Raw genomic sequence first — 72089 nt, forward strand, 5'->3', positions numbered from 1 at the left:
GTATGGAAAATTCATACCAGATGCCAAGAATGTGGTTGACAATAAGTGCAAGGAGGCCCCAAGTAGATTTCAGGAGCTTCAAACTTTCAAGTTGCCAACCAATTTTCAGATTGCATAATGACATTAACAATATTGTACAATTGAAGAAGAGTAAAGGAGAACGCAATGCTTGGAGGGAAAGACTATACTTCAAGCCTAATTCAACTACATAATGGGATCTTTCCAAATCATCATATCACGAGTATCCTACGATGATTCAAAGCAGTTGATTATGTTGGAAGTATAGATATCTCTTCAATTATTTCTTGTCTTTTTCCTTTTCATTTTACAAATTTTCCACCTCATCATAGATTGTTTTTTCATCATTAGCATATTTTGTCTCCAAAATGAAGCAGTCAACAAAGCGGTGCAACACATCATGCCACTTCAACGGGTTCATATAGCTGCATATTTTAGAATGAAGACCATTATATTTACTTTTCCCTCCAAGAGTGCAAATATTTTTGTCATATGTTGACACATAAAGATACCATAGCATATTCTTATTTAGGCAAGTAAGATTTTGTAATGTCAACAATTTGGCATGAACCTTGTTTTGCTCCCTTCTTTTTTATAAAAGGGAATTCAACACAAATTGCAGGGGGTTCTAAAGTTTTCAAGTTTTATAATCTAGGTGGGTAGAATAGAGTATTTGTCAATCTGAGCAATAAAATTGTTTATAATGACAAAACTGAGTATTTCTTATGAATGTATTAACCATTTTGCATACATAAAAGTTATTCCAAGTTGTCTCCTATGTTGTGTTCTCTTATGTGTATGAATTGTGTCCATTAAAGATGGAATGATTTGTCTTTGCAAATTTCTTTTGTAAATGTGAAATATGTTTGTGGAGGTGTATTTCAGCCATTTGGGCAATGCAGTAGCGATCAATAAGTACAATTTGAAATAAGTTGCAAACTTGTGTTCATGTCAGGCATAAATGTAAAAGGTTAAGTTGGTTGGATCGTTAAATAAGTTTGAAAGACTTGAAGTTTTGCAATCTTGACTCTATTGCCAAGAATTAGGCACTAATCCTTAAAGGCTTGAGTGAGTTTCAGATACCACTTCAAATATCATTGAATTTATTTCCCTTTTATGTTACTAGGAGTAGGATGAGTTAGGAATTACTCTCAATTGTGCAAAGTTATGTTACACAACCATGGATCTAGCCATATCAAAGTTTAACTCAAGCCACCTATTTGCAATTTATTGAGTCATCTATATTATTGTGATATTCGTTGAAGTATGATTTACATCTTAAAATATCATAAAGGGTCACCCCCCTAGGTCTTGCAGAGCCTAAAATGCGGGAGATCTTTCAACATTTGGTTGAAATCTTGTTCGTTGGCCACTGAACTAAATTCTTCTTGATAGAAAATGGCTCATTCTTAGGTGAATTTGGGCAATCAATTGGAAACACCAACAGGGGTAAAGAATTTTATTGACCCCTTGAGTATGAGAACATTATTATATAACATATTATATGTATTTCAAATGAAGTTGCTTTCCTATGAGTTTGTATAAACCAAGGTAATTTGTGTTGCATAGTAAACCTTGCCCTAAAATCAATATGATGAAACCTTGGGAACTATGTTTAGGTATTCTTTGAGAGACCTTGTAAGGAGAACTACGTGTGACTTTGACCTGTTTGGAAGTGGGAACATACGCGGTCCTTGTGTGAAGGGTGCCCCTATGACCTCAAGTCCATAAGGGGAGGGTCTAGGGGGGGATAACTCCCAAGTTACGGTGTTGTTCCTAATTGGTTAACCTTCTCTCTTACTAAGCTTCAAGTGAGGCCAATATGGGTGTTAGATGGTTATGAAATAGATACAAAGATGAGTGGAAATAGCGAAAGGGTTGACTACCTCAGTCAGTTTGTTTATTTATAAAGTAGAGGCCATCTTATATTAGATCCTTATAGAAATTTAATCCTAGACCTATAAGACTTTGTGTATATACTCCTATATTAGTCAATTGTGATCTACTTCTTCTAAATTAGGAACCTATCTTCCAATTATAGTGCTAAGCTAAGTACAGACAGTGACTTTTACAATGAGGGATGGAGTTAGGACCCTACGACGACATAGGTCGAGGATTGTATTCCTCTAGCATGTAGACTAGTCCTCTCCATCTGAGGTGATCATTGAAGGATAAATCCTATGACCAGCTTAGATAAGCTTATCCGCTCAAGATTGACTATAGTCAAGGAGCGTACTATGCCAGTAGATTGTCAATCATGCCACCTAGTTAGTGGATGGTTATCGCCAGTTGCATGCAAGCGAGGGATACCTCACATTGATCTAGGGCATTGGGTGGATTCCACAAAGAGCATGTAGGCATAGGGGTTAGTTGTATGTCAGCAAAGGATGTCCTTGTTGCTTAACTGTCTGATGGACTGCAGGGAAGAGAATTCTAATGAAAAATAGATAGGTATTAATTGGACCAATCTCACTATATAATTTTGGGCATATCTTGATGTGGAAATAGTACTTGGCTTTGTTATGATGAGGATAGATACTTGGTGTAGTATGGGATACACTGAAACTTGTTCCCACTTGCTCGTCGGTGCAAAAGATTGGGCAAAAGAATGTGTCCAATGGTGTAGTGTGCAATGCACCGACATTCCTTTTATCTAGGATGCACTATGGGCAAGTGGTAGCTAGCCATCATAAATATGTCGATTCCTCATAGTGTAAATGCTAGTCACTAGGTATATGATGCCTATTGAAGCTAATCACTATATACGAGAGGTGTATATTGAAGTTGGTCCTATGAATATGTGACGTATGCTAGAGCTAGTCATTATGCATGTGACGTAAGCCAAAGCTAGACATCATGTGTGTGGTTTGTGCGAGCTAGTCACTATGTGTAAATTGTTAGTGTGCTTGACTCACTCTCTATAAGAATTGGAAATTTTTGGAAGGATATGACCCTCTATGTAATTGTGTATGTATGTACACTACTTGAAGGCAATTAGATATTACTTTATTATTATTGGGCTAATTGTAATAAATAGTCCCGATTTTAAGAGAGATCAAAGATCTCACATGAGGAGAGAATGACCTCCCTCTAAACTTTAGGGACGAACTACAAAACCTTTGACTTCCCTCGAAGGGATACGTAGGCAAGGTCGTTGGGAATGAACCCTCGAGGCATATTTCTAGGTTTGATAGAGATCCTGACCTCAAGAGCTTACCACATTTGAGTGCAAGCTTAAGTGATGATGTAGGTTTGTCAACATTTAAGTAATTGAAGAAATTATGAGGATGGCACATCCAAAGATAGAACAAAAATCTTGGTTGATTAAGTGGGTACTTGTGAAATTCAAAATAAATAAATAAAGTCACAACTAAAGGGCAGTTATTATTCTAAATTATAGAAATCCTTTTTAAGGAGAATTTCTAGATTGGTTGCACCAATTCAATTAATCTATGTTTTGGCATTATGATTTTATAGAATATTGTTTAATGCCATTAGACTAAGCTTTAAATCTAGAAAACATTAATCATTTCATTTTTAAAAATTTAATTAACAAGTTTTATTATGGATGGTTCTTAAGATTTAGCTATAACTTTTGAAAATTATAGATGTTTTTACTATTCAGTAATATATGATAAGTGGTTATATACTATTTTGACACCTTTGATGAAAAAATAATAATCAGCTACTTCCGGATTAGATTGTGTGAGTTTTTGCATCAACATTTCGGATCACTCCATGATCCATCATCAAGATGAAAATTAGGGAATGTGAATTATCTGTATCAATGGGTTTATTTGTTTAGAGGACTCTTACTAAGGGATTGGTAAATATTAGAGATTGAGATATTCACATAAATACGAGTTGAGAGTTGTTATGGATGCTTTATTTAAGAAAATTAGTTTTGAAAACATAGCACATTCCAGCAGTAATTGAGTTGGATGGAACTTGGCTTATGGATTTCTAATTTACATTGATACCTTGAATTGAGGAATAATGCTGCTCTTTGTAACTAGATCAATGTTGAAGGACCCACAGCAACAATAATGGAGTGATCCACAGCAACAATAATGGATGCATTCAAACTTAAATCTTACAAGAAGTGTGAAGCCACTCCAATTCATTAATCTTAGTCGCATTTTGCTGCTTTTGTGCAAATATCATCATTCCCACTTGTCCATTTGTTAAGAAAATGACGAGAGATTTTCCTCTTGCCTCAATAAGCATCATTCCTAGATCAAATAGACCATACTCAATTTGCTGTGGTCCAATGTAAATACCCGTATGTAAACCAAATGAATGCATGTACAACAAACTGAATTTCTGTATTTCTCGCTGAAGTATCTGCTAAGGTGCGTATTCTAAAACTTGTGTTTCTCTATTAATTTAAAGTAAGGTGTTCGTTACAAAATTCCTCCACTTCGGTAACTACGTGTAGAAAAGATTTCAAACTGAAACTAAGCTAATGTCATGTTATGTTCATATATTAAAGTTTGAAAAAAAACACTTAATTGAATTCAAAAAATATATAAATCTATTATTCTCATTTTGCTATATACATAATTTTGAGTAAGAAGAAAATCAAGACCCTAATCCTAGCCGAAAAAATTTGTCATCCACTATACAAAACATCTAGATGCTTTTAAGGCTCTGACACCCTCCGCCATTCCTGATTACTGGGAGGGAGCTCCGAGAAACTAAATAGCTCGCAATTTAAGTAACAAAATCACACCAAGTCATATTATGTGAGTAACGTATTTTTTAATATTTATTAAAATGCATCTTCATTGCAATTTTTATTTTTCTTTCAATGTATTATATATTAATAATTAAAATTTAAATAAATTTCAAACTATTACGAGTCAAATAAATTTAAAAATATTGAAGTTAAATAAATTTCAGCATTAAAATCCTCACAATATATTAACTATTAGTCATAATTTATAATATTAAAATATTGAGAACAAAATTAAAAGCCGTTACGCTTGCTGTGCAAACCGTACAATGATGTACAAAAATATAAATGGCGTTTTTAAAAGGAATTTTAGGGCTTCTGAATTTTTGTCATAAATTCTGGCAACCTCTGACATAGTAATCAACCATAAAATATATACTTATTTTATGAATGGAAAGACCATGAATAGATTCAGTGTAATATGTTCAATAAACAATGAAGTTTCTTCCCTATTTCTAGGAAAGAAACATAAAAATGTTGTGAACTCCTTATCATATAGCAATAATTAAAAAATTGTATACACAAAAATTATGAAATTAAATATTAATTGAATACTAATGCCAAATATACTTTTCACAGATTACTTGAACAAAAACATAACAAGCATATCCGTGCTGCATTGTATCCAGTTTATGTGAAATAGATACATCACAGAATCCAGGCATTTATTTAAGCTTTATGCCATTACCACCTTCACAAAGCATAAATCTGCACTCCTCAAGTAAAGTAAAACAATCAGCTGCAACATTACATATTAAACATTTATATTTGAACTAGCAATGTATAATCAGAAACAGCTAACAGCTGCTGCAGTGATATCAACGTGCACTAACAAGAAAAGGGTGTTGGCAAACACCACACTCTACTGTTTCTGTACCAGAACTTGGTACTCGGACCTGTAAAAGAAATTTAATATTCTCAGTAACAATAAGAGCAACAGATTACAATTAAGGAGGTGATGTATAATGTAGATTTATTAAAAGGACGCTTATCTGAGAAATTGCCTGATATTGGCATATATACAGAAATTGCCTATATAGCATACAAGATTCATGCCAGAATAAGGCAAAGCATTTATGACATTCCATTTACTGCTCCCTAATGATGCTCAACATGCTATTAATTATTTAAATGTCATTTTATATAATAACTAACATCCGCATCAAGAAAGGACAAATGCACTACAGGAACATTATTGCTGTCGACATATCAGTAATTATTAATTTTAACAGGGAAAGTTTTCTTCAAATTATTGTTGTCTAGACTAGTCACACTATATTATTTTAAAAGGCTTTGTAATATTGTGGGCGTGGAGATGATGGTGAGAGACCGACAATCACCTGTGGTTAAGTAAACATCACATATAAAAATGAAAAACTATTGCAGGTATAAAAGCGAAAGTGACAAGCCAACCATATAACTAAAACTTGGTAGGCCATACAACTAAAACTGAGTAGGATGTAAGTTCTCAGATGGTTGCTACTTCTATGAAAAAACAAAAATTGCTAGATCTTAACATATGAATTCATTAATCAAATGTCTTGTACAATCAGGTATAGAAAAAACCTGTAAGTGAACTGTACATGTTGGACAAGCAACCTCCTTTGTGCGTTTAGTAGATCCCTCTGAATTGGACTGGCTGGACCAAATAGAAGATGGGCCACTACTGCCACCAGACTCTGCAATACATTGTTATAATTAAAAGCTAATCACAAGAAACATTGAACACTGAGTCATTTGGCACTCAATGGCCTTCTAGTACTCACCAGTGTTCACCTTGCGATTTCGACCCATTTCTTCCTGTCAATCACAACAAAATAATACTGAAGTTTAAAATCGCCACAAAAATAAGAGTGAAGATCTTTTTCTCCCTAATCATAAGGCCCCAAACAAGGCAAAAAGTACAGTACCCTGAATATCAAAAGCTCTGTATATGATTTTTGTACATGTAGCAGTACAAATCTAAAAACATGAATTTTGTTTTCATAAAAAATATATGCCTATTTTTTAGTTTATTCATCTCCATTCACATAAATTTATTATATAATTGGAATAATTAAATTTTAGGTAATTTAAATAATTGACATTTTATTTTCTAAATTGTATAAATTATTTTATCTACTATTTAAATTGTGTTATACCCTAATGGAAATACTATTTGTAAGAAAAACATATACCGAGTTAGAGCACAATAGAAATTCCTTGGACTGTTATCCAATTTCTAACAAGAATTCACCTCTATATACTACTCTCTCTGCAACACCTTAAGTGGCACTCAGTCCTCTTCACAATCTCCATGTGCATCATATCCTAACATTTTTTTGTAATTTAATAATGAGAGAAGTCCATATTTCAATATTCATTGTACACTCTTCTTTACTGTTACTTTCACCCACTATGATATAAAAAGAATCAGATATTTCTCTTCTCTGTATTTTATGGGTTCCCAGTTTTTATCAATTTTATCCCAAGAAAATAAGAATATCTTTGCCTTTTGGTTTGCCAAGAAATTATATTGCTGTTCACAAAAAAAGATATTTTTAACTTTTCTTTTTTTGCATCCAAAAACACACCCCTAAAAGCATCATTTCACCCAATCCAAAGATCATTTTGCTCTCTTCTCATTTTGGCATTATTATATGGCATATGACATAATACTCGTACCTGTACCCATGCTGGCAACTTAGCAAATTTTGCTCTTATTGTAAGACTTGAAGAGGTTGCCCCTCAAAGTGGCTTTGCTTAATAATCAGTCATTCTGCTCATATTTCAAAATTGTTGTATGGATCTACTCTGCATGGTTGTGCTCAAATACAAGTTTATTATTCTGCCATTGTTATTGTGTGAAGTCATTAGATATATTTGTTGTGTTTCTGCTCTTGGGTTAAGTAATTTCATTACACATCATTTGATGAATATTTCCTCAGTGGTAGTTTCAAATACAAGAGAAACCATACACAGTGTCAACCACAAAGGAAACCATGTGACACTTTCAACTAGGTCGAAAACCGTCACTGTGGAACAAGGCTGCCATACAAGTTTGGCTGGATATAAAATCTTTCCAGACAAGAAAAAATAGCGGAACCAACCCCAAAGGGAAGTTGAAATGGTTCTCCTTCAATCTCATCATATGTGAGGAGTGTATATTTTCTCTATGACTCGTTACTTCATCCTTTGGCATAGATAGCCCCTTGGTTGACAAGTTAAAGCATACAAGTGCACCGAAGCACAGCCAAGAGAGGTCTAAAGGATTTTTTGACATTGTAAATGACCTTAAAACAGAGAATAGCTGATGGGAGCAAGTAAGCAAGTTGACTAAGCAAGGTATCTATAGTAAGGCAAGCTAGGAGCACAATGTGGAGGAGCCAGCAAAGGCTACAATGCATGTCAAGGTCAGATTGAGCAAGCAGATAACACCAGAATTTAGGAAGCATGACTTCACTCTTCTGCAGTTTTCTCACATTGTGTTCTCTACGTTATTTCTTTTTCCATGTATGCTTTAATAATTTGCTTGCTGGTTTTCATATAATGCTAATATTTACTGAGTTAAGTACTTAAGGAAGCATATAATTGATCTGTTTATCTGCTGACAATTATAATATTTGTTCATAACTCATAACCTTCAGCACACTCTTTGTTCTGCTACTGGACTTGTATAATAACAACGAATCAAATATTTTTAGTAAAATATAAGGAGCACAAAATCTGATATGCAGTGAACAGAGGCAAGAATGTGGGCATCTGCACAATTGCATAACGAATATCAAATTTAGATGACAGTTATAGAGCCGTTGTTAACATAAATTTGCAGCCTTAGTTTGTTGTTTCAATAGCATATGCCTCAATAACAACAGATACAGAAATCATGAATCAATAAGACAAAATTTAGATACTTATATTGGTCTGTCTACAATAATCTATTTAGAACATATTTAACTTTTTCCCATGCAATTCATCAATGTACTTTTCATTTATCATACAAGCAGTAGCTTTCATATATGAGCATAAATTTGTTATTACATCTTGGTTACTCCTTACTAATACAGAGCGTAACCCCATCCTACACACGCAATCTTATAACATTAAAGTTACATGTTATTGCTTAATGATTATATATCACTCATGAAGATTTAGAAATTATTAAACATTATGTTATCTTTATGTATCTATTTTCATGAATTTTCTTGTTGGTTTAGAAATTATAAATTAATACCATCTACAACATTATGTAATTTTTGCGTCTACTCTCATGAATGTTTTTTTTTTGAATTCACTGCTTCAGAATTTTGTTGAACCAATCAATTCGCCCAAAATTTATAAATAAACGTTAGCCTATACTGGTCATTCATAACTACCTATTTATATTGGTTTCAAGTGATCAAAGAACATTCTCTTATAAGGCAGTTCTTGGTAGTCACCAAAACCTGCTCTAATTACACACACAACTCGTTCCTTTCAGTTGAAGTCTACATTAGCATATTAAGATTGAACGTTTATTTGTAAGATAAGATATTGAGAACAAAGCCAGAGGAAATTCTACTGCACCAGAAGTCTTTTTGCTAAATCGTCATGTGTCCGTTGTGTTGTATCCTTGTGGCTCGTTTCCTTTGTACCAGCCAATCTTTGTGTAACTTCTGCCTGGCAATGCAAAACAGAATAATTCAGCAACACAAAAGTACTGCCCGTGTTTCTGTCCTGTTTATTTCAAGGGAAGAATTAAGATCTCCCATTCAAATTCTGTTGCCTATAAACTTTGTTGGCCATGCATTATCAATTTAATTTCTGGCTCAGCCTTATATGGAGCCACACACTAGCCTTCCTAATTACTTGTAAAGATTAAAAATACCAGAAGTAAACATGCTAGCTACAATATTACATCAACACACCAGACATCGATCACAAACTCGCACAGGTTGAGCATCCTTGTCTGCAGTAAGGGCAACCCTCCCTTGCGTACACTTGTCACAAAAAATGTCACCACAGTTTCTACAATGATGCTGCAAAGGATCCATTACCAAATCAGCTAATCAGAAATCAAACCTACATTCGTGTCCTTCAAACATACACTGTCCAACTGTACATTAAAATGGTCTTGTTGAGAAGCCAAAGTAAACCAATTACACCCAATTCCTACGATCAAGATACCAAAAAGATAGAATAACCTAACAAATAAATAACCAAATTACCCTTCGGCAAAATGCTCCAAAATCTGTTCCACATGCTGTACATTTCGTCACAGCCTCATCAGGTACCTGAAAAGAAAAGTAAGATGGGAGAAATACAAGCTACTTTGATCAATATTCAGAATAAAAAGAAATCAACCATTAACAATATATGATTTGTTAAAAGGTGTAAATTTTTTAAATACTGGGATAAGTGAACACTATTTAGTATTTTACACCTGTAACATAGTTTGCCAGGCATCCAAGATAGAAAGAAAATAGAGAAACGCATTGAAGTCTACAAGACTCAAGTCTAAAAAAAATTGAGAGGGTCTCCACAGCTTAAAAGGGTGTAGGTTGCATGGAAAAGGGTATTTTGTCTTCTTCATTGTAAATTTCAGAGGCCAAGAGATGCTTCAGATATTGTAGTAAAAGTAGTTAAGAAAATTATTCAAGCAGTCAAATTGACCACTTTCAAGGTTTTTATAAGGTAATATGGGATGGTGAATAGTATAGTTCTGTATATCTTTTATTGTGCCTATGAAATTTCTAGAATCTTTGTTATCTTTCTTTTCCAAAAAGTTTCCTTCTCTTTCCTCTCCAAGAAGCTTCCTCGTCTTTCTTTAATATCAGGGCACCATATGACTGGGATCTTGTGACAAAAATGATTTGGACTATTCATTCTTCAAGTGGTCAAAATGGTCACTTGCCATGGTTTTCATGAGCTATAGAGGCTAGTAAATAAGTAATTAATATGAATCATTTATTTTGTCTTTACATAAATTCTCTACAAGTTTAATTCTCTTTGTTCTGCATAAAGCTTCCATGTATATCTGCCTTTCTTCATTTAGAAGCTTACTTGTATATGCTTTTCATTCTAATTACATAAAACATGAGTGTGAGTGATATACAGTTGTGGAAATTAATTTATGTATAATTCTGCTGTCATATCATTTGGTATCAAACCTCATAAATAGTGGTAATTAGATCTAACCCTTTCAAGAGTTTCCTTCTTTAACCCAAGCTAAGTCTAACACCCTTATGCCTCTCACAAACAAGACCTTCAATCTAGTCTCTTTTGAGGATCTGCTTCTTGGCCTCCACTGGATAGATCAATAAAAGAGTATATGAAAAACTCTTTATTCTATACAGCACACACTCGATCATCCACCACCATGGAGAGGATGAGGAATGCCCTGAAAAATACAAGCGAACAGAGCAAACAGAGCATCACAAACCAGAAGATTGATGCATTTACACCACGATCAGATAGAACATTGATTTCTAGCTCATATTGGAACAAAGAAAGCACTGATCCTGTCGAAGCATCAATAATGCAGTTCACAATGACTCTAAAAAAAAGCTATCGAGAATTATAGCAAGAATCTATAAAATGAATGGTAATAGTAATGTTGTCAAGCAGATTCTTGCCAATCAGACTGGCGATCACGGCCAATATTTGGCTAGTCAACCTGCAAACAAACCTAAGTCAATGTAAATAATGATTACATCATTTCAACAAGAGCAGCAAATCAAGCACCACAGACTAGCGTCCAACTCACTGCCAAGAACAAGATCCCTAGGTTCTTCAATAGAAAGAAGCTTGACACTTGGCTCAGAATCTTGAATTGAAAAATAATTGGATAGATTATTTAAACGATATACAAACGTATATATAGAATTTACAAGACGATGTTCTATAAAAAGAACAAATCGTTAAAGTGAATGACTAAAAAGCTAAATACTAAATAAAGCTTAAAAGCTAATTAAATAAAAGCTAAATGACCATTAAACAAGGAACTAAATAAAGGTGACTAAAATATAATAAAATATTCTAATACCCTCCCTTAATGGTCATTCTATCTATTACACCAAGCTGCCCTCTAAATTTGAGAAACTTTGCCGGGCTCAAAGACTTGTTGAAGATATCTGCAGTCTGATCTTCTGTCAGAATGTACTGCAATATCACTGATCCATCTTCAACATGCTTGTGGATGAAATGACAATGTAGTTCCACGTGCTTGGTCCGCTCATGGAAGACTGGATTTTTGGCTAGTTTCAGAACCCCTTGATTATCACAAAACAAGGTAGTAGGTCCTGGTTGAGACATTTGCATGTCTGCAAGCATCCTACGTAGCCAAATTGCCTCAAATGCTGCCTTAACAGTTCCCCAATACTCTACTTCAGTCGAGGAAAGAGCTATTGCATGTTGCTTCTTGCTGGTCCATGTGACTGCACCTGTACCCAAGCTGAAAACATACCCAGAGGTTGACATATCTTAGCACACGCTTCATTGTAACCCAATGTTTAGCTTTTGCGGCTGACATGAAGCGAGAAATATAGCTCACAGCATAACTGATGTCTGGTCTAGTAGTGGTGTGATAAATGAGGCTGCCCACTAGTTGTCTGAATGAAGATTCATCTACCACAAGTGAATCTGATTTGGCTGATAATTTCAGCCCTATCTCCATAGGTGCAGATGCAGATTTGCAATTCTACATTCGAAATCTATCCAACAAGCTCTTGGCATACTTTGACTGAGAAATGAATGTGGCTATCAATCTGCCAAACCTCTACACCGAGACAATAATTGAGAAGTCCCAAATGTGTCATGTCAAAATTCTTGCACAAATCTTGTTTGACCTGCTTGATCCAATGTGTTGCACTACCAATAATGATGAGATCATCAACATACATGACTAGAAATAGAATATCATTACCTGTTTGCTTGACATACAAATTGGAATCAGAAGGACTCCTCTGAAAGCCTTGATCAATCAAGTACTTATCATTTTTTATGTACCATGCATGGGGACCATGTTTGAGGCCATAGAATGCTTTGACTAGTCTACATACATAGTGTTCTTTTTTGGCAACCTTGAAGGCTGCGTCATGTAGACTTCTTCCTGCAAATCACCATTAAGGAAGGCACTCTTGACATGCATCTAATGGACTTTCCATCCAAACTAAGCTGAGAGAGCGAGGACAAGCCGAATGGTACTCATCTTGGCTGTGGGAGCAAAGGTCTCCTCATAGTCAATGCCCTCCTTCTGTGAAAACCCTTTTGCTACTAAATGAGCCTTGTATTTATCAAGGGTTCCATCAGCTTTATACTTAACTTTAAACACCATTTGCAGCCAATGGGCTTCTTCCCTGGTGGAAGATCTGAAAACACCCAAGTGTTGTTTTTCAGAAGACTGTTGCTCAGCTGCCATAGCTTGTTCCCACTTAGGTACACCTTTAGCCTCTATATATGACCGAGGCTCATAAATATTGTGAATGTTGGCCATAAGAGCAAAATTAACTATGTTTTGTTTGCTCTTACCTCTATCTCATCTACCCTCAATGAGCTCATCATCATGAAGATCACCAATGGTCTTGGCCCACCACTTAGGCCGAAGAGTAGAAGTACCTACATCTGCTATAGGATGAAGAAGAATACCTAGAATATCAAGAGCAAGCTCATCTGGATGTGGATCCAGATGGTCCTAAGGAAAGTCAAGTGGCGCAATTGCAAGCCTGGGAGACCCCACAACTGTAGAGTCAATTGAATCCTTCCCATCAGCTGGAGCTGAGGGAAGACGAACACCCATACTTGCAACCTTTGGAGGCTGATCCTCAATGCTCAAATCATGAGAAGAAGGCTGAAAAGGCCCTCGTTCTTCATCAAATACTACATCTCGACTGAATATGAGACGATCAGTGTCTACATCAATCAGACGATAAGCCTTATGGTTGTCACTGTAGCCGGTGAACATCAATTTTTGACTCTTGGAATCCAGTTTGGTGCGCTTGGCATCTGGAATCCAAACATAAGTTGTAGAGCCAAAAACTTTCAAATGACTGATTTGGGGCTTCCTACCAAACCAAGTTTCCTCTGGAGTCATCTTCTTAACGGCCTTTGTGGGAGACCAGTTCAAAAGATAGACTGCAGTGAAGACTGCTTCCACCCAAAACTGTTTTGGAACATTTCTATCCTCCAACATAGACCAAGCCATCTCAGTGACTGTACAGTTCCTGCGCTCAACAACACCGTTCTGCTGAGGGGTGTAAGGTGTGGTAAGTTGATGCTTAATGCCATGTGATGCACAGAAGTTGGTGAACTCTGTAGAACAAAATTCCCCTCCATTATCGGACCGAAGAGTGACTATGTGACAGCCAAACTCTTTTTCCACTAAGGCTTGAAACTTCTGACACATGTTAAACACCTCTAATTTATGCTTAAGAAAATACACCCACATGCGTCTACTGAAATCATCAACAAATAATAGAAAATACCTGCATCCAGTGACTGATGGAGTGTTCATGGGACCACAAATGTCCGCATGAATGAGCTGCAAGACCTTGGATGCTCCCCAAACGTCTCCATTTGAAAATGGAGTTCAATGCTGCTTTCCAACTTGACACGCTCCACAAACTCCATGATTCTGAGTTTGAATCTCAAGTAATCCTACAACTAGATCCTCTCGAACCAACTGAGAGAGCTAGTGGACATTCAGGTGCCCATATCGTTGATGCCAAAGAGTGTTGATCAAAGTACTCCTAGCTGCCATGGCGAACTCCTAAGAACCACTAGAATCAACAAGTCTATAAAGACCATGATCCTCAATGCCAACTGCAATTGTAGTGCGAGTCTCCCTGTCAACAATGTTGCACTTGTGCAACCCGAAGACGACATCCAACTGTGGAGAATGCTCCATAATCTGACTGACTGACAGTAGATTGAGCTTCATACTAGGTACAAAGTATACATTGAGGAATATCAAATCCCTCCCACCAAATGAAATCTGAATGTTGCCCTTGCCAACAACAATATACTCTTCACCTCCACCAAAGATCACTAAATCAATGAAAGGCATGTACTCTGTAAACGAATCCCGACGATATGTGAAATGTCTAGAGGCTCCAGAGTCAATGTACCAAGCTGATGATTGAACATCATTAGATGGGGTTTGGGCCATGAACGCATAGAAGGCGGATTCCTTCTAATCAAGATGCGTAGCAGAATTGGCTTTCTGCTTGGACCGTCCTTGTTTGGATTGTCGGGATGCTATCAATTTCCTACAATCTTTCACCAAATGGCCAAACATATGACAGTAGTTACACTGTAAGCTCTTCTTCTTCGAAGATTGTTGAGGTTGACCTTGACCTTGTCCTTTCTGCTGGAAGGACAGAGCTTGACTCTTGTTCTTATTCGAAGCTGTGGTTGTGAAGGCTTGTTCAATGGATCAACTAGGGCTACTTCCAAAGTGCTCGTAGGATCTGGGAAGGCTTTTCAGTGTGATCACTACCATATCCTCTTCCACCACGGTTCGGCCTATAGCTTCCAACTGGTCACGGATGTCCTTGATCTTTGTAAGATCTGCTTGGATAGATGACTTATCATCCATCATGATAGAAAACAGCATATTCTTCATAAAGAAAACTCAGCTCGGACGTTTCATGAAGGTTCTTCAAGAGATCCTAAATCTCTTGAGCTGCTTTACCTTAAGGCACCTGAGGGAGTTGATAATCTGTGACTGAGAGTTTGATAAGCATGACAGCCTCTCGATTCTTTGCATCATGTTTGTCTTGATCGTCACTTGCTGTTGTAGGACAAGATTCCTTGCCCAAACAATTTGATCAAAGCAACGATACTCAAAAATGGTAAGCATGTGTTGTTTCCAGGTGTTATAGTTGCGGCCATTGAACTTTTGACTGTGTTACAACATGATATTGGTCAAAGATGCCATCATGGAAACTGAGGTTGAGTGAAGTCAACCGAGTGAAACCAAGAGACAGAAGAATCTCATTAAAAAATCAGAATAGAAGCAACTGCAAAATGAATATGAAACCCTGGAGTGGAATTCAAGGCATGAATCCCAATGCTCGAATTTCGAGGTTTGCTGAAAAATCCAAAAACTGAAATTTTCTACAAATTTAATATCTGTAATTTTTCTGAAAAATAATCAGAAAAATAATAACCTGCAGAAGGAAACTTAGAAAACGGAAAAAGACAAAATAAAAAAATCGTGAAAAAAAAAGAACAAAGATAGCAGAGGGAAACAACCCACGACAGTCACTGCGACGCAGAAGAAGGCCTAGAAAATCGCAATTTTGGGAAAATCGTGCACTGAAAAAGTCTGCAAAAATCTGAGATCTTCAAAAGTCGCAGTATAAATCTCCCTCGCTCACAAAATCTCTGCCAAAAAAAACTTTGACCACGAAAATTCGGCAACGCGGAAACATAGATCCGTGAATATCGCGAAAAGGGCAAAGCGTGTCACAAGTTGTGAAAAAAAAATTGTGGCGCCGCTAAAAATCGCGAAAAGATCATGTCGCGTTTTGCCTAAAACCGAAAATCGCGGATTAAAATTGATGTCGCAGCTCCCGCCAATAAAAAGTCGCAGTATAAATCTCCCTCGCTCACAAAATCTCTGCCAAAAAAATCTTTGACCACGAAAATTCGGCAACGCGGAAACATAGATCCGTGAATATCGCGAAAAGGGCAAAGCGTGTCACAAGTTGTGAAAAAAAAATCGTGGCGCCGCTAAAAATCGCGAAAAGATCATGTCGCGTTTTGCCTAAAACCGAAAATCGCGGATTAAAATTGATGTCGCAGCTCCCGCCAATAAAAATCACGGTCGGAATAAAGTTGCAGAGGTCGCAGGGATGCAGAAAAGAAAAACTTTGGTGCCGAATCTCGGACCTGCATAAATAACGTGAACCCTGCAAAACAAACCCTAGCCCGTAAAAAATTTCACCCAGAAAAGAGACAAGAAAAAATCTCTTAAAAAACCTTTCGAAATTTTTTTTTAAAAAAAAAACTTTCACACAGGTTGTGAATATGTTTGGCAAGATGTCTCTGACTTTTAGATACCACCAGATAAAATTGTTGTTCTAAAGGCTGAATTGGTCAAAAGGTCATGTCAGATCTCCAATTGCCAAGATACAATTGTATGGTGCGGAGCCAAGAGCGATGAATATTCTGCAAGGCTCGGATATGCGATCCAAGCGGCCCAAGAAGACAGAAAGGACTGGTTCAGCTCTCTATGCTGGCACAAATTGGTGTTACCAAAGGCTGGTGCGTTTCTGTGGGTAGTTCTTCATTACAGATGCCTCACTACTGATAGATTAAAACGAATTGGAATCCAAGGTCCGTCACGATGTGTTTTATGTGAACGTGAAGAGGAGAATATAGACCATCTATTCATGTCGTGCAAAGTGGTTGTGGCATGTTGGAATTGGCTTCAAGAAGAAATTCATTGGCCAAGCCCAAGACAGAATAGCATTAAAGACTTTCTAATAAGCTGGCCTTTCAAAGGGAAAAAGAATTACTGGTCAAGTATTTGGATCTCTACCCCCTCGATGGTAATCTGGCACATCTGGAAGGAACAAAATAGGCGAATATTCAAAGACTAGGCTATGACACAAGAGCAACTGATTCGAACCATCCAAGATGCAATCATAGAACTGGCAAACAACAGAACATCCATCAAACGAAGTTCGATATTTACTAATGGGGATTGTGAGATGCAATTGAAATGGCCTCAACTAAAGCTTTTATTCCCGCCCCATGTAAATGTAAGATCAATCGGGCTAAGGTTCGATGGGGCAGTACCCGAAAGCATTCAGGTGGAAGTTAAACTTTGATGGCGCCGCCAAAGGTAACCCAAGGATGGGCAGTGCCAAGTGCATCATCAGGGATTCGGAAGGAAATTTCATTTGGGGTGCCTCTAAGCATTTAAGGGAATGTACAAACAACGAAGCAGAAATGGAAGCTAGGCATTGATTGTGCCTGAAGCTAGACATTGATTGTGCCTGAAGCTAGAAGGGGACTCCCTCTTATGCATAAATCCAATTACAGTGGGGTCAACTCTGAACTGACATTTGTGTAAGTGGATTGATCCCATTGGAGGTTTGCTCAGTAGACTAAACAGTTACACTATTAGTCACACATATCGTTAAGGAAAAATGGCGACGGATTGTGTTGCGAATTATGCAATGAATCAGGATCTTGAGGTAATCGATGATTCAAACCCGAACAGGTGGACGGGTCTTATGATGCTCATCACTCAGGAAAGGACTGGAACAAGGCCAAAAATAGTCATATCCATGGCAAATCCTGGTATATAAAGTATTATAGGACACAATGCTTACTGTCAGACAACCCACAGAGAGACTATTGGTTGTCTGAAGGCGGAAAGGAAAGGATGCTTAACATTGGCACCAACTTGGGAGTGGTTTACGCGTATATGCTTCAGCATGAATAGAATCTAGATATGCATCTTTGTGTTTGGATTGCGGGCCTTTTTATTGTAACGGCTCCTGTGTTTTAATGTAATTGGGAGCTACCCCCTTATGGTAGCACTTACCTAATAAAAACAAAAACAAAAACTTTTGAATATTTTTAATTTTCATGCTCTCGTACCATGAAAAATAATTGGATAGATTATTTGAACGATATACAAACGTATATAAAGAGTTTACAAGACAATGTTCTATAAAAAGAACAAATCGTTAAAGTGAATGACTAAAAAGCTAAATACTAAATAAAGCTTAAAAGCTAATAAAATAAAAAACTAAATGACCATTAAACAAGGAACTAAATATAGGTGACTAAAATATAATTAAATATTCTAATATGAATCATATTTCAGATTCAACTTGGCACAATTTATTCTAACAAGATTCAAACTTCTGAAATACATATAAATATGGTTGTCCTGGATTGGTGGCAAAATTATCAAATCAAGCATTGATGTTCACTTATAAGATGACCTTAATTATCAAATCACCCAATGGGAAATATTAGAATATTTAATTCTATGTTAGTCACCTATTTTTAGTTCCTTGTTTAATGGTCATTTACTTTTTTTATGTAATTAGCTTTTAAGCTTAATTTAGCTTTTACGCTTAATTTAGCGTTTAGCTCTTTAGTCTTTTACTTTAACGATTAGTTCTTTTTATAGAACATCGTCTTGTAACCTCTTTATATACGTGTAACATCGTCTTGTAACCTCTTTATATATGTGTGTATATCGTTCAATGTAATTATCCGATTATTGAATTATTCATTCAATTATTTTTCATGGTATCAAACCATGGAAATTAAAAAAATTTCAAAAGTTTTTGTTATTAAAATTTTTCGAAGTTTTTATTGAAGAGATTTCTTTGTCTGTTTTTTTTTAAGAAAACAGGTTCTTTTTCTCTTTTCTGGGCAATTTTTTTGCAGGTTCTAGGATTTTCTAGGGTTTTGTCTTTTCACAAAAAAAACATGACATGTGTTTCTGAGGGCGCTGCTAGGGTTTTCATGTTGAGGCACGCGATTTTTTTCTAGAAAATTTTGTAGGCGGATTTTATTGATTGGCAGCGTTTTTTTTCCTTCCAAAAATCATGATATTTTCATTCCGCGACTTTCATGGTTTAAAAACCTAAGTTTTTGCTTGCAAAATTTCTATGGGACTTTGGCGCGGTTTTTGGCTTCAACAATTTGCTTCCGCGACGCGATTTTTTCGCAATTTTTCTGACCCATATCGCGGCTTCCTTGGATGCGATTTTCTTCTGCATGCTTCTGTGATTTCGTGTTTTTTTGGCGGTGATGGCAGTGGGAATTTTCATTTGCTAACCTGCGGATTTGTCGTGTTTTTGCAGCCTTTTCACGATTTCCCTGCACAACAAAAAATCGTGGTTTTGTGTTTTCCGCCAGCTAGGGTTTCTGGTTCTTTTGCACGATTTCCCATTCTGCCCGCACAGCAAAATCGTGCCAAGGGTTTTTACCTTTTTTTTTTTACGTTTTTTTTTAATAAAAAAGTCATCTATTTATTTTTTTCTGTTTTTTCTACAAAAAACAAAGGTATTTATTTTTTGCAAATTATTATTATTTTCTAATTATTTTCAGGAAAAATTTCAGGTTTCAAGTTTGTAGAAAATTTTAATTTTTGGGTGTCTCCCAAACCTCGAAATTCACGCATTGGGATTCGTGCCAGCATTCCCCTCCAAGATTTCAATTTTTTTGTGCAGTTGCTTCTATTCTGATTTTTTAATCAGATTCTTCTATCTCTTGCTTTCACTCGGTTGACCTCGTTCAACCTCGATTTCCGTGATAGCATCTTTAACCAACATCATGTTTGAACACAATCAGAAGCTCAACAGCCGCAACTACAACACCTGGAAACAGTGCATGCTTACCATTTTTTAGTATCGTTGCCTTGATCAGCTTGTTTTGGGCAAGGAGTCTTGTCCTAAAATAGTAGGTGATGATCAAGACAAACATGATGTGAAGAATCGAGAGGCAGTCATGCTTATCAAACTCTCAGTCACAGATGATCAACTCCCTCAAGTGCCTTCAGGTAAAACAGCACAAGAGATCTGGGATCTCTTGAAGGATCTTCATGGAACGTCTGACAAGAGCCGAGCTTTCTTTCTGAAGAATATGCTGTTTTCTATCGTGCGGCTTCAATTCTTGCAACATCTATCTCAACCAGTCCAACAATATGCTCAGCTTCACACCAAGCTTCAAGCCAAACTCCAGATCCTGAATCAAAATCAATGCTCAGAAATAAGTTTATTTTCAGATCACTTTTTAGCAATAAGAGGATATAATTTAACTATTTTTGTTTAAGCTATATTGGGATTTAAATTTCCTAAAAAAGGTTCCAGCTCTGGCACTCCAGTTTTTTTCTGCCAAAGCTTCCACTTAAATGACCCAGACCATCAGACAATATAAGTGTTCAAGAAAGCCTTTTCCCTCTGCCGGTAATGGAGAAAGTTGTCCCAACTTAGCAATTTATACAAATTTCCGTAACGCATCTATGTAGGTGTTGAACCTCCCCACTTTCAGTTAAGAGATATCATTTAGCCAAAGGTAATGATCCCTTGGCTAAAGATTTTTCAATAATGTGCTTTGCTTCTGACATTGTTTTTTACACTTTGAAAAAACGTATAAAATTTAGATTTCTTTGAATTAATCGACCATTATATCGTGCACACTTGATGAATTTCATCCACCAACATGGGGATGATGGGGAATGCTCTCAAAAATAAAAGACAACATAGGGTCACAAACCAGAAGATTACTGCATCGACACCAGATCATTTTGACCATTGCATTGTAGCTCATAATGGCACAAATAAAGCCTATATACTGTTGAAGCACCACTGATTCAGTTCACAATGCATCTTAAAAATAAAGCAACTGAGGAATTGTAGCGAGGGTCTTAAATACCAATCTTTGAAAGCAGATTCTTGCCAACCAGGCTAGTGACTTTGACTAATATTTGGCTAATCAAGCTGAGAACCAGACAAATCAATGCAAGTAATGATGAGATCATTTCAAATTCAAAAAGAGCAGCAAATCAAGAACTGCAGAATGGTGTCAGATTCATTACCAAGAATGAGATCCCTAGGTTCTATGGTAGCTTCAATGGGGAAGAAACCCGTCTTGGCTCTGAATCTGGAAGCTATGTACACAATGGATTCAACTCTTGCGACATCCATTGCTTATATTCAAATTTATTTTCAGATTGCTTCTTAGCATTACAGAAGAAAAGGCTATGTTTTAAATAGATTCCTTCGAAAGAGCATATTGTTTAAGTTTTAGTCATTGATGTCAATGTTGAGCTGCTTGAGCAGCTTAACCAGCTTCAGCTGGCTGTGTACTTTCTTCAGCAGCTTGCTTGTGTCCTGATTGTCTTCATGTCATCTGCTTTGTCATCCTACTTGTCAAGTCAACAAGTTTGCCACCTCATCAATTTTTTGTTAGAAGATTCCAGGCGCCCCACCTTTTTGGTTTGAATATTTAATATTTCTGGTTCAAGCTTCATCGAATATTTTTTTTGTCATATCTGTTGTTTGTAATTAGGGCTGGCGGATTCCAATTGCCTTGGGCAACATTGGAATCAGCCCCCCCCCCTTTATAGGGCCAGGCCCAATACCTCTCGGCCCTCACCTAAAGAGACTTCCATGCTTCACTCAACTCACATGCCTCCTTGATAGGGTCGGCTCCATCAATTAAAAGGAAATTAATAATTAATTGTTTAATGGTAAAGGAGGCCGACATGTTTGAGAAGCTATATGTCTCCTATAAATGCAGCGCATACTTCTCATTATCACAACCAAGTTCTTTAAGCTAATGAAATTATATTCTGTAAAGAGCGAATTGATACAAAGGCATTTGGAATAGCAAACTCCTCTACAGCGAACTTCATTAAGTTGCAGAAGATCCAAATTGGAGAGCGAACTAAACCAAACAGTAGACAGCGAACTCCACAAGAGGCAGCAGACCGAGAGGGAGAAGATCCAAATTGGAGAGCGAACTAAACCAAACAGTAGCAGATCCCAAACAGTAGACAGCGAACTCCACAAGAGGCAGCAGACCATCTCCAAAACATAGAAGACTTCTTTAATGAACTGTGATTAGATGAGGAGGACTGCAAGCTGATTGAAGAGTATTTCATCTCTTTCACATGGTGACTGCAACTCCAGATAAGTGTGTAATGTTCAGTTGAATTCTAAATCATAAATCAGATCTGAGGATCCTTTGGCTGGGTTTTTCCTCCTAGGAGGTTTTCCCAGGGTAACTGTGCATTGTCTTTAGCATTTCATTTCCCTTATTATGCTTAAAAGTATAGAAAACAATAAATTAATTAACCTAATTCTAAATTTCTGAGTTTTATTTAATCTGAAAGTACTAAAAATAACAATATCGGCTAAGCCGATTTTTAATATTTTGTCTGGAATCCGAGCTGGAGCAGTTTTATTTTGAAACGGAAATACTTCTGTGTGTGTGCGACTTTTATTAGCTAAGTGGAGCTATTTTTGGAGTCGTGGTTCCTGCTGCTGTCAGAATTTGAAGATTAAAGCTCCGAATAATTCACTCTGTGGTGCGTTAAAAAATAAAAGTCTGACGGCTAGCAATTATTTATTATTCACTCTATCTGATGTTGTGTGTCTGCCTGTGCATGAAAATATTTGGGCTTCCTTATGCCTGTACGTGATTTTATAAGCTAGACGTGCTTCCTTATGGCGGCAGAATTAAATGTCACAACTTATGAAATAATAGTGGAACAGGCGTGTGTATTTGGATCTAGCTGGGCGTGGTCATGTCTTGCGTCTTTTTTCTTCTTAATGCAATGGTCAGATTCTTTGAACCATCGTGTGCAATCAATGTTTTTGCAGACAGGCGTTGTGGCTGGGTCGTAACTCCATTTTCTGAAGTCATCTATTTCCTAGAAAGAAAATCGGGCCTGTCTAAATGCTAACCTCTCGAATTTCTGAAAGGCACGGGGCCTTGAAATTTTAAAAAAAAACGGCTTCATTATGTCCTATAAAAGTGGTGGTGAAACAATTATTTGACCATCATTCTTCTATTCGGTGCGAAATTTTTTAAAATGTGATATCAAGTTGAGATGAAGTTATTGCCGAAAAGGTGTGAAAAAAAGTGTGTTGATGAATTTTTATAAATAGGGTCGTAGCATTTTACAGTATAATCTTAGTGACCACAAGATTACAACAGAGATATATCTGCTAATTTGAAGGACAATTCTTAGTCTTCAGCCCTGTGTATGTTATCAGTGTGATAATCAGTTCGATGAGCTTATTTTGATGGTGCAGTACTACTGTGTGTTGAGTTCTTAATAGCAGAACATACAACAGAGAGATGCAGGGACAGAAAAAATGCTGAGCCAATTTTTTTTATAAAATATCCTTTTGTAAGAGAGTTGGTGCTCTCAAAAGTGTCTGTATGGTTACCATTCTCAGTTGGTGATGAGTAAAGGGTTGGTGCCCTTCTGATGTTTTTGTAATCTGGGGTGGTGCCCACTTTAAGATATTGAAGAGATTATTGTGCCGTGGTTTTTTACCCGAAAGGGTTTTCCACGAGAAAATTTATGTGTCTGTCTGTGTGCTTAGCTTGCATTCATATATTTACTTTTCAAGTAGGTTCAAGTTTTGTTAGAGGTTTTTAAATTCTCCAATACTGATTCATCCAAACCTCGAAATTCGTGCCAGAATTATCCTCCAAAGGTTTCAGTTTTTTCAGCAGCTGCTTCTATTCTGTTTCCGTGATGGCATCTTTGACCAGCATCATGTTGGAACACAGACAGAAGTTCAACAATTGCCACAACGCCTGGAAACAGTGCATGATCACGATATCTGAATATCGTTGCCTTGATCAGATTGATTTAGGCCAAACCTCGTCCTACAGGTCTCAGGGTTTTCACATTTTTTTCCTCAAAAATTTTTCATAGGGTTTAGAATTTTTTCCTTAAAAATTATTATCTGTCATCTGCAAAGTTTGTGTGGGTTTTTTTATTTTTCGCCATTAAAATTCATGGGAGGGTTTTGCTTGAATTTTTTTCTCAAAAATCAGGGTTTTACCACGTGATGTCTGGTATTTTACCACGTGATGTTGTCTGGTGTTTTCCCGCATGATGTTTCTTGTTTTGCCATGTGATGTCCGGTGTCTTGCTGCATGACGCTTGGGGTTTTACCATGCGACGTTTCAGGGTTTTTTACCATTTTTTCCACAAAAAATGATGATTTGTATCTTCAGTTTTGGAGGGTTTGCTGTTTTTTCCTCAAAATCATGGTTTGAAATTTCAGTTCGGTTACCCAACATCAGGTTGGATGGATTCCGGTATTCTTGGTCATTAACACTTTTTAGATCCAAAGAGGGTCTCCACCGCAGCAGAGTGTTCTTTTTGTTTGTGATCAAAAGACTTGCAGTGTCTTCTGTAGGGTAGTTAGTAGATAGAATGACCATTAAGGGAGGGTATTAGAATATTTAATTATATTTTAGTCACCTATATTTAGTTCCTTGTTTAATGGTCATTTAGCTTTTTAGTTAATTAACTTTTAAGCTTTATTTAGCGTTTAGCTTTTTCTTTTTAGTTAATTAGCTTTTAAGCTTTATTTAGCGTTTAGCTTTTTCTTTTTAGTTAATTAGCTTTTAAGCTTTATTTAGCGTTTAGCTTTTTAGTAATTCACTTTAAACGACTTGTTCTTAATTTAGAATGTCACCTTGTAATCTCTATATATATGCTTGTATATTGTTGAATACATTATCCGATTATTGAATCATTCATTCAATTTATTTTTCAATAAGGAAAGGAACAAGTACTGTGTCACTAAATTCACACAATCACATAAAATATTTTGCAGAATCAAATCTAATCATCCAGTTTAGCTTGTAAAAAGGTACAAACTCTGAGGCAAAAGAACATTAAAAGGAGCTCTGAGTACAAAAAGAACTCAACAGACAACATATTACAACTTTAACAATAAAGGGGCAATTTAGCCACAAGAATTTTTAGAAGGACGTGGAGCCCAAGAAATTGCAATCCACTGACTTCTGGCTCAGAAGGCTATGAATGCTGACTTGGAAACCCTGCAAACCAAATTAAGAGACTGACAAAGAACCCAGAAAAACACATGCCAAAATGACTATTAACAAATCCTACAGCTAAAGCATACCCTTCTCTAAGTCTCACAAACCAAAATCCTCTTCTAACCAGAGTTCATGTCTTCTTTAACACTCTGTTGTTTGGCTGACTGCTAAGAATAGATGCATGTTAAGAAGTTTTAGTTCTTTTTGCCTAAAATAATTCTTTGCTATCTTTCAAGAGTGGAGGCACATTTCTATCATACTGCATGTTTTTTAGAGCATTGTACATCCATTGCATATGAAGCTTTTATTAATCTGTTTGCGTAAAAAATTTATACCCAAAAATTCGAGTTTGTGACACCTGTGAGTTTTTATTCCCACTCATTGTCAGAAAGAAACTTAATCTTATTAATCTGGCCAAGCTTGTAGACAAACTTGTCCTTCAAACAGAAATCGCCAGCCTGTTGTCCTTGACAACATTGGATTGTAAATTGTGCATGGAAATTGTATCAAAAACATTCTCAACTCGTGCAATTTTCTCTCTCCAAGTATTGTTGAAGATGAGGATGTTATCAAAGACAATTCCAAGTCTTGTGTTCAAGGGCCCCATAATGATCAAAGGTCCACCAAATCTTGTTTAAGATGGGGATGTCATCAAAGACACTCCCAAGTCTTGTGTTCAAGGGCCGCATGAAGATCAAAGTTGTGTTACATCAAACTGGAAGGCATACCCAACCACTCATGCAAACCATCCTTAATCTTGAGAGCAGCTTTCCAGATGCCTTTCAAATTGAATAGTATTTGTTGACGGCCAAACTCAAGATAAAGCTTCAATAAGTACCGTACACCTCAGAGCTGGTCCATAAAAATGCAAGGTAGAGGATACCTATTTTATAGTAATCTTTATGATTGCATGATAGCCAAAGTAGAGGGGCCATGAAATATACTTTCTTTGGTGCAAGGAAAATCAAACCATATAGTGATTAAAAATTTAAAAACTAACCAAATATTCCCTATATCAATAAGATGTTTTAAAGAGGTCAGAGACTAGAATTATCACTTCCAAACAGCCCTCTTAATTGCAGGATTAGTTTGGGAGAATGATGACATCTCAAGCTTTCAACATTACTTCATAGATAGCATTGGAATATTGGTCTTCAAAGGGGGCTCCATACCATAAAAGAGGGTACCATTGTCCATAACAAACCTGTATTTGTGGCTCAGCTCTATGAGTAGCAATTCAATTATACAAATATGCCCTACCAAGCAAAAGTACACAAATTCACATTTATATGCTATATAATCGATGTGCACTAGCAAGTTACCATGAGCTCTTGTCCCTATTGAATTCAACCTAGAAAACAATGCCTGAGGGTGTGCTTCTATTGTGAGGCCTACAAAATTCTGTGTTGTTGGATGCAATGATATTATTTTTGACTTATTGTGAGAAAGATTTCACCTTTCTTCATCATCAAGAGTGTGCTCATGTTGTAATGCCTAGATATTCTTTGGCATCCTATGTAATGATATTATTGCTACTTCAAGTCAATGATGGCATTGACTGGTTAACGTTAAACCGTACCCAACATTTGTGGAAAAAAAATCTGTTCTTCAAGTATAAGTCCTTTCTTATACTTTTAAGTTATATTTCATGTATATGTTGGCAGGATGTTTGAGAGTGGTTTCAGATCTCTAAGGGTTATAATGTGAATTCTAAGTTTTAGAAGATCTATATGTTTTCAAACTTAATCAAATTTCAGTAAACAGCAAGCTCCTATCAGCATTCTCTCACTCTCTCTATCTCACTCTCTGTGTCCCCCGAACTTTAGACCTATATCTGGTTTTGGTGTTGCCCCCAAACCCCCATCAAGTAATAGGCCAATGATGAATCATGATCATAAAAATATACATAATGCATATTCCTTGTTGCAAATCTCTGCATATTCATAGTCAAAGCCATTGTTTATGCAATCATTTCCATGTTTTTTATGTTTATTAGTTTAAAACTTTAAACTTCACTTAGTATGCCAAAGTTTCATTTGGAATTCTAATACTTATTCCTGGTTTGCACTTTGCTCCCAAAGTTCCAAAACTCTGCCCACCATTCTTATAGTTCAAATTTCAAATTTTCAGTGCAATCAATTTCATGTTTTTAATGTTTATTAGTGTAAACTTTACATAGTGTGGCAAAGTTTCACTTACAGTTCTTATACTTATTCCTTACACCTTTCTATAATTAATTTTTCAAAGTACTATAGCATCTCAAACCAAGGCACTGGGAAGAATCATGGACCTGAGACATTTAAGTTTTGACTATGCACATATTTTGACTAGGAACCTTTGACTCCTAGTAGGAACCAGAGGATCGTCCACATTCAGGGCTCCAACAGGATTTAGCATGTATTGAGCATTTATTCTTTGCAGATTCTTTACACGTCCATATAGCACTTGGACATTTCTTCTTTTTGGGACGACAGCTTGAATAGGATTTATTTTGGTCATTAAACTTCAAGGTGCCAGGGAGATTCAATATATGTCAAGCATTTTCTCTTTGCAGATGTAATATTCCTGAACAAGGGTTTGCTTTATTTGAATTTTTTTGTGTTTTCTAGTTATGAACAAACAATGAAACCAAGGTCAATCTGCTAATTACTCCACACAAAACTGACCAATGGCATAAACTCTTCACATGAAATTTGTAAATTTGCAAATCTGAGAAATGTGAATGGCTACAGTATGCTTATATCAATCACCAATATCCAGAGCAATTGTTATGTATAATCTACTGATTCCATGAGAAGTTTAACAGCTGAATGTAAAACAAATATTTGATTGTTTCGAGACAAAGATACAGCCCCATATATATATAGATAAAAGAATTTGTTATCAATCAAATCTGCAACTGGAATATTAACCAGCAACTTACAAACTCCACGGATTTGCAAGCAATTGACTGTCGATGCTTCATAGATCTGCACACAATTGACCTGTATGCTTCAACCACCCAGATGGATATTTTTTATGCTAGCTATCCCAACCCAGGTTATAAGAGCTGTGAATTGACTGGCTGTGAGGTGTTGGCAGTGTTGAATATGGAGCTGTGTTGGCACTATCAATAATTAAATTCCATCAGAAAAATACCCAAATCTGATTGGTACCCTACTAAAAAATCAAGTCGCTCAACTCCAAGGCTGGTTTCTTATGCTGGATGACTGAAATAATGTAACCAGCAGCTCATGTGACTGATCTTAATACCCAGAATGACTGAGTTCCTCTCTCCCAATGTAGTGCTCAGCTAGAGTTGACTGAAACAATCAGATCCAGACCCATATGATGCTCAAAAATTCACCAAAAATGTAAAAATCAATCTATAATCCCTCAATTATGCTTTGCCAACGAGATGATGATATTTGCTTGCATAAAACATTATAGCAACACTGTAGGAAATTGAGAAACTTTTCAAATCCTCCACAAACCAGGACAGTTGTGATTCCTAGATGGAATGATCCCAAATGTGTAATCCAAGAGGGTTTTCATCTTCTCAAACCCAAAACAAACCAAGAGTTTTCGTCCTTGGATGCCCTAGATTGAACAAACTGCACAAATTTAAAAAATGGATGCAACGGATAATGTAAATGATAATGAAATGAGAAAAAGTGCTCCTTTTATAGTTGCCTTTTTTCAGGCCCTCCATTTATTTTTATTTTTATTTTATTTTTTTCCCTCCAGCTAAAGAAAATACTTTTTATATTTAAGTATCTAAAAAACCACTAATTTTTCAATTTATTAAAATTCTATTATTTTAGTTGCCCTAAAAATAAAAGTGCTCAGTCCCAACTTAAAAAATATTATTAATTATTTAAACCGAAAAAGGGGACATGACAGCAGATTTCCTCTTGATGCCCCAATGACACTTGGTCAATTCTTCTTTTCCGGACTAGAACTTTTAAAGGATTCTATCACTTTGGTATTTTTGTTCACTAGAGCACCAGGAATCAAAGATATTTGAATTAGTTTTCCTTATCAATTGAGATCATTTTCCCTCTAGTTAAATTTAGGCCATTTTTTAAGTTTTTTGTGGACCAAGGTAGAGAACTTTCCTTAATTGTAGCAACTTGTCTTGTCATATTACCCAAATTGTTCCAGAGCTTCAATGACTCTTTTCAAAATCTCAAATTTTGTAGGGCTTGCCTTGTGGCTCCAAGGATGTGCATAATTTCCTTCAAGTCAACATTGCAATCATAGAAATTCATGGAGCAAATTGACACAATCACAAGCATTCTTCCAGCTAATTTTGTACATGGGGACTCCAAGCCACCACCACCACCTACTATCAGGGGATGTCTCCCTCAAAGAAGGGAAGTTCACAAGCTGTAGCCATATTTTGGGGACTAGAAGGAGACATCAAGATGTCCCCCTGAGACAATTAGAAGACTTTAGTCACATCTTCTGAATGCACCAGAAACACCAAACTGTCCAAGATACTCAGCTCGAAATGTGCATTTTCTTAAAATGTCAAAGCAAAATGATGTTTGTGCCAATAACCCTAACCCTGACGATTTACCGGCCCCATCCACACCCTAAGCAGTCAAAAAAGTGATAAAGGTTGCAAGAGTGAGACCATTAGGTTAGAAAAAGTAAGAGCAACAGCATTAGGTTAGCCAAAGTAAGAGCAATAACAAGAGCAAAAGCCATTAGCCATGTCTTCATCAATTCAGTGTGAAAATTGAGAAGAGTGAGAGCCACAGTAAGAACAAGTCCCAAGACTTCATGTAACATGGAGAAACTACATTGCCCTCATTTTCGATTGGTCATATCCTTAAGATTCATTTTCAATTTTCTGAAGAATGAAGATTTGGTTAGAAATAATAAGGACTCAGTGTTGCAGAAAACATAGTGACAAAACTGTGAAAATGGCATGTACCATGAAGGTTTGTGTGGTTTGATGGCTCAACCACTGCTGTCCTCAAAACTAGCCATTGTAGATTGTGCATCACATTCTCATAATACAACTGAGCTCAGCATTTACTTGCTATTTGATTCCATACTATTGTATATACATTATTAAAATTTGGTTTCCACAGTATAACATTTTCCATAATACCTCTACTTTATAACATTGCATTAATTGTTAGCAGACAAACATCCAAACCCAACTCTGTTGTGGCTTAAATTTTAATTCAGCCAGCTTGAAATTTCTTATGGATGTCAAGGATGGTTTTCTTAACTGAAATTTTCTGAGTTAGCATAATGTGAGAGTTAGTTCAACGAAAAGGAAGAGTAACCTTGTAAAATTTGAGAGTTCAATGTGCATCAAAAAATTTCAGTAGCAACTAACCCAATGTTGTTTTTCTTCTGCAGGTTTTCTCAATATCATCCATTCTGCAATTGACGCTTTCTTTCTCTCCGTAAGCTGCTCTGACAATTTATTTGTGTCAGCATGACTATTACTTTTGTCCTCGGCCATTTCTCGAATCTGTCAGGAAAAAACAGAGGGTCCATCATAAAAATAAAAATAAAAATAACAAGCAACATGTGTGGTAAATGGTTATAAACATGTTAAATATGGTAATGACCAAAATTCACAATAATAACAACAAAAATATCTAAATTGATGACTTATCTATGTGGCTATCTCTAGAAACCATCTTGCCTAACATGATACTGCCATCAGAAAAATGTGTTGGCTATGAAGCATCAGAAATGTATTGCTAGTGGAACATTAAATATGGTTTCAGAACAAAAGCATTCCACCTTAACTATTTAAGCACATATATGGAACAGCGGATCACAAAGGCAACTATGAAAAGATGGAAATTGCTCAATTCTACTAATCAACCCAGGATTTAAGTCGTTTGTGAGTCTTGATGACCACATCTGTTTTAATTAACATGTAAGTATATTAAATTCATCACAAATTATTTGTCGAGATGATAGAAATAAAATAAAACAGTGTTCAACAATTAAAAGCCTGGAAGGTGGGAGTTAGATATGTTAAATATCTTCATAAGATATTAGAACATAGATAGAAAAGTGAGGCATCTTCCTCTCTATCAACTTTTCTATAATTACAGTAAATCGAGTATATCCCTGCTAACTGCCTATAATGATTGACCTTCATGTCTCAATGACCCTGTCTTTACAGTATAAAAGTATTTTTCTATTGCCTAAGTGGCAGTTTCATGTGTGATAGTTTCCTCTGATTTCTTAACTTCAAATTTCTTCTGAAGTTTCAACCATTAAATTTGAGATTATGTCCTAATTTCAGATTTGCAGATCCAGTCTCTCTTAATCAGATTCAGATTATTGTACCCAAAAAGCATTCCGATTATTATTCAGTAACAGCCGCCATCCAAAGCCTGGCAGCTGTACATTTTAACACCGGAACTGGTCTCCTGGTCCTGTCTAATGGTTTCTGTAACAGCAGCATTAAGAGCATCCTCAAACAACCAGCAGCTACTCATTTTATTACTCAGTCATCCTATACAACACCTTGTGATGATTTTGTCTGTGTAGCAGCAGCTTTTTAGTTACCAGATCTCTAGTTCAGAGCTTCATTTGTTGCAGATCAGGTCTCTGTTTTGTGTTTTTACCTGTCAAACAGTCTTCCTAATCGCGAGAGCATATCTTGGCTCAAATCTTGTAACTGATTCCTTCCTGGAGCATGTCCCCCTAAGTCTCAGGTAATTATCCCTCTAACCTGAAGTAAATCTTTCAATGAAAGATATATCTTGACAAATTCGCAGCCACACTCATATTAAAAGATTTTGAAGTTTATTACAACGAGAATACAGTTTGAAAATATCTTTACTCTTATTTACATGTCTATATTTTTTAAGTAGCCTGTAGAACCTGTCAAAGTGTGTTACTAAATTGTTTCTAACTTCCATGCACGGTGCATCATTCAGAACGCTATTTCTGTTGGTATCGCCTTCATGCATGACTTCCATCTGCCTGTTTATATTTTCTTATTTACTATTCTTATTGCAAGCTTCTATTTTTGTTTTTTTAAAGGAACCATCCAAAGAAAAAAAAAATCATATTAACTTTCTTTTATTTTTATTTTGCATTAAAGGATTCTTCACAACCACCTCCTCCACTCCTATACTTGTCCACTTCTAGTTCTGATCCTGGGCTGACTCACCATGGAACTGTAGCCAACTTCTCTACAAATGTTGGGAGCTTCTTGGAAATGTACCTGGAAATGCCAACAGCATTCATTCAGAATACTATTTCTGTTGGTATCACCTTCATGCATGACTTCCATCTGCCTGTTTATATTTCCTTATTTACTATTCTTATTGCAAGCTTCTATTTTTGTTTTTTTAAAGGAACCATCCAAAGAAAAAAAAAATCATATTAACTTTCTTTTATTTTTATTTTGCATTAAAGGATTCTTCACAACCACCTCCTCCACTCCTATATCCATACTTGTCCACTTCTAGTTCTGATCCTGGGCTGACTCACCATGGAACTGTAGCCAACTTCTCTACAAATGTTGGGAGCTTCTTGGAAATGTACCTGGAAATGCCAACAGCATTCATTCAGAATACTATTTCTGTTGGTATCGCCTTCATGCATGACTTCCATCTGCCTGTTTATATTTCCTTATTTAATATTCTTATTGTAAGCTTCTATTTTTGTTTTTTAAAGGAACCATCCAAAGTAAAAAAAAATCATATTAACTTTCTTTTATTTTTATTTTGCATTAAAGGATTCTTCACAACCACCTCCTCCACTCCTATATCCATACTTGTCCACTTCTAGTTCTGATCCTGGGCTGACTCACCATGGAACTGTAGCCAACTTCTCTACAAATGTTGGGAGCTTCTTGGAAATGTACCTGGAAATGCCAACAGCATTATAGCATATTTCCAAGAAAAGCCTGTCAACATTCAGATGAACCTGACATGAACTCTGCTTAAATCATTTTAAAAACTAACCCACCTATTTCTACCTTCCCAACCTCCTGAATTTACAGGACAGGCTTACCGATTCCCAAATGAGCCTGAGAAACTGTGCTTTATTTATTTTTTCAGCTTAAACCAACCTAACCTGAAAAGAAGCACATGCCTCACATTTGACCAACAGGAAATGAACTCTTTTTCATCAAACTTAACATGTACACCATAATCAATCATCTTAGAGACAAAAATCAAATTTCTCACCAAACCTCGTTTTTGCAAAACATCAAAGAAAGTACTCACTCTACCATCCATGAAAGACAATTTCACCTTCCCTCCACTAACTATGAGGAATCATGGTATGATGCACCTAGGTTGATCAACCGAGAACCATAACCAATAACGTTAATAGATACAAAAGCAGCACTATCATACTCATCAGTGGAAAAGAAACCATCAAAGGAAATCATTCTTCTTCTTGGAAGGAAAATGACTCCCTAATGAAAAAAGAGTTAAAAGAATGAAGCAGAGTTGACAAGACCTACATTGAAGCAATAGATTTTAATATTGGGAGGCCCGCATCACTCAATGCATTGTGGTAGGTGGAAAGTGGCAATTACTGCAACCTAAAACTTGGTGTATTGTTTGCTATACAAAAGGGCACTTTAGAATAATGTTAGAAATGGCAACTAGGCCATCACAATGAGGAACAATGAAGGGGTACATGGAATGACTTCACCAACAACAAAAACGGGGATGATGCAACATCTACAAATTGTGCTTTGATGTAAATGTCCTCCTAAGAGCATAACTAAAATATTGCACGTGGTTCCTATAACCAATGAATCATTTGTGTCTAGGCACAAGATATAATGTAACTTTGCCTGCAAATTATTTTGGCGTGTAAGAATGAGTTAGAATGAGATAGGGAAGCTTCCTTCTGTTCATTATTTTCATTTTGGACCTTTCCTTTTATAATATGGTTGAAGCATTGTGAGGATGGCTGGTTTCCACACAGCATCCACTATCTTAGGAACATTTCCTGTTGGAATAATAAAGAACCCATAATTAAGTTGCACATACTTCAAAGAATCAAACAAGTAACATGCCTTCCACAAGAAAATGTTGCAACATGAGCTTGCATGAACATGAGATTGACTTACTCAATGAGATGACTCATGTTTTCTAGAATGCCACCTAGGATAACTAGTTTTATGATGTTTCTAAGGCATCCACGCATCCTCAGAACTGAAACGGAAAAAATAAACATTGAATGTAAGCTTTGAAGGAAATAATTGGCAAGACAACGACATCAAAATGCCACGACCAAAGCCTACACCACCCTATAAAACAAATCCAGATCAAAGTTAGAACAACTCACGAGGGGAGAACATTAATGGAAGATACCATGGAGGGCATCACAATGGCTACAAATAAGTATATTAGAGTCAAGGAAGGGAAAAATGCTACCCAAAAGTGCCAACATGCTTCAAATGTGGAAACTCAAGGCATATTGTCGAAAACAATGGGATAAAAAAAAGACATGACAATGTCATTTCTTCAAAGATCCCACAATTCTTTCGAGTGTCCCACAACAACACAACTCTATAAGGTAAAATTAGAGTTGAAGAATTTAGAAGATCTTCTAGCATACAACCCTTGAAGAGAAAACATAGACAAGTGTTGTTGCAAAATGCATACAACAAAGTTATTACATGCAAGAACTAGAAAAAAAATAGTAGGTAAAAATTAAAGTACCATATTTAGTAAACTAGAGTAAACCACTGGTGGGGCTGCCAAAGAAAAGGACACTCAGTAGATTTGCACTAGACATTGAGATAGAACAATATTGCCTTAAGGTAAGCACCCGAAGGGATACAAACACAATGATAAGAGAGGTATAATAGACAAGCAAACGACACATAAAAAACTGATCCAAGTTGCAGGGTTCGCCCCCCTAGACCCCTGGTACTGGTTCGGTCCTGTCCTGGTCCGATCTGCCTGTGGTTTGGATAGGGTCTGTGATTCACAAGCCTGGTTCGAACCAGGTAGAACCCATGGTCTGACGGCCCATAAATGGTATTTTTTTTGCAAAATTTAATTTTTTTTGAAATCCACCACATAAAAAATTAAAATATAACCCTAAAAGTGAGTTTTAAAACATTAGCTTGGCTCATTTCACACAAGCAACATGACTACAAGCAAGGGGAAACGAAGATGTGGGATATAGAGCAAGAGCATACTGATTTGGATGCTTTCGCTTCTCATCTTGTTGCATTTGATGATTTGAATAGCGAGCAAACTTATAGTGAGAGTGGCATTGGAATTGGTTCATCTAATGTCAATGTCAATGATGAGGAAGATGAGGAGGAGGAGAATGATGATGATGAATTAGAGAATCCACTTGATGATTAAACTTTAAATTGTTGAAAGTTGAAACAATGATACTTGAATGTTTTGTCATTTTAAAATTAAACTTGATGTATATGATGCTCTTATGGTATGATCATGATGCTATGATTACAAGTTTATGTTGGTTTTGTTGTTTATATGATGCTATGTGACATGCTAATCTTAATTCATGCTTATAGGCTGCATATATATATAATTTACATGTTTTCATACCAGCAAACCCAAACCCCTTTACAAATTTTTGTCGTACCGGTTCTTCAAACCCGAACCGGCAACTTAGAAACCCGAACCGGCAACTTAGAAACTGATTATCATCTAGATGCTATACACAAGAACGTAGTAGTGGGTAGCCCACATTGGTAGTATAAATATAGAGGTAAGATAGCAACAAGGTAGGCAATTTTAAACAATAGGAGATCAAAACCAAGAAAAGGTTGGGTAGAATGATAGAAGAGTATGAATTGTTGGAGAAACAAGAACAAATTTGCAAATATCAAAACAAAGTAAAAATGTAAAAGATTGTGCTGCAAATTACAAATAAAGATAGAAAAGAGGCAACCCAAATATGTATAAGTTTCTTCCAAGTTGCATGACATTAGAAAAAGGTCATACTCATTAAAGAGGAGGCTACCTTAACCTGAGCGCAGATATACATGTTTTGCCATGAAGTTCTTCGGAACAACTAGAAAAACTTGAATTACAATTAGCATCTTTTGATATTCAACTAGCAAATGACATGCCTCAATCTCCTATAGAAGTATTACCAAACGCGGGAAGTTGAGTTTATGTGCATAAAAATGAAAATTTGAGTTAAGAGGTGATGGTAGCCCACATTGGTAGTATAACTATAGAGGTAAGATAGCAACAAGGTAGGCAATTTTAAACAATAGGAGATCAAAACCGAGAAAAGGTTGGGTAGAATGATAGAAGAGTATGAGTTGTTGGAGAAACAAGAACAAATTTGCAAATATCAAAACAAAGTAAAAATGTAAAAGATTGTGCTGCAAATTACAAATAAAGATAGAAAAGAGGCAACCCAAATATGTATAAGTTTCTTCCAAGTTGCATGACATTAGAAAAAGGTCATACTCATTAAAGAGGAGGCTACCTTGACCTGAGCGCAGATATACATGTTTTGCCAGGAAGTTCTTCGGAACAACTAGAAAAACTTGAATTACAATTAGCATCTTTTGATATTCAACTAGCAAATGACATGCCTCAATCTCCTATAGAAGTATTACCAAACACGGGAAGTTGAGTTTATGTGCATAAAAATGAAAATTTGAGTTAAGAGGTGATGGAAGCCCACATTGGTAGTATAACTATAGAGGTAAGATAGCAACAAGGTAGGCAATTTTAAACAATAGGAGATCAAAACCGAGAAAAGGTTGGGTAGAATGATAGAAGAGTATGAGTTGTTGGAGAAACAAGAACAAATTTGCAAATATCAAAACAAAGTAAAAATGTAAAAGATTGTGCTGCAAATTACAAATAAAGATAGAAAAGAGGCAACCCAAATATGTATAAGTTTCTTCCAAGTTGCATGACATTAGAAAAAGGTCATACTCATTAAAGAGGAGGCTACCTTGACCTGAGCGCAGATATACATGTTTTGCCATGAAGTTCTTCGGAACAACTAGAAAAACTTGAATTACAATTAGCATCTTTTGATATTCAACTAGCAAATGACATGCCTCAATCTCCTATAGAAGTATTACCAAACACGGGAAGTTGAGTTTATGTGCATAAAAATGAAAATTTGAGTTAAGAGGTGATACACAATTATCACATTAATCAAAATACTCAGTATTGCTGAGTTTGGAATGGTTTGTGAACAATAATATCATTCAACTTGGAGGACGAAGAAATCAAGACAGAGAGAGGATATCACATTGCCCATCTTCCCTCAAGGCCAAAATGGTTGTTGTGTGGACTTCAAAAGTGTGGGATGATGAGGATGATTTGTACTATGATGATATAAGAGGAATCTATTCCATAGGGAAGATTACACTATTGAATGGTGGACAACAAGCCATGAGATGATGGAGAGATGAGTTTAGAGTGCAAGACAAGAGAGAACAACTACACTACAAACATAGAAAAGTAAATGTACGATGGACCAAAAATAAGGTCAATGAAATTAGTGTAGCTTAAAAACTTACAAGGAGATCTAACCTAGAAATGCATATCTGGTGGAGCAAAAAATTACATGAATAAGGCAAAGTTTGCCAAGGGACTTGCATAGAACAAGAGAACCACAGCAAGAAATAAGAGAGCAAGATAATTTGACGATGAATCATTGCCACAAAATTCAAATTTTCGAACACCAAATAAAACACGTTAGAAAGGAAATGAGCATTCTTACTTAGGCCTAAATAGAAGATGGGGCAAAACGAAAAAACCTATGTTACCCCGAGTTTCCGGGACAGAGGGACGGGGAGACAGGTTTACAAGTGGATTTTATTTTTTGCCAGTTTTTGAGGACAGAGTAGACGGCAGAGTGGGCAGCTATATAAAAAAACAGGGAAAATTTAAAATATATAATATACGATAACAATGTAACATTGATAAATATAGAATCATTCATTCAATCATCATATACATTATACATAGCAATTGATTTGAAATGAGAGTTGAAATTCATATCATAAATATAATTCATTGAATCTGGAATCACTGTCAATATGCATGTAATTATACGAATATCAAAATGTCCAAAGGCTGCAAGTTTCCACAAAATGATATATCTCCTATCTATATTCTTTGGTAGCTTCTTTGCTGGATATTTGTCATGAATTGTACCTCCTTTTGTGTCTTACTACTCTCTGCTCCTTTTCAGCTGGTCATTATCATTTCAGTCTTTCTCTAATAAATTATCATATATTATGACAACAAATAAAATAGTCCATATTAAGTAAGCGTATAATTGCTATTTATTATTTAGTTAGTGAAATTGTCTCTAAGACTGATCTTTCGTCCATTTTAACTGCAGAAATTGCAGATCAAAATAAAAACGTATGACTTACCTAGAGGGATTCAAACTGAACACTTATTTCTGATAAAAAAAAAATAAGCAAAAGCATGTTGCTGTCAAGGTCTGTTACTTTTAGTAGATTTGAAAAGCTTTTCTCACAGGCAGAATGAAAGCTTTTCTTCAGTTATCCTAATCTGATAAGCTTGTACTATTATTACCTTTGATTAGTTTCAAAGCTGGGTGGTTTTTTTTAAATAAATGCAAAATGGGGGGATAGACAGCCATCCCCGGCACAGTCGGGGGACATCTGAGAAGTCCCTGGCCGTCCCCGGTCCCCCAAAGTTTCCTCTGACATCCCCCCCCCAACAGGAAACGTTTCTGCAATTTTTTATGATTTTGGAAACAGCAAAGAAACATCCCTGGACCGCTTTCCATTTCCAAAACAGCTAGAATTTTGAACCTTATAAAATTTTGAACACAAAAAATTGAAAAAATAGGAAAAGCATTATTTTTAGTAAAAAAAGAAAAGCAAATAATATGGATTATAGATAAGATGAAAGTAAAAAAAAGTGAAGTAAGCTCATTCCTACACAAAACAAAAACAATCCATATATGCTATGGAAGACGTGATGAAATCTAAAGATGAATGAGAGAGTAAATAGTGGGATATATGAGAAAGATGAATTTTGTATTTGTTGCTGTGACATAGAACCCCTACTGCATTGACATAAGTAAATATCTTAGCCACAAATAAAAGATGTGTTGGAAATTAGTGTTCACATAGGTAGTAATATTGCATCATGTAGGATGCATAAATAATTAAGCATAAAATAATTAGGGGGTGTTGACATATGTGTTGTAAATAAGTGTCATCAATATTAGGTTGTTGAGAAACAACTTGATATTATTATTAGTCACATGGTTTGTAGGTTAGTATATTAGTTGTACGTACTTGGTTGTAGGAAGTTGAGTTGTTAAATCAGCTCATATATTTAGTAGAGTTGTTATAGGTTGTTTACTTAAAATTAGGATTTAAGAATCCTATAAATATGTAATGATTTTGAATGAAAAGATAGTATGGAAGCACCGTATTCTCTTGAGTTTAATTTTTGTTGCTTCTATTATGCCTAAAATTTCTATTATGGTATCAGAGCCAGTCATTTTTTGTGCCTATTATTTAGTTATGATAATCTAAATTGTTTCCTTGCATATTCATTAATGCACATAAGGTGCATTCACCCGAGAGAGGAGGCGATGCATTGGTGCCAAAATTTTGCTATTCTAATCACTGATATAGCAAGCTTTATCCAAATATAAATGTTAGTTTCAAAGTCTCCAAAACAAATCCCAGCAACACAGAATATAAAACAATCTTACAGAAAGAGAGTCCTAGAATTTTTCAATTTCTGCAAAAATGGATGTAAACCCAAATGTCCACCGTATTATTTGGAACTTGCATTTGGATCTGTTCTCCTCAACATTGCAAACTATTGAATCCTCCACAATTTGTGCGCCCAAAAGAAATCAGTGGCAAAAAGAAAAGGGAATTTCTTGGAGCTAAAATAGATCTTATCTCACAGAATGAATGAAACTACACTTGACGGTATGGTCAATAAACAAATGGCAATATCCCCAGGAAAAAAAGAAAAAAAGAAAAAAAAATGAGAGAACAAATATTATTGAGGTCATCAGAGATATAAGCCCAAAACAGAATTAGGTACCGTCAATCAAGCACTCGAACCGCTGAGATTATACAGTAGAATTGCCCTTTTCCATTTTAAAGGGAAAAGAAATTTCAAGAAATGCACTAGTAGAAATGAATGCAAAAAGTGGAAGCACAAACAGCACCACACTTCTGACAGAATGACTCAGAGATGTCAGCTTGCAAGATGCGTTATGTGCAAGATTTGCACAAAATGCATTGTTGAATAAGGCTCTCAAAACTTTCAATACAAGAGAGCGGCTGGTATAAAGCTAAATTCTTTGTCAGTTGTACTAGGATTAATGTACTTGGAAAGAGGTATGATCATGCATGGGCATCAATCAAAATGCAATTAAAGATATGGTCAAATTCTATTCTGGAAGAGTGTTGGTAGTTTATCAGCATAGTGTGGATGCCCAAACAAGGCGCAGTGGGAGCCATTGACAGATTGTCTCTAAGAGACATCATTTTACAGCATGTAAGACAAATTTGCGTTTGTTGAATTGGTTTTAGTAGCTTTCAATCAATGGTTGAAGGGTATAAAGCCGTTCTCCCAAGAAATGAGCAAAGTTTTGCCTCTGCAAAACTATTAAATGTATCTATGCCCTCTCACAACTTTCTCATCTCACGCATCAAAAGAAAGAACAGCAGCAACTTTTCAAGCACCCAAAGAATGAATTTTCAACCCCATTTTCAATCAAATAAAAATATGGAAAAAGGGTGTGCTTTAAGTGTTATGGACAGGCATCTAGAAACTCAAATCGGCAACAAGGAATGGTTATTTCATTTGAACAAACAACAATTGTTTAAAACTTCATTTCCTATCTATAGTGGCTTCTATGGATAATCTATGGTTTGGGCCCAATCGAATTTTATGTGCAGAAACTAAATGCAAGAATTCTTAATGCCAAAAGTATGCTTAGAACCAATCCCAGATAATATAAATGTGGTGGATTCATTAACTCACTGTTTATGAAATAGGCATTTCAATGAAATACAATGCATGGGTACTTACTTGGGTCAAACTCTAGCTAAAAGCTGGAGAAATTTTCCCTGCAAGCTTATGCTCCATCCTAGTCGTTTGCCTCTACTTCCTTTTGCACAGACCTAGATTTCCTCTGCTAGATTACATTCTGTTCTCTCCTTGATGTCTAATTTTGTTAAAATCTCTCTATTTTTCCTATCACCAATTGTTTGTTTTTTTGAGTGCACAGAAAAACAATGAAATTGGATATATGATTGAATGCGTCCATCGACTTGTTTCTACTTAACCCAAACAAAATAACCCAAACAACTGTGACTTTTGTTATTTCCCCCAAAATTTGGGTGCATGTGTATATGTGGCAGTTTGTCTTTTTAGTTTATTTAATCTCCCACTCCTATTTACCTCAACTAACACCCCACCACCTTTTTTATGGTTTGAAAACTTTACGACTCCACTTAAATTTTGTCCTACAAATTAAATTCTTCAACAGACACGTGCATTATATCGACTTCTTAGAAAACTACTAAATTTTTAATTTGATTATTTTAAACAAAAATCTGGATAATAAAAATAATAAGCTGCAAATTAGTGGTGTAATGAGATCAAGTTATTTATTAATTGCTCTGTGTGTAAGTTGCTATAAAATGAGGAAGGCTTAGTTAACAATCCAATTGAGAATATTTAAGTCAGTTTTAAAGCAAGACAGATTGTGAATTCTTAATTTTAGGCATTTAAATGTCACGAGAATGTCAAATTTATGCTTTTAGTTTTTATTGACGGAGGTTTTTACATCCATATGTGAGCATAATATGCCTCTCAGCATAATTAAATTATGTATATTATTTTTATATTCTATTAATGAATTAAAATAATACTATAATTAACAAATTACAATATTAAAAACTAAAACTATTTAATTAAATTATAAAATTACAATCTAAACTTTAAAAAGAAAATATTTGAACGGATAATGTGTTGTTTTATTCACTCCTTGCATCTAATTCAATAGTTGACGGTAAACCTCATACCTACCATGAACCCAATGACATTATAAAACAAGATTTTAAAGGGGCCACCAACATTCAACAATTTTTCACGCCACATACAAGAGTATGATATCAAAAACCAAACCCGATATATAGCCGTTGCGTCTAAAGATGAAGTTGTTTCGTCCTTGACAAATGGTCTGACTTCAAAATCTAGGGTTTTCATTCATTCAAAAAATGAAACAAAAAAAATTGTGCTCGATCGTCTCGGAATCTACTTGGAAACGCCACATCGACAGTGGATTTGACAAGATTCGGTGGGAGATTAGTCGAAATGTTTTTACCTTCAAAAAAATGAATCCTGTTTAAATCCACAAGAATTCTAAGCAGTACCTGATTCCAGTACATACCATACCTGAAATTGGGACGAAAAATGAGTGATTCCGTAACCTAGATCATAAGCCATACTCAAAGTATCAGACAATCTGAAACTGTGATGCACATTATCAAAAGAGAAAAAATCACATAAACAATGGAGTATGAAAAAACAAGTTCGAGGCTCATTGAGCAATTCTTGCTATAGTATATACTATGCCTAACATGATAAATTGTTGTTCTGAAACTAATCTTGGATCACAAAAACGCATTTTTGAAGACAACACATATCACCATCCTAATCATGCATATCAGTTTTTTCAACAATCAGTTTAATAAAATCCACATTACAAAGAAAAACAACCAACTTTTGACTCTTTCAAGTGTTACATTGTGTCATTGATGTCAATTTTCTTTTGTATTGTTCGGTCTACTGTATTGTGGCACTGCTGTCTATACGTTGGTTCGATTTGTGGCACATGTGAATTCTTGTTAGACAGTATGCTCCAGTTCTCTTACGTTCAGATTGTGCCACCTGTGTGGCTTATTTCCTGGATGCTGCGTCAGGGTGTGTTTGTTGTTCAGGTGCCAGTTGACTTTCAGATGTAGTCAGTTGCTGTGCATCTCTCCTGTGCGTTGTGTCAGAACTCTGAGGGATAATGCCTTGTACAGAGGGTAGTTTTCTTCTTCATCTGCAACCTTATTTTTCAGTTGGTCGCATGATATCATTAGCAGTGTCATTGTTTGGTGGCTGCATTAAAAACTTTCTCAGCTGAAAACATTTTTTTAGAAGAACTGCGTTTTGTAATAAAAGATATTCTTCGTCGCAGTCATTTTCAGGTGTTCTATGATTGCTCAGAATTAGTGTGTTCTCAGTATGTATTATCTTGCAAAAAATGTTTTTCATGGTGTATGGCTAAGTGTTTGGATAGACCATGTTTTTTGTAGTCTGCCGTTTTCTGGGAGAACCGTTTTCAAAAGAATAAGTGCAGAATAGTTTTTTTTATCTTTTTTTTTAATGTTTGATGGTTGGACAGGAGACTTTTTTTTAGAAGTTTGTGGAGAATCTGGGGAGCAATCTAAGACACAGAACTTTTTAAGATGATGCCGTAAATGATTTTCTGTCAACAGGATCACAGGGTGTATCATTACTGATTCTGAAGACGTGTCATTCAAACTGAAGAGATGCATTGGTCAAAGATGTAGAAGGATTTGATTTTGTGAGTTACGTCAGATTTGGCATTGCTATTGTATGCGTGGATGATCATTATCTTTAGAGTGAATTTCTGGGTGCGATGATTTTTTGGACGGTGAAGCTGTTGTTTCGATGTGGATAATGAAGCGATAATTTTCTTTGTGGTATGGGAGTGAAAGTTATCTTGTGCTTTGAGGATTTTTCTGTTGTAATAGTCATTGAAGAGTCAGATACAAAAGTATGAAAAAAGAATGGGTATGGGTCTTTTTGAACTGAAGGTTTTATCAAAAGTGATAAGGCGTGAATTTCCTTTTTCTGGACATTTCGGGTGAAGGAGATTACTTGCTAGTGCTGTGGCCAATGTTATTTGTTTTCCAAAGGATACAGCTTCTAGTCTGAACCTTGGTACTTACTTTGAGACAGCACTTGTACTAAGATATAAAATGTATATTGTGTGAAGTCCTTCGCATGTTAATGACTCTGTACCTAATGTATAATCTGCTCAAACTATAAGGGTGTTACTTAAGTCTGAGTAACACAGTGAGTCTAAATTTAAGTCTCTAAATACTGATTCACTGCTCATTGTCTGTTTTGTAATTTTTTTTGTTTTACAATACTGATTCACCCCCTCCCCCTCTCAGTATTGTTCTTGTGCTTTTCATCAAGAAACAATCTTATGTATCAAGTTATCAAAGGCATTCATGTGCACATGATCAAAGTAGATACCCTTGAGAATTTTATATGAATATTTTGGCCTCAAGATTGACTTGGGATTGACTAACTTTACTTCATTGCATTGCCATTCCATGCTTCATTAATAACTTCAAGGTAAAAGCTTTTTGAGAAGTAAATACATGTTAGGCTCCTAATATCCATATATTAATGCAGTTACATGATCTCTCATTTATTCAACATATTACTTTATATTTTATTGTCAATTGTGACTAAGTACACCTTTGGTAGGTGCTTTACTACCCAACACATGACAATGTTTTAAAAAGACGTTGAGATAGGTCTACATAAAAAAGAGAGCCTCAAAAGATAATTGGATTATAATACATAAAGTTGGATTGGTAGCTAGGAATGTCAATTATAGAGGTGGGTAGATGTTACTTAGGCGCTCTGCAGAGAACTAAAAAGAGATTATTCTGCTGTTCTTGCATTAAGTAAATTATTTGACTAGTCAGTTGTAAGCAACTTATGTAACAGTGCCTCGTAGATTTTATATAGTTGTTCTTTAATTTGACTGCTTGCTAGTTAGAATCTACAGTAGCATGAAACTTCTTGTCCAGGGTAGTCAAGATTATCTCCATTTACAAATAACAACTGGACTCTTAATTTTCAGTCTGATTTACATGCTATTTCAGAAGAGAGTAAAGTTAAATTACTTGATTATGTGGTTGTAAGCAAATAGTGTAACAACGCCTCATAGATTTTATGTAATTGTTCTTTAATTTCACTACTTGCTAGTTGAAATCTACTGTGAAAAGTTGTTGTTCAAGGTAGTCAACAGTGACTCCACTCAGATAATAATTGGCATCTTAATTTCCAATCTGCTTTGCATGCTATTTCAGAAGAGATCAATATGCAGTTCTACAAAAGAAGAGAACTTAAAGACATTATTTGGCGAGAATGAAATGACAAATCAGCCTGAGATTACAATTCTAAATAATCATAGAATTTTGTTATAATAACCATATAGTAAGAATAAGTGTCTCATTTTGCGCAGTGAAAGGTAAAATCCATGTGCCGTTTTTACAATATACTTAAATGAACACATAGGAACCAGCATGCAATATCAAATTGAAATACTAGGATATCACCTGAACACAAGCAGCAGCCACTGTATCAAGAATTGTACTTGTAGTATAGCGGTTTGATTGTAACCTTATACGCCTTGGTTCAATATCAACTGAACTTTTTGCCCAGAATGTATACACCGAGGGATCTGTCACCTGACAAAAGAACTGCTAGATCAATATATTTTCTACACAGGTGTCAGTCTGAATCATCCAAACACATTTCCCATTTAAAAAACACAAAAATAATTAGCCATCTATTATATTCTACAAGAGCGTATGGATAATCATACCTCCCATCTTGTTATAGTGTCAAGCGGGTAGATTCTCAATGTTTTGAAAGTACTGGGGTCCAACATCCGAAGTCCATCCAAACCAATCTGTAAAAAGATATCATTCAGATGAACCTTTGTAATCAATTTTACTAAAGAGTGAATACAAAATCTACGAGGATCCAATATTCATGTAAACTCTGAACTGCAATTCCACATAATAGCAACTACTGGAAATGATGTAACAATGATTAATGTAAACTCTAAACAATCGTAGTAGCAAGCCTCCTAGAGTTTGATAGGTGCATATATTAAACACACCACAAACACCTGCAATTAGGGGATCACACACTCCCAATATTACTACTACTATTTGTGTACCTTCTACTTGCTTGTATGTTTATACTTTAGGGTTTGGCTTATTCCTCTATATGGATGACTCATGCTACCCCTATCAATGCATGTCACCATGTTATAGAAACGACCACATGCTTGTGTCATGCATGTTGTCCTATGCTTCTATTTGTTCCCAAATTCCTCTATGTTTATTTAATATTCCTTCTACTATCTCTCCTTATATCTATGTATTTTGGGGATGTTGCGAAGCACTAAGGTTCTAGTGCCTCCATATTAACAAAAAAAAATTAAGGTTTGTTTTGTTCCTACTTCATTTGTATTTTATTAATTCTCATGTAGAATTTTCTTTATGTTGTTATTACCCTTTGTGTTACCCCGTTAATTATTTTGACCCAGATAAAAAATGGCAATCCATCCTAATTGTTGTCTCTCACTTCTTTATCCTACTTATTCTTTTCAGCTTATTGTTTTACGGGTATCAAGGAGGATGACCAATCTTGGTAGTCATAATAAAACTAGCTTCCCATTACTAACCCAACACTCATAGATCCCTTTGTGTTCTATTTATGTAAAGCAAGTAATTTTCCATAAAAGCTCTAAAGCAACACAATGCATAGACCAAATTAGTCTATCCCTATCCAAAGTGAAGGGGAATTATAGCTACAGTGTTGGGTAGCCCTACTACAAATAAGTAAACCACCAGCTAGATACAACATACTTTTGGTATTTCACTTCCCTACACACATTTTTCTTGCTTTCTCTCTTATGCTATTACACTTCCTATATTTCCTTTATTTCTTATATTCCCCAATATACCATATTTCTTATTCCATCTACTTACTTTTCTGTGGTTTAAATTTTCATGTTGCTACACATGTGCCTTAAGCCTTTGTGACATTAACTTCTTTCCAATTATCCTCTCTAGCTCCCACTTTCAAATTTATTTGTTCTATAAATTTTTCCTTATGCTCATTCTATGTACGTGGTTCTCTCATTTCCTATACTTTGTTTATTAGATCACTTATGCCTCTTATGTTTTCTATTTGCCACGTTTCCTCAATTACATGTCTTTCTTTATTTCCCTAGTCATTTTTCTTGCCAGCACCCTCTTTACATGCTTTGCCTTATTATGATGAATGATACGCTACCATTTTATAGTACCTTAGTTCTTCCACCAATTCAATCCAATGCATCCTATGTTTCTTATGCTCACTTTACTTATTCAATGGTGTTTATTTCTCTTACTCGTGTTGTTATTTATTCTATCTATCTCATACCAAGACTCATATGTTTCATTTGTCAAGCACTTATTTGTTTCATGCTCTTACTATCCACCTTTCCACTCATGTTATGCTTGTGTGTTTCCACATTCTTACCTCTAATGTGTCACTCTTTCTCCTCGGTCTTTGCTAATCTAATGGGGGCAGCCATGCATGGATTATTGCAAATTATCTTTCTCCTATTATGCTATTTCTAAACCACTTGCATTTTCTTTTTCCTAAATGACACCTCTATTTATTATGATTTTAAATCATTTTTACTTTCGTTGTTACATTCTCTATGCTATGTTTTCTTTTCTACAATCTTACATTTTCTTTCCTGGTCTTCTTGCCTTCTTGCATAATCTCCACTTATTCTCTTGGCCCTTCCCTTGTGGGTAACTCTATTATTCCCACTTCCAATACTCATTGGCACTAATTCTTTCCTTTCTTCTGCTTAAATTGATTGCGTCCCCTAGCATTCAATTAACTTTTGTAGGACATACACTCTCCTACTATAAATTCGTAATTACAGATTTGTGGTCCCAAAATTGCTATGAAGGCTCCTATGTAGCCATACTTTCTTTATCAACTATCAATCCCTAATGCTAATGCGTTGCCAAATCCATCCCAAGGTGACTCCTCCTTTCCTAGTTTTATATCTAGGTGACACCTTCAAAACCATATTTTTACATTCCTTTCTCAATCCTTTCATGGCCTCCTCTTCCTACAATTTCTCCAAACGATCCCCTGCAAGTCCTTGTTCATTCCTCTAGCTTGTTTTCAGTAATAAGTAAATGATGTATTATAGTGTGATTAAGAGCTTCTATGGGTGCATTGCAAGTTTAGAGTGTATGTTGGAATAAAGGAAAAGATAAAAAATGACAAGGGGCATGGCTCTCTTATATTCTTTTGATGCATCCTTACATTTTAGTATATTATTAAGCAATATATTTACTTTGGTATGCTTGCTCACTATAGTTTCATAAGCCACCTAAAGTGGGAGCAAAATGTAAGGTCAAAAATTGCATATTTCACACTTTTCACCTTGCACTCATCTTAGTGTTTGCTATCCCAAGTCATATTAAAACACATTCAACCTACTTTTGTACCAGAAACCCTTCATGGTGTGCCCTACAAGTCAACTAAAACTCCAACTACTAAAACCAACCTTCAATTGAACATAGTCTCTCAACTCCTCAAGAGCACTACCACCATTATGCCAATGACCCACATCATTAAATAAAGTTGTTGTAAAATGTAAAAAGTAAAGACAACTTGGTTCAACCAATTGATTATTCCCTTCCAAAAATCCCAATAATAAAAATAATTAATTAAATAAAGTTGTAAAATATAATAATTCAAGACAACTTGATTTAACAAATTACTTATTCCTCTCCACAAATCCCAATTAGCCTACAAGAATAAAATAGCCTAAGGGTCTTTGCAAACACTCACCCTAAGGAAGGGGACATTACATTTTATAAGCATTTTGGGCTGCATCCCTTCTCACTCTCTATAGATCCATCCTGACAACTCCAAACTAAGTTTTACCTCCATTGAAACCAAAAATCAATGCACTTTATTGAACGAATAGCAAACCTTTTATCGGCAATTACAAGGCGGTTGTCCAAATTGGGACTAACCATTAAACTAACTCTAAAAATAGAAACTCCCAGTTCTATCACAAAAATATAACAACCAAATAAAGAACTCTCTAAAAATATAACCGAATGACCATTAATAAACACACACAGCTAAAAATAATAATAATTAAATATTATAATACCTCCCTTAATGGTCATTCTATCAACTACCCAACCGATGACAAAATCTGCTTATCAAAAAGCATAGAAGGAGGACTCCTCTTCAAAACACTCTGCGACACGAGTCTACTCTTGCTCCTAAGACCTTCCCTGGTTGGAATTCTGATCAGCCAACCTCTTTCTGCAGAACTTCTGGATACGTCCAACTCCACCACAATAGTGACAATTGATTTTCTTCTTGACCCCCTCCTTAGGGTTGTGTTGTCCTTTCTACTAAGTGGACTCGCCTTTGTCTTTGTCCTTGGCAGTAAATGCCTATTCCACACTGGCCATGTCAACGCTACTACCAAATTGTTGTCTCCACTTGGCTTGCTGCAATAGCTTATTGCACAACTCATCAAACTTCAAGTCAACATTAGTGGAGGTAATGTTGAGCATCTCATTAAAATGTGCGTAGGATTTGAGCAAGCTCTTGAGTGTGATCACAACCATTATCTCTTCATCTTGCGACCAATAGCCTCAAATTGATCACTTATTTCCTTGATCTTCGTAAGGTGTTCCTGTAGTGACATCTTCTCATCCATCATAATTGATGAACATGTTCTTCAAAAAGAACGCTCTACTCTTGTCAAATGTCTCGTGAAGATTCTTAGAGTGATCCCAAATCTCATTAACTTTCTTGCCCACTAGCACTTTTGGAAGCATATCATTAGTGACTAATAACTTCAGCAACATAACCGCTTCTCGGCTACCCTCATCAAACTTGGTTTGGTCATCACCCGTTGTTGCATGACAAGATTCTTTACCCAAAACAATCTAGTAAAGACACCGGTACTCAAAAATAGAAAGCATCTAATGCTTCCAGGTATTGTAGTTCTTGTCGTTGAAGCGCTGACTACCTTCCAACATGATGTTGGTCAACAACACCATCCCTTCTCTTTCTTATGCACAAAAAAACGAGGTCATACTCCAACTTCAAAAGAAATTTGATTTTCTATCAAAAATCAATCAAAAACCTTCAGCAACAGTTGGTACAAACTCCAAAAAATCTTTAAAAAAGGTGCAAAACCCTAGCATGGAACCCAATGCACGGATTTCTGAAGACGCAAAAAAAATTCTGAAAACCCAAAAAAAATCTAAGAACCCAAAACCAAAAAAATCCCAAATGGAGTTGTAGAGGCACATAACAACCCAGAAAACCCTAGGTCGAGTATAAGCAACCCTCCAAAAAAAAATCGTGCATCTGCAACTGATAAACACGTGAAAAACACACCAGAAATATGTTGAAAAATCGCGCAGAACAAAAAAACATGTCGTCGCAAAAAACATAGCTTTGGGAAAACAGAAATCGCTTTGCCAAAATACGCAAGCCATGATAAAATCGCCACTAAAAACAAAGAACACCGCCACACAAGGAAAAACAAACAAAATCCAACGAAAAAAACACAAAAAAAAGGACCGAAAAAAACATGACATGTTGCGGCTTTCAGATCAGAAAAATTTGCGGCTGCAAAAAAAAAAACTTTGCACGAGAAGTCTACAAAAACCCACCAAGACTTGCAAATGATCTCAAAAACCCTTGTGACTCCAAACAAAATCACCACGTTTTCAGAATTCGTGCACTTGAACACGGAAATAAAACCTCGATTCTTCTTGAAACGAACCCACAAAAATCCAAAAAAATAAACTTCTAACTTTTCTACAGGATTTTTTCATTAAAAAATCGAAAAAAATTCTGCAAGTAAAATCTAGAAAGAAGGCCCACGAATTTTAAAATTCATCTAAAAATAAAGAAGCCCAATCAATCTACTCTAATACCATGAAACCAATAATCAGTGCACTTTATTGAACGAATAACAAGCCTTTTATAAGCAATTACAAGGTAATTGTCCAAACTGGGACTAACTGTTAAACTGACTCTAAAAATAGAAACTCCTAGTTCTATCAAGAAAATATAACAACCAAATAAAGAACTGTCTAAAAATATAAAACTAAAAATATAACTGAATGACCATTAATAAGAGAACACAGCTAAAAATAATAATAATAATTAAATATTCTAATACCCATCCTTCCATTGTTGCAAACCAATCATTCCAAAACCCTCATTAGCATTACATACTAGTGATTCAATCACCCTAATCTCCTCAATTGCATTATGCTCATTACACTAGCAACAAGAAGCCTCTAAAAGTTTTATTGGTGCATCCATTGCACACACCACAAACAACTCCAATGAGAGATCAAACACAATATTAATAATTTTAGGCTGAAATATGCCATCCTAGAGTGACACAGCAATGCAGATGTGTTTGGCAAATAGGAAAATCATCCACTGCTCCAGCTGGGCATAGATCGGCAATGGTAATGGTGACAAACTGTTGAATGCAATACTACGATATTACATGCATTCCAGCAGGTTCTTCTAAGATTTGTATGCTTTCGAGTTACAATGCTTAATACAGTCTGAGATTAATCCATTTGCAGCTGACTTAAATACTGTTATTATAATCTGAGACTGTAGAACAGAGTGTTATCCTATTTATAATATGAATTACAAAGCATCTGAGTTACTGTTGTTAAATGAATTGCTGTTGATACTGTAGAAGAAGTATCTGATTTGTTGTATTTCAGTCTTGTTTAAAATTGCAATTTATAAGTCTCTGAGTTGTTGGAAATATGAAAACTAGAATTTATGAAGGGTCTCAATCACCTAATCGATTCTGCTTAGTTTGCAATATTGCATGTAGACGTGCCAAATAATTATATCTAATGTCATAAATATAATCATAACTTCCATTTCTAATGATTCCCAACTTGCACTTTCAAATAATTTTAAATGCATTTTTTATGTTTTGGGTGTTGATCGTGTTGCAAGTCATTTGTGTTTTTATTCCTCTATATTCCAGTCCTCGATCAACAAATATATTTCTGTTAGTCTAGAACTGAAATGAAGATTTCAGCCTATAAATTTAAGATCTCAACTTTTAGTAATCGAAATAATATTTGAATATAGAGGTTTAGGCAAGAAGAATGTTTTAGTGAAGAATATGAATATTAAGCTATATGAAGTAGATAAATGTAAGTCCATCAATTGATGTCTGCTTTGTTTAGGGGATTTCACGACTTCCATGGAGAGTGTTTCATACAGCAAATCTTATATATGGAAATAAAATAAGGTTTACGACGAACATAGGAAAAAGATATGTAGAATTATATATTTAACAATCTTAATTTATAATTATTCAAAACTAAATGTTAATGATTTTACGATGAAATTAAAATATTACTATTAAAAAGCATATAAAAATGAGTCGGAAGATTCAATGTGATAAATTTCCACCAAGCAAGCAATTTATTTTATTGTAAATCTGCTTAAGTAGTTTGACTACGTTATTAATCTATAGGTGCGGTAGCAAAGCATTTCCAAGTATTATAAGTACCAAAATAGAGTCAAAATACCAGTTAATGTGGAATTCCAAGAGCCTACCTATATTTCAGACCGGGCCATATGGACTTGTAAAATTCACAGTATTTGGTAACCATGAGCAAAATGTAAGGCATATACCTGGCAAAGGACATCCATGGAAGCGTGAGAAGCAGAAGCAGAAGCAGAAGCAGAAGAGGAATCGGGGAGGATCTTAACTCTGAATTTCTGTATTCCGTTTCCCTCATCGTGTGATTCAGTCTTGGGAACAGCCTTGGTTATCTTTGTCAAATTGCCATAGTCATCAAAGGTCGTCGATGACCCTGTTCCTCGAGCAACATACGGCTCCGTGGATGATCCTGCTCCTCGGGTACCATACGGCTCCATGGACGATCCTGTTCCTCGCGCACCATATGGCTCCATTCGGCCCCCATCGTAGGCATACACCTCCCCACCGAAACCACCATCATCCGCCTCAAAACTGCTGCTCGAGGGTGGAGTGGTTTCATAGAATCCCTGTGGATATTCAAAGGGATACCCCCGGCTCTCAGGTGGTTGAGCATAGGATAACACATTAGGGTTTGGGTTAGGGTTAGGGTTAGAAATAGGATTAGGGAGAGAGGGCGAGGTGTAAAAGAGGGCTGGCGGATTGGTGTAGCCGTAATCAGACGATAGCGTTGTCGACTGCGGTTGTGAAGCAAATTGGTGAGGAGCTGCCGCTGCGGTCGCGGTTGGAGTTGATAACGGATACTGAGAAAAGGAATTTGGGTATCCAGCTGCAGGATTGTACCCATAATTGATGTGATCCGCAGCATGATAGTCCCCCGGGGGATAATATTGAGCGTGAGCATTGCCCTGGGCAGCTACTTCCCCGTAGGGAGGGGCAGAGGCCCAATTGTATGACAGAGGAGAGGAAGGTGCTTGGGCTGGGGCTTGGGCTTCTGATTGCCCCTCTGGATAATACCTTGGATGTTGCATTCTTTCTCAATTCTCAATTCCCAATTCCCAATTCCGGATTCGACTTCTCTCGGACCAATTACGCCAGGAAGGAAAAGCAAGAAAATGGATCACTTTCTAGGAAGGAAACGCAAACGAATAAAGAAATACAAGTATTCCTTTATACAAATATCGTACGACAATTATATTAATGACGGAGAAAAAAAAAATTACATAGTGATTTCGCACTTGTAGGTCAAATATATGAGAGATGTATATTTTTAAGTATGTCAAAAAAAATTTTGAAATATATTGATAAAGTAATTTATTTTTGAAAATAAATATTTGAAGTATTTGAAAAAATATTTAAATTTAAAAGGAAGTGTAGTATTCAAGTAAAAATGTTATATATATTTTGTCAATGCAACTCTTAGACACATACAATCTTTTTGGTAACATTAAACAAAAATGTTCATATTACATATTTGGTCATATTGAATTGAATTATTTTTTTACAAAGGTTCCAATTTTCAAGACTTGGAAGTTGATGAATCTGTGTTATGGTAGCAATATATATATATATATATATCAAGGAACAATGTGTAGTAACATGTGCACCATGAAATTTTTAACTTTGTATTTTTTTTCCTGCACAACATTTGTTAGGAAGACAATATAGTAAATACAACAAAATATATATTTTCTATATACAAGGACAAATTTGAAAGTACGTACCTTCACTCATTATAATGAGAGTTAATGTAGGCGAGACTCTTCCTTTTTCCTGATAATTGTGTATGGATTGTTTTTCATTCTTGAATATCAATCGAAGGAAAATGGCAGTTCTATTCGAAGACCCTTTAATGATTTAACTCTAGATATAGTTGTAAAAGTTGGCCCTTGTCTTTCTGTTTTACCTATATTAATCGTTGCTTTAGGGAGTGTTAGTCCTTGGGATTTATGTATGGTGTGTTGGCATGATGATGATTTTTGTATTGGATGACTTTATGTGTTGTCATTAATGGCACACATATGTTTTGATTGTCTTGGTTAGGTCAAACTGGTACTACTATTAAGTCTTTGTATTGTAAATCGGTATCATATGTATAGAGTAAGTCTAACCAGTATGAAGGTGTCTAAACTAGTATATGTAGACAACCAGTATATGCAGTTAAAACAATCGGTTTTGGTCAATTCCACTGTCACCAGTTTTGAGATGCAGCGAAGAGAGACAAGGAGGCGAATGGAGACAATCGGTATGTGAGTTGGAAGCGGTCAACACTCAACCGGTATCGGTGTTCCAACCGGTTTCACAGATTGTGTGATGATTTATCATCGGTCGTGATGTGTTACCACCAACCGACATTTTTGGCGGTGATTTGTGATGTGTTATGAAAGATTGTCCAGATTCACTGAACCTAGGAAATTGTGTTGAGGTTCTTGAGCCTACATGAAATCTAATGTCTATAAAAAGACATTGTGATGAGTTATTTATATATGCAAGATACGAGTTGTGTTAAGAGTTAGAGTTGATGTGATTTGTTGAAGGAGTTGCACAGTATGTCAGTGATGCAGTAAGGAGCAAGCAGAAAAGGATCTAAATAAGCAAAATGTGTTATTCCTAGATCATACCACATGTTGTCTTCTAATCACTATAACAATTAAATCCCCTAACCGGGTAAGCTCTAACAAGCTTCATTGTAGAAATCCTCTAACAAGGTGATTCATTAACTTGGATCTAAATCCTCCACTGAGGTTACCTTTAACCAGGTATAGCTCCTAACAGGGCTTTGCAATCTTTAACAGGATTCACTCCTAACAGAGCACTTTGTAGACCTTAACCAGTCAGTTACCTATTCTGCAGATAGTTAACTTGTGAGTTCCATCTCACCGTGGTTTTTCCCACTTAGGTTTTCCGCATATAAACACTTGTGTTATGGTGAAAGTTTTACTTGTTGTGAATGATTTTATAACACTTTGGATTGCATGCAAAGTCATAAGTAAAATGGTTAAATGTTTTTACAGGTCTGGGATTAAAGTGTTATTGTTATTGCTATCACTGATTCACCCCCCCCCCTCTCAGTGCTTTATAAGTCTATCATGGTGGTTGCCATGCAATGGATAGTGGTATTTGTCTATGATTACCTAGGGAGATTGGTGTTATAGGTATACTTTTTGGGTCATCTTGATTCCAAGGCGGACCATGATAATTATCAAATCAAACAACTACATACAAAGGTAGATCTGGGGGTTTTGAGTCATTTGTGTACACAATATGTAGTACCTCTCCAAGAGACCCATTGACAAGCCCTGATTGAATCCATAGGTTTGTTGTTAATAGTGTTACATTTGTTTTACACCTTGGATCTATCGGATATTAGTTATGCTATAGTGTAGATGAATAACTTTACTCAAATAGGGTAAGGATGTTCATGAAAGAAAATGTGACTAACATTGCATGTTATGCGCCTTCGCAGTTCTGCGACCTGCGTGGCCAACACCTTCTTTAGCCATGCGATACGGTGAATGCGACTAACATTGTGTGTTATGTGCCTTCGTAGTTTCGCGGCCTACGTGACCAACACCTTCTTTAGCCATGTGATACATCGAATGCGACTAACATTGTGTGTTATGTGCCTTTACAATTTTGTGGCCTGCGTGGCCAACACCTTCTTTAGCCACGCGAATCGGCGATTTCGACTAACACGTTGTGTTACGCACCTTCATTGTTTCGCGGCTTGCGTGGCCAACACCTTCTTTAGCCACACGATACGACAAATGCGACTAACATTGTGTGTTATGCACCTTCGCAGTTCTGTGGCCTGCGTGGCCAACACCTTCTTTAACCATGTGATACGTCGAATGCAACTAACATTACGTGTTATGCGCCTTTGCAGTTTTGTGGCCTGTGCGGCCAACACCTTCTTTAGCCACGTGAATGGACAGTTGCTATAACTCCCTACTTATCCATCTCAGCCAAAAACACTTATGTTTCTTTAACTATATCATGCTTGAAAAGACCATTGATGATTGTATGAGAATGTCAATTGTATTAGTAGTAAACCGGAAAGTAAATGAAAATTGTTAGAATAGAGATGATAGTGTTTTATGGTTTCAAGATGAAAAGACTCGTACGATTTTCATATATAATACCATATTTAATAAACTTTAAACATCATCATACAACAAAACAAATTATAATCATTCAGTTTTCTACAAGGAGAAAGGAACAAACAATGTTCAATAACCACCACATCTCAATTCTAAATTTTTCTTGGTTTCAACAGGCTAAATATTTCTTGCACTTTTAAAAGTTGTGAAATATGGGCTTGTGAGTTGACATTTTGTATTGACAAAAGAAAGACATGGACTGCATTGAGATCAAAGGTATGTTTTTCAAACATTTCAAATATTCATTTTATACTTTCAGTTATTCACAAGCTCCAGGTCATTATGTCATTGCTAATAAATTGTTTGGCAGTAGTTTTGGATGTGCAATTTCCATTGCCAATTAACTTTTATGGTCACTGTTTATGAAGACTCTCTTCTCAAAACCGTATTTAAATTAAATAAAAGTTGAAACTTTAATCAATTTTTCTTGTAATAAACAATCTACTTTCTCTGCTCGTTATTGGTGTGTGGGGGAGAAAGCGTACATGTAACCACTCTAAACCATACTTTTAATCTCCAATGCAACTAAACCAAACTTACTTTGTAAAGCTTCTGCATCTTCTATTCCTTGTACTTGGAGATTGCCAAACACTTTTTCAATAAGCTATTCATTTGAACACTTGTATTGTTCTACAACTTGCTTAGATGTCTTTAGTGATTTTTCACTTTAAACATTTATGAGCTTTCACCTACGAGATAAAGTGTTTGCACGACTCTTTGTGAAGATTTGAACTCCTAAAGGATTTTTGAAGCCTTGTTATGGGAAGTACCATTTTCCCTAGAATGACTCTTGCACCATTATCTCCTTTTGCTATTCTTCTAAAATTATACAAGACAGAGAAAACAGTATACATGTTGGAGAAAAACTTATGTGCAAAGGAATAAACTTCCACATTTCTGCAAGGTGCAAGTCTTGTCCCTAGACATTCCAATCGAACATAAACAATCCACAACCAATTTTGTAGCATTGGGCAGGAACTGCGCTGCCCTACAGCCCTTGTTAGTGATGGGGGCAAGGAGAAGATAAGGCACTGGACACTTTTCAAAGGAGAAAAGTGCTCATAAAATAGAAATTGTGTCAGTCATTCATAATTCACGCGAAGAAGGAAAAATACAGAAGTTTGTGTTAAAAGGATGCTAAGAGAAAGTGGATGGAGGGGTGAAGGAAGCCCAAAGCCCTGACAAAATTTTGGTGTAATATGCTACAAAAAATTCTCCACTTTAAACTCTCATCTAACCCATTAGGTTTTGTTCACTATTTAGGAATTGAAAAGGTCCTTAAAATAATGTGTTTAGTGAGTAGGAAATCAAATACCAAAACGAGCATCAGAAAAGACACACAACCACATAAGACAAAAGAGTTTTATTTGCATATTGTAATTATCGAGGCAACGTGAGTGAATATGGAAGGGCGCAAGGCAAGAAGAATTTAGAAACAATGAAAAATCTAAGGGACACGCAGGGAAAGTACCGCACCAATAGCAGAGTGGTGAGTAAGACACCAAGAAGAAATAGAGATTATGGGTGAAACTAATCAGAGAGAAAGAGAAGAATTTAGGGGTAAATAGCTTTCTCCATAAGTCAAAAAAAGACAGGATTAGAAGCTAAACCAGCACATAAAAGTTAGCACAAGAACAAAGAAAAGACTGTAGGGCATGTGTACGAGTACATAAGAAGAAGTGAAATTAGCTTGCAGATTTAAAAGAAAATATTACTGTTTATGGTAAAAATGGAATAACAATATTGAAAGACTAAATAGATTCAACTACAAAACCCTAGCCTAACAACAACAAAGATCCACCAGAACATATGAAGATTACCTAAGACAATGCAAATCAATGGAATCACAAAGATTATACCATCACATGTCCAATAGGGTTTGGATCTCCATTCTTCCTATCTCCATTGATCTTGCTTGATATATTTTTCTCTCAGATTTTATGTGTGCACAAGAGCTCAACAAAGAACGAAAATGTGGTTGCAAGTAGGCTTGATCGCATATGAAAGTTCGAATGCTAATCCAGGAGGATCGATAATGAGAGAAGTATCTCCTTATATAGAAGACACTATAAGAAATGGAGGGATAAAATTAAGAGGTGTAAAATATAGATGGTCGGCTAGGATTAGATGGTAGGTAGAGGAAATAAGAAAATAATGAGAGGGTAGGTAGTGTAGGAATTAAGAGATGAATGACATGTGTCATAGGTAGAAAAGGCTAATGAATTAATTAAATAAATAAAGATTCATTTAATTAATAGAGGAAGTGGGATCAATTAAATAAATAAAATATTTATTTAATTTAGGAAAAGGGATAATTTAAATAAATAAATGTATTTATTTAAATGAGGAATAAGGCTAGAAAAGGATAAATGAATTAATTAAATAAATAAAAATTTATTCGATTAATATAAAAATTAGGCTTAATATAATTAAATAAATAAAAATATTTATTTAATTAGACAGGACAATTTTAGGTGTCTACATTTTGCCCCTCTTTGAGACAATGCAGCTTATCACGTTGTTTCAAAGAAGATAATATGAACTGATACAAAGTTGCCCCAAGATGGGAATGATATGCCCCCTCGAGAGATTGGATGAATATGTCTGAAAAGATCACAGAAAATCTCTTGATAAGAAAGAAAGGCTAGAAAGGACTGACAAGATAGGATAGAGTGACAAAGTCACAGGATAAAGAAGACTAACTCGGGAAAATAGGGCTAGGGTAGTCTATAAGATAGACTACGAGGGGAAACATCCTCATTGTCATCCACACACCTAAGAGATTAGAGTGCAGAGAGAGCAGAGATTAGTCAGCAGTCAGCAGTGATGGTATCAGTGCATAGATTCGATCGCGTTCGCTGATATTAGAGGCCAGTAGATGCAGGAGAGTCGGTGAGTACCGCAGAACCTCCTTGTACTTTGTTGCATGAATTGTTGTCATAAATGCATGCTAGGTAGTGCAATAAATGCGCTTTAGGTGTGTCGAAAAAAAATGTCAAGCGGGGGGGAAAACGCCAAGGCGTGTCTGCGTCAGTGCCAAGCGCGTCTGGGTAGGCTAGGCGCGTCTGCGTTGGTGTCAGGTGTGTCTATGATTTCAGTAGTGTCTGTGTTCAATGCGAGTGCGTCTGCGAAGTGCATGTGCATTTATGTAGGACAAGCGCATTTGTGTTGAACACAGGCACGTCTATGTGATTTAGGTGCGTTTATGTCTTCAAGGTCAAATCAACAGTTCTGTGATAAACATACGTTGTCAATTGGATAAGCTACTGAGAGGATACACTCAAATAGGACCTCTAGGGAAGAGTAGGATAGCAGATAGGGCTGGGATTGACAATTCTATGATAGCACATACGTTGCCAATCAGAAAACTACTCAAGAGGATACACTCAAGCAGAGGCCCTAGGATAGGATAGAGCGAGGCACTTTGTAATGAACAGGGAGTACCATAGAAATTGACAATTCTTTGATAGAACATACGTTGTCAATTGGATTAGGCTAAAATTGACAATTTTGTGATAGAACATACATTGTCAATTGGATAAGCTACTCAAGAGGATACACTCCAGTAGGTGCCCTAGGAGATAAGATAAAAGCAACACTTTGTGATGAACAAGGAGTACTACTAGGATAGAGTGCCATATGATAGATATAAGCACTAGGATAAAAAAAAAGAAGCACTTTATGATGAACAGGGAGTACTACTAGGATTGACACAGTTTATTTGCTTGACTGCAGGAGGACCTACCTACGCTAGAGTCACGGGAGAGATTCCCTTCGACTCAGAGTTTGCGACCAGAGCTGACATTTGAGGATAGAGCAGCAGTTGAGGCTATGGGCCTACGATATATTATGTATGTGCTTGAGTTTCGGGTAGACATGGCTTTATTGACTGCATTAGCTGAGAGATGGCACTCAGAGACATGTACATTTTATTTGTCGATGGGTGAGATGACAGTCACCTTGGAGGATGTATATAGGATATTAAGGATACTGATCGTTGGGGAGATAGTTCCTACAATCGAGAGGGAGACAGGGATGCACTGAGACGAGTGTTCCAGGATCCAGGACTGGAGACGAGGGCAGGACATGTGGCTTGGGACACCATGACAGTGACAGGATTAGCACTACCAGCAGTGTTGGCAGGAGTTATTAGTGGGTTCCTCTGTCCGGACAGGGCGACACGAGGGTTGGCAGTGGGATGGGAGAGGACTCTGGAGACATTGGTGACTAAGCACACCAAGTTTGCATGGGGGTCGTGTCTGCTGGCACACTTGTATTATGAGTTGCATAAGTTTGTCTATCATGGATCAACAGGATTGGGGTGCAGAGTGACATTGTTGCAGGTATGGGCATATGAGCATCTGTCGGTTACACGTCTGATACGTTTTAGAGCCAGAGGACATGGGCGCAACTATGTACATCTGTATGATATGATTACTTCTCAGCCACAAATTGGGAGGCTGGAGTATTGGCGCAGGGTGATTGATGAGATAAACAGTGTGGTATGGAGGCCTTACTTAGACTATGAGGAGTGGGAGGATGACGCAGTGGAGCTGTCGTATGTATTCAGGAGTAGGTATCTGATAGGGAGGACACCATATGTCATTGAGCAGCAGTTGATAGACAGGGTATGCAGGCAATTCGACAAGATACAACGGATGCCACGGGGGTCGAGGATGTATGCACAGACAGTGAGGGATTAGGTGCATTTAGGACCATTATTGTCGTATGATCAAGCTATGACACAGGTACAGGAGATGGTTCCCATGCCTTGGGACATATGGGTAGATGTAGAGGATGCAAGGATAGATGTAGAGTATACTGTGTATTGGGCAGAGCATCCGTTTCCATGGCTGACAAATCCAGGGGAGTTGATAGAGGGAGACGGTGGAGGTGATGGAGATGATAGTGGGGATGGTGGAGGTAGAGGCTGACGACAGAGGTGGAGCACAGTGGTAGAGAGGAGAGTGGCTCAGAGGAGAGAGGGCAGAGAGGAGAGACAAATGCATGTAGTGAGGGGTAGAGGTGGATTGTCGTTACAGGTGCCAGGAGCACAGGTTCCTAGATAGGTACAGGGATGGGGACAGGGACAGGGTGAGGGGAGAGAGGAGGAGGATGAGATACTATCCTTGAGGGAGATTTGTCAGGGAGAGAAAAATGAGATCTAGGATCTGGAGAGGGATACGACTGGGCTTAGGAGATAGCTGAGAGACACTGAGCGGGTTAGAGATCAGGCTATTCAGTGCTATACAAAGGCTGAGATAGCACTGAGGCCAGGCAAGCAAGCAGCAGAGGACACAAGGGTCAAATATGCCTATGTTCTATGGGCAAGGGAGGAGATAGCTTATTGGCGAGACCTATACTATGGAGTGGTGCCCCCAGATCAGCGGGCTAGGAGCTTTTGGAGACCATCGCGGATAACGACAACCACTAGAGGGAGAGACAGGCGATAGGCGTCTAGTGGTGGGGTCATGGGTCCTCCACCACCACCAGATAGAGGGGGCAAGAGAGATGATCCTGGGGCAGGTCCTTCCAGGGCTCAGACTCCATCGAGGACAACCGGCTCCGAGGGAGGGAGTTCATCATAGGCTTAGTGCTCCCTATGTATTAGTTTTGTACCATTTTGTATGATGACACCTTCGAGTGATTGTAGCCATATGTATTTTGACATCATTGTATCATGACACTTATGATTTTGATATATATATGAGATGATTCATCTTTGTGGCAACTATATTCATGTGTGCCTATGTGACGTATGTTTCTATGTGATGCATGTTTCTATATGATGCTTATGATATGGATACAAATATGTACATGAGGAAATGCAATATTTTTTTGTTCTTTTATGTTTTATATGTTATGAAAATGTGAATGTATGAAATGCATATGAATATGATAATACAAATAACTATTTACATGATGAGAATGTAAAATGTGCTAACATGTGTTGTGTGCAGGATGTGATGCAATTGTGATATCTATATGTATGTATAAAATGCTAATATGTGGTAATGCAGGTGCAAACTATATGAAATGCAAATTTTTTTGGCGTGTCATTATACTTAGTCATATGATAACAGACTACACGGACTCAAGGAGGACGATGGAGGTCAATCAAGAAAGGGGGATGAAAGATAGAAGACATGGAAGTGAAAGAGCTTCTTGTGCTATTATCATCATTGAGCTTTATTATGGAAAATAGGTTATGACAATCGAGGTATATGTTCGACCTAGAAATCATTGTACCCGTTTGCATGGAGATCAGGCAGTCGGAACCAAAGAATGCCCCACTTCACACTAGACTCACAATGTCCTCATATCCTTGGACAAGTCATAGCATTACTAAGAGATAATCCACATACAACAAAGAAAAATAGGTGACGATACCCCATCCTCGCCTTTCTAGTCAAAGACATCCTGGAGATAAAATCTCTAGTCAGAGACATCTTGGAAAGGCTAAAAGACATGTCACCAAAAGATAAAATCAAAAGAAAACCAAGACTCGACACCAACATCCACTGTAGTCCTCAAGTTTAGTGTCTCTTGTCACTTGGATAAGTCTATTTGATTGTGGTCACAATGTTTACTTTCACAAAAGGATAGATAGCACCGAACCATAATGTTGTTTGAGTCTGTTGAAATATTTGATTTGTTGAAGCCCATTGTTGTTGTTGTGTCTCATCTAAAACTGATTGAATCCATGAAACTGATACTTTATTGCAGAGAAAATGGAAATTTATTGCAGATTGGCGATGCAAGTGTTTTTTTATTGTGGATTGTGCATGGATAGACTGAAGAAAATTGGAAGAAACTGTACTCCTCGAAACATGTGATGCTCTTAGTTCCACACCCATCACTAGACGTAGGATTTTCCTTAGCCACATATAGGAGTTGATTTATTATGGATGGAAAGGGTGAAAATGGGGTTATTATGAATGGCTAACCGATCTTAGATAGATCAATAACAAGTCGTGATGGGAATAGGTAAGTTTATTATGGATGGATAGGCTGTGAGTGTGTGCAGAGTGAAAGGATGAAAGTGAATCCTCAAGGAGGGAGGAGCAATGTCTCTACACATGGCGCCGGTGACCCGATTTTCACCATGGTACTTGCCCAGGGCGCCACCGAAGTGGTTTTCACCATTGGATGAATTTATTTATGTTTACTTTTTTCGATTTTTCAAATTTTTTGTGTCACAAGGTGCCTATTTTCCCGGTTTTCACCAAGTAACGATTTTTATATTTTTATGATTTTTTTGTATTTTTGAATTAGGATACTCTGAAGAGCTATGTGTAAAACCTGCAAAGGTGCATGTCGTTGATAGGATCCTCCAAAGGTTCTCCCTCTGGGGTTGAGAGCTGATATGCACCGGATCCATAGACTACTGTAATGATGTAAGGACCAAGCCAGTTTGGTTCAAACTTGCCCTTCTTCTCTCTGTTTTGTTGATTTTTAGGATTTTCTTTGAGAACTAAGTCACCTACCTCAAATGTGCGAGGCTTTACCTTGTGATTATAACTACAACTCATTCGTTGTTGAATAGCCTTGAGATGATTAAAAGCAGTTTGTTTTCGTTCATCCAATAGTTCTAGTTCTTGTAAGCGAGAGACCCTGTAGTCTTCATCACTGATAATGTTGTGCAAAGAGACTCGTAAAGATGGTAACTCAACCTCAATAGGAAAGATAGCTTTAGCGCCATAGACAAGTGAATAAGGTGTGGCTCCTGTAGGTGTGTGAACACTTGTGCAGTAAGCCCAAAGTGCGGGATTAAGTTGGATATGCCAATTTCGGCCAGCGTCATCGATTGTCTTTTTTAGGATTTTAAGAATAGTTTTATTAGACGCCTTAGCTTGACCATTACCTTGGGGGTAATAGGGAGTGGAGAAACGATGGTTAATATGGAAGCGGTCACAAAGTTCACGAACATCTTGGTTTTTGAAGGGACGTTCGTTGTCGGTGATGATGGAAAGAGGAATACCGTATAGACAAATGATATAGTTAAGAATGAATGTAGCAATATGTTTTCCAATGACTTGTGTAAGAGGCACCACTTCAATCCATTTTGTGAAATACTCTGTGGTAGTGATAATGAATTTGTGGCCATTAGAAGAAGGAGGGTGAATCTTGCCTATGAGATCGAGTCCCCACTGACAAAATGGTCAAGGAGTCACAATCGTTTGAATTTCTTCCTCCCCATGTGGTCACTAGGACTACTAGTGAGGAGGGAACGACCCAAGTGGTAGCGAGGAAAACCCACCTCTTTCGAACCACTATAAATAACTGTATCCATGGTGAAAGCCATGGGTAACGTGTGCTAATTAGTTCACACCGACACTATGTCTCCCCATAAACTCGTTTGATCAAATTTATTTGATCAATAGTAGGGCGTAACCCCTACCAGTTGGGAGCCTTTTGTATTTTCAAAGCTGAAAGTGTCGCATGTATGGTCACACGAGCAGATGCCCTTACTAGCACCTTTTTGTTTTAGAAAGCCAAAATCCTTCTAGTTGTTGGGGCAGGCGACCGGACCTATGGAGCGGCCCACACACATACGGTTCTTAGTAGAGATACAAAGTTCACCAAGGGGAGTTTTCGTGGGGACTGGTGCTTGGCTGCTCCGAAGAAGTGAGTGTTGAGAGTGGATCCCATGGGGTCAAACATCTAAGTATCCGCTTTGAATAGTGTAGCCTTGGGGGAAACCCCATGTGGGATCAACAACTATTATCCTGGCCAACCATAAGAATTGTGCTTGTCTTATTTTAAACATTCAAATATTCAAGATCAAACATCAAAACATTGTGTCTTTTGTGTCCTCAAGTGTATGCAAAATATTTTTTACATCAAACAACACACTTTCTTTGAGTCATTTTGAGTCCAAACACTTGCAAACATAGAGTCCTCATCAATATTGTGTCCTCTTGTCATGAAAAATAGTCACAAATGTTTATTTGGTCACAACAAACAACTTCACAAATTATAAAAATTACACTCATATTTTAGAAACCGCGTCTATGAAGTATACAGGCATGTCTTTGTTTAGTATTGGAAAAATCTACAGTCCAGCAAACAAGAACAGTCAGTTTCAGAATTCTTGAGCTTCCTAGGCTATTTCTCCAGGTTTTCATATAGAATTCAACATATCTTTGGGTCTCACAAAGTTCATCATTGCTTTACACCTTGCATTGCATTCACATTTGTCTAAACTTGAGTCAAAAGGTCACTTGCTTGTCCTCATCTTGCTTTGTCAACACACTACATACAACAATATTTTGCTAAGTGGTCCCTCATCAAGGTCTATCACCTTTGGGTCTCATTTGGTCTTACTTAGAGTCAAGGTCAACTTACCTCATCAAGAGATCTATCATCTCTTTGGAAGCCACACCTACTCTACTACATACATACTTGGTATTACACTTTGGAAATTGCAAGTACACTTCATATTCATTTACATTCTATCCAACTCTTGGTCTTCCATACTTTTTCATTTTCATCTAGTCTCACACATCTTGGTCAAGACCTAGTTCATGGTTGAAACCCATTTCCCAAAATCTAGGAGAGAAGCTAAAGAAGTTCAAGAGTCCGCAAACATGAGTGCCTATGAGTACGAAAATGATATCTTCTTCAATTCTGATCATACCACATTACCTGACATGGACACTTATAGAAACACTCAAAATGTTGAGAACATGGATAATACGAACAACAATGATACACACAATGACAATACATACAACTTTTTCGTACATTCAGCAGAAGTGGAAGACTCCATCATGGATCCCCATTTTAATAGATTGGTTGAGGAAATCATGAGAAGAGATAGACAACATTTCTTACAAAGTGGAGCTAAGATACCTCATGATTTTGGCATATCTCAAATAATGGAAAATCGACCTATGCAAGAAACTCAACTCAACATGGATCAAAGGAGACCTAATAGTGGAGGTACTAGAGGACCACGTTTTGTGCCTAAGTGACCATCGTCTTTGTTTCAAAAACCCGAGGTCCCAAATACACATGGTCAAGCTTATGATACTCATGAAAGAGCATCTCATGAACAACTCCATCTACGCAGACCATTATGGAAGTCTTATGCAGATAAATACACTCAATCGCATACCAATGCTAAGGACCAACCTTCAAAACAATTGGATATCCAGAGGCATGCTCAAAATATGGACACAAGGAAACCCCGTATCAAATTTGGGGGCAACACATAAGAACAAACTCATGACATACCTGTAGAATATGATATACATGGACAAAGCAGATATTCCATTCCGCATTATGACTCTATACCAGGTGGTTCTCATATGTAGTATCATTATAGACCTCCTCTTTATGAACATGCGTATGATCAATACCATCCATACATGCAGTATGCTCCTCCTTCACTCAGTGGCTCAGGCATGGGATATGGTCCAAGAAGTCGGTCTCCACCTAAGAACAATTTGGAACAGCAAATAAAAGACTTACAAAAGAAAATGGAGGATATAAATACACCAAAGCCAACTTACACAGTGAGAGACATATGTCCCTATCCATTTGACAAAAGCATTCCAATGCCTCCTTTTCCTACACATTTCATGACACCAAAGTTTGATAAGTACAGAGGCAAGGGAGACCCCAAGGCACATATAAAACAATTTTTCACAACTTGCATCGAGGTAGCACAAGAAGAAACGTACTTGATGATATTGTTCCCATAAAGCTTAGGTGATCAAGCTATGGAATGGTTCTCCCAACTTCCACCTAGAATTAAGTCATGGGGTGATCTAGCAGAGGCTTTCATCCAACATTTCTCATACAACATAGAGACATATATATCAGTCACCACTTTGTGCAACACCAAGCAAAAGGATGGGGAGTCATTTTCATCATTCTTACAAAGATGGAGGAATTTAGCTAGCAGATGCTCTTGTGAAATTCCACAAAAATAAATGGTAGAGATGTTCACCCAAAATGTCAACAAAGACATTGGTTATGACTTGAGAAAAGCTTGTTTGTTCACTTTCAAGGATGTCATTGAGAAAGGCTTAGCAACATAGAAGGTCTTAATTGAGCAAGGAGTCATTAAGATGTTCAAAGAAAACAAAGAGGACTCTAAAGGAAAAGACAAGTCGTGATTTTGGAACAAAAATAAGAACACGGTAAATGATGGTGTTGTCGATGCTAACACAGTGAGACCCAAAATCATTCTTTCTGGATCAAGTTCTACAAACAACCAAGTGAATACTCAAACAACTTCAAAACCACGAAGGAAATACACCCCATTGGGAGAACCGCTTGAATCAGCTTTCAAGAAGCTAGTGGCAAACAAGATAATAACAATTCCAGACAATCATTCATATTAACCAAAGGTCAAATGGTGGAATGATGATGAGTACTGTGAGTATCACAAGAGCAAGGGATATAAAACAGGAAACTGTCATCGCTTGAAGAACATCATACAAGATCTTATTGATAGAGGTGACATTGAGATCGAAGGACATTCATCCAATCAAGAACATGAGATGTTTAAGGAACCATTCCCTAAACATGACAAGGGAAAGGCCAAAGCCACATATGAGTAGACCAACTATACCAGAGCATCCTATAACTATGATTCAATTGTTAATCACATTCTGATGGACAATTATGTCTCTACCATTATCATAAAGGACAAAACACCTGGAAATTCTACCCAAAGACCCAAAGTTGTCCTAAAAGGCATTGGACCTTCTTTTGAATCTACCTCTGAATGTAATGTCACAACTCGTCGAGGTGAGGTCACTTTGCATGGTGCTCCACCTAAAACCACCGCTTCCTCCGCAACTAAACATGAGTACGACCTAGTAGAACAATTAGGGAGAACACCCGCGCTTATCTCCATCCTTGAGCTTTTACACATATCCCCCGCACATAAGGCTATTCTTGACAAAACTTTGAGAGACACTTCCATCCCCACTGATATGAACATGGACCAGTTTCAAGCCATGGTGGGATACCTTTCTATTCCACATTCCCTTACATTCACCGAAGCTGACAACACCTCTATAAGCCAACCGCATAATGCACCTTTATACATTCTAACCTCCTGGTTTAGCATTCAAACTTTCATATGCGATCAAGCCTACTTGCAACCACATTTTTCATTCTTTGTTGAACTTTTGTGCACACATAAAATCTGAGAGCAAATATATCAAGCAAGATCAATGGAGATAGGAAGAATGGAGATTCAAACCCTATTATACATGTGATGGTATCATCTTTGTGATTTTGTTGATTTGCATTGTCTTAGGTAATCTTCATATGTTATGGTGGATCTTTGTTGTTGTTAGGCTAGGGTTTTGTGGTTGTCTTTCAATATTGTTATTCCATTTTCACCATAAGTAATTACAAAACAAAAGATTTGGGTGGCTTAGAGTTAAGTTGTTGTATTAATGTTTTGCGCAGTAATAGTTTATTTGGATTTGAATTGTCTTTGTAAATAAGTGAAAAGAACATATTCCAAATGGAATAGAGGCATAGTAGAATTAAAATGGGGAGAGTATGATTTGGCTTTGAGATTTGCATGAGCCTAAATAATTGGGCTGCCTCAAAATAAGGATTCTGAACCACTTGTTTTTTTTTGCTATTTTTGGTGGGTAGGTGTGTTGGCATGTTCAATGATTTTTTTTAATCGTAGAGGAAAACCTAGAATTGTAGGAGGTTGTTACATCATAAGTACCAAATATGGATTTAACACGGTGTCTCCTAAAATTATTACAACAGGGAGGGGAGACATGAACAACTGAGTGAAGTCAGAGTATAAAACAATTATTATTTTATTGTTTACCAATGAAATTTAAATATTTGAATACAAAGCAATTCTGAAAGTCAATTTCCTGTTAGTTTAATTTCATATATTGTTCGAAGAGTACTCATTGTTGATATTTGTGTGGTCTTTAATCTGTCAAACCAGTGTGCTGCAAGCGGTGGATGAATATTTGGCTAGAAATACATTGTATATACAAACTGATGTATTTATAGAGTCTTCAGGCCATCGACACATTCTGAGGCAGCTATGTAGTACAGTATCTTAGAAGAGATCAAACAAGATCAAATTTTAATTCAATAAGATATTGCAAATCAATTTTTTTACCTGATATGCATTTATTTCTCCATTTACGACTACAACTTGTTCACTAAATTAAATGAAATAGTAAGTGAAAAGGGGAAGTTATTCACTAATGCATTTATGGTCAATTTTGATATTGTTTTACAATTGCAAGTTTTGTTGGAGTTGATATGTTTTACAACTGTAAGTTTCGTTGGAATTGATATGTTTTACAGCTGCAAGATTTTTTTGAAAGATTTCACATTGATTAGTAATTAGTAAATCATTTTTCAGATCTGAAAATGCATTCAATTTCCAACTTGTATGTTGAGAAATTTACCAGCCTGTATTTTTTGGAAGTTTATCAAGGCAGAGTCTAGTTTTGCGGCTTGAGACAAGTTTTGGAGTGAAACCTCATGCTATTGGAATTGATATGTTTTACAGCTGCAAGATTTTTTTGAAAGATTTCACATTGATTAGTAATTAGTAAATGACTTTTCTGATCTAAAAAATGCATTCAATTTCCAACTTGTATGTTGAGAAATTTACTAGCCTGTATTTTTGGGAAGTTTACCAAGGTAGAGTCTAGTTTTGCGGCGTGAGACAGGTTTTGGAGTGAAACCTCACGCTATATAGCCTATCGGCTAATGAAAAAAATTACACAGTTTTTCAATTTTTTTCAAAAATTAAAAAAGAAGATATAGTTGAATTTTTATACTAGTCTATATATCTTTACTTTAATCTATATAAAATACAAATTTGGAATGTGAATATATAAATTAATATTAATTTAATTTATATTTAGAACATTTAAATTATTAATTTGTATATGATGAATTAGAATTAGGCTTAGGGTTCAATTTTATTTAGAGTAAGGGTTATGGTTCAATTCGATTTAGGGTTTAATTAGGTTCATAGTTAGCATTTAATTTTTCAATATGAATTAAAGTTAGGGTTTATTTTGGTTTAGTGCTAGATTTAGAGTTCAATTTGGTTTAGGGTTATAATTCAATTTGGCATAAAGTTGGGATATGGTGCAATTTGGTTTAGGGTTAGGGTTCAATTAGGTTTGCAATTATCAATTCACTTGGTTTAGTGTTAAAATTTAATATGGTTTAAGATTATGGTTTAGTTTGGTTCAATTAGAATTAGTGTTAAAATTTAGTAACATTTTCAATTTAGTAATTTTTTATTTATTTATAATAAATATACAAATATCTTAGTTGTGTACCTTCATATAATTTAAATAATAAATTATTTTAATTTAGTAAAGTTATTCAATTATAAATAATATTTCTTATATTAGTGATTTTAACGTTATTAAATTAAATATATTAATAGAGTATTTATTTTTTATCGGTAATATTATGATTTTATTAAGATAACTAAAAACAGTACATGATAAACCATCATCCACCCAAAATACCACCCTCTATACACCAAACCACCCTTCCAAAACCATGTTGTTCATCAAACAAAAACACAAAACCCTCCCCCACAACTACTATAAAAAAGATGTCCAATTACATCGTGCCAAAATGGCATAACTGTGCCGCGAAAAAACTAAAAGCAGCTAAAACTAAAACGAAAGATTTTAGTACCAAGAGGTACTATTGTTTGCCATTTTTCATTAGTCTTCACTCATCAACATTCGGTGCATGCGAAGCATCCCCCAACCTGTTCAATCCGCCAACCGCACCGCCCAACTCGTTTTGTCTTGCTAACTCTGCTGAAAGACGTTCGGTAATCGACCGCCTCCTCCGCACCTCATCCACCATCCTAGACTCCTCTCTCGCTCATCTGATAATTTATTTCAACTCCATTATCTGAACATAGATTACTAGACCTTCCCACCCTCTCCTCGCGTCATCTCGAAACCTGGCTTTGACCTCCTCATGGCGTCACAGAAAGGGAATCTTCATGTGTCTAGCCCGAAGCTCTGCATTTTCCTTTGGAATGCCTTCAGAGACATTGAAACCCCAACTCGGTACCACTCACTCCAGCAGAGACTCCATGTTTAGAAGATAATCACATGAGACTATCATCCCCATCACTTTTCTAACCTCCTCGCATGAATAACCCAAGTCAAGTCCCCAAGACATGATTAAAGAGTAGATATCAACCCTCGAACGATATCTGTGGCCAATCACCGCCAACTCCTCACCAAGAACCAGTTGAACCACTTTCAAAAATAGGGGATCTCTTGCCAAAA

General features: G+C 36.4%; 1 protein-coding gene across 1 annotated transcript; it reads right to left on the reverse strand.

Moving 5' to 3' along the window:
- Nucleotides 1–5228: 5228 nt before the first annotated feature.
- Nucleotides 5229–53800, reverse strand: LOC131067471 (protein FREE1). The gene is made up of 10 exons (XM_058002498.2): nucleotides 52834–53800; nucleotides 45905–45991; nucleotides 45636–45767; nucleotides 30618–30755; nucleotides 9940–10005; nucleotides 9640–9750; nucleotides 9299–9391; nucleotides 6520–6553; nucleotides 6320–6432; nucleotides 5229–5649 (listed from the first exon to the last, which is right to left on the reverse strand). Exons 1-10 carry the CDS (start codon nucleotides 53668–53670, stop codon nucleotides 5572–5574), a joined length of 1689 nt encoding a protein of 562 aa, XP_057858481.2. The 5' UTR covers nucleotides 53671–53800; the 3' UTR covers nucleotides 5229–5571.
- Nucleotides 53801–72089: the final 18289 nt, after the last annotated feature.

The sequence above is a fragment of the Cryptomeria japonica genome, chromosome 3 (genome assembly GCF_030272615.1).
Source record: "Cryptomeria japonica chromosome 3, Sugi_1.0, whole genome shotgun sequence".
In the NCBI taxonomy this organism is placed as follows: domain Eukaryota; kingdom Viridiplantae; phylum Streptophyta; class Pinopsida; order Cupressales; family Cupressaceae; genus Cryptomeria; species Cryptomeria japonica.

Excerpts from the sequence above, each read along its gene's own strand:
- LOC131067471 (XM_058002498.2), bottom strand. The coding sequence starts at position 53,670 with ATGCAACATCCAAGGTATTATCCAGAGGGGCAATCAGAAGCCCAAGCC. Across the intron at positions 6,554-9,298 it reads ATTTAGCAAAAAGACTTCTG|GAAGAAATGGGTCGAAATCG; the intron begins GTGCAGTAGAAT and ends TGTGATTGACAG. Across the intron at positions 6,433-6,519 it reads AAATCGCAAGGTGAACACTG|AGTCTGGTGGCAGTAGTGGC; the intron begins GTGAGTACTAGA and ends AATGTATTGCAG.